A 72,089-nucleotide genomic window follows, 5' to 3' on the forward strand; every position below is an offset into this window, starting at 1 on the left:
ATACACACATATATTTGCACGTATTTACAGGTAATATGTGTGTAATACTGAGCTCTAATCAGAAATTGCATTTTTATAGCATTTCACAATATTTTTACTCCTTATTCCCTGCTAGGCATGCTGTAATTCAGGGATATTTGCCACCTTGCTATTCCTCTGCACCTCCTGGCTGTATTTGCACTGGCTGGCTCTCCCCTATGCTTATAATGTTCTTTCTCTCTTCCTGTCTTTATCTCCTAGATTCCCTGACTTTCTTCAGTTCTTTCTAAAAACCTACTTTCCTTTAGCAGTCTTCCTCAATTCCCTCTTGATGTTAATGTATTCTCTCTGCTATTATTTCTAATTTTTTCCTGCATATATCTTGTCTGTGCATAGATATTTGTATCCCTTAGACTCTGAGCTCCTTGAGAGTAGTGACTTGTTTTTATTTTTTGTCTTTATTTTTATCTCCATGCACCATAGCACAGTGCCTACCTAACTCCAAATCTTTTTTTTGTGGTTGATTTGTTCCATTCATGTCTGACTCTTCATGACCCCATATGGGGTTTTCTTGGCAAAGACACTGGAGTGGTTTGCCATTTCCTTCTTTAGTTTATTTTACAAATGAGGCAAACAAAGGCAAACCAGGTTAAATGTCTTTCCCATCTAAGTGGTGAAGCATACCGCTAATAAGTCCCTCAAGGTAGATTTGAACTCAGAAAGATAATTCTTCCTAATTTCAAACCTGGTACTCTATCCACCATGTCACCTACCTGCCTCCACATTTAATAGTTTCTTGATAAATCCTGATTGACTGAGTGTTGAATGACTGATTTTAAGACTTGTAAAGTACTTCATATGCATTATTTAATTTGATCTTCCTAATTTCCCTGTGAGGTTAAATGCTACAAATATTATCATTCCCACTTTACAGATGAAGAGAATGAAATTCAGAAAGGTTAGAGACATGTCCAGGGTCACACAGCTGATGACCTTCTAAGGTATAAGATTTGAATATAGGCATTTGTAAAGATAATTTTAGCATTGTGAATTAAAATCAAAATTTAATTGGTCATCAAGGAAAATCCCAAATAATAAAATACCCAAGTCAGTTGTAAATTTATGGTGATTTAATTGATATAGTGGAAAGAGATTAAGAAGGAAGAAGGAAAGGCAGTAGGATTTCTCCCTCCTGGCTAGTGCCAGAAAGAAGACCAGAGGCTCTAGAAAGTAAGGAGGAAGGAATCAGTGTGAACTCCAAAAGGGCTCAGCCAAGATGTCTGAGCCTGAATCAGCTCAAGGGCAAACTCACTGCCAAACCCAGACAAATAGCTGCCACCATGCCAAGATGTGGGAACGCTTAGCACACTGCCAGCCAGTCGCCTCTCCAGGGAAAGAGGGAGAAGAGAGAAAGTGACATGTCTTATATAGACGGTTTTACTCCACTTTCCTGTGTCTCATCTATACCAATGATAGCTTAGCTTGACTTAGGACATTCGCCCAGGGGTCTGTGCACTGTTCCTGATTTGTCATTTGCTAGCACATGCCCCAGTAATGTGGGTGTGCGACTGGGTGCTAGACCAAGCATGATGGAGAGAATCTAAAACTCACACATTTCTTATTCCAAGTCCTATGAAACTGTTCCTCTCTAACAAAAGTAGAGCCACAGGTCTAGACTGAGGTCTAGAAAAGTTAAGTGATTTTCTTACTGCCTTACCTATAGTAAGCACTTAATAAATCCTTTTTGGTTGATAGAAAGCTATCAGTCTGGTTGTCTTCCTGTCTGACACTTCCTTTTCAATGTTCTTCCTGAATCTTCATACAGAACTAATGCTGAGTATTTCCCAGAGCTCTACCCTACTCTCTCTTTTTTTCCTACCCTCTATACCAGTGGTTCTCAACCTTTCTAATGCCGTGACCCCACAATACAGTTCCTCATGTTGGGCTGACCCCAAACCAAAAAATTATTTTGGTGGCTACTTCAAAACTGTAATTTTGCTACAGTTATAATTTACCTGATATGCATTATGTATTCTCATTGCTACAAATCAAACATAATTTAAACATAGTGATTAATCACAAAAATAATATTTAATTATATGTTGAGAAATATTAATCCAGCAGGAGGCAGCCTGAGCGCTGGGGCGGGAGGTAAGTCCTGCCTAGGGAGGGGGTCGGCAGACGCTGACTTCTTTTTCCTGTCTTCTCCCTCCAGCTCCAGCTGAGGCTTCACTTTGCTGGGGTTACTCGGCTCTGTTATCCGCTCTAGGAGTTATCCACTCCAGGAGTTATCCGCTCCAGGATTTATCTGCTCCAGGACTCATTCTTTTTTTTTTTTTTAAACCCTTACCTTCAGTCTTGGAGTCAATATCGTGTATTGGCTCCAAGGCAGAAGAGTGGTAAGGGCTAGGCAATGGGGGTCAAGTGACTTGCCCAGGGTCACACAGCTGGGAAGTGTCTGAGGCTAGATTTGAACCTAGGACCTCCCATCTCTAGGCTTGGCTCTCAATCCACTGAGCCATCCAGCTGCCCCCTCCAGGACTCATTCTTAACCCCTCTGGAGCCAACCCCCTGGTGCTCTCTCTGGGGCTCTGTTTGAGTCCAGTCTCCAGGCAACAGGGTAAATCCATAGCCCCTCATAGGGAGAGGGCTGCTGATAGGTAACTAATATTAGTACAATGTGTGGGCAGCAGGGTCCCCATTCTTTCTGAGATCTTGCTGTAAGTAGTGCGATTTCTCAGTGGCTAAAGCCATTGGAAATGTGTATTTTCTGATGGCTTTAGGCAACCCCTGTGTTTTGGTCATTCGACCCCAGCCTGGGTTGCGACCCACAGGTTAAGAACCACTGCTCTATACTATCTAATGAGATCATTGGTTCCAAGGGTTCAATTAGCATCTCTGCAGCTAATTCCCAAAAGACAGATAAGACTTTATGTATCTACATACACACAGATATTCCTACTCTTTCTCTAGAGCTCCAGGCCCACATAACCAGCTGTCTTTTGCACATTTTGAACTGGGAGTTCCACTGACTTTTCAAGTTCAAATGTCCAAAAACAAAATTCTCAGTCTTTTATCCAAAACCTCTCCTCTTCTTAATTTCTCGCTTGTAATCGAGGGTATTATAAGGCACTCAGATTTATAACTTTAGGATTATCTTTCTCTCCTCACTCCCCCTCATTCCACATATCCAAACTACTGACAAATATTGTTTCTACTTTCACATCTCCCATATATTTCTCCTTTCCATTCATATAGACATCATCCTACTTCAGCCCTTCCTCACCGCTCACATGGATTATTATAATCACTTTTCTTTCTTTCTTTCTTTCTTTCTTTCTTTCTTTCTTTCTTTCTTTCTTTCTTTCTTTCTTTCTTTCTTTCTTTCTTTCTTTCTTTCTTTCTTTCTTTCTTTCTTTCTTTCTTTCTTTCTTTCTTTCTTTCTTTCTTTCTTCCTTCCTTCCTTCCTTCCTTCCTTCCTTCCTTCCTTCCTTCCTTCCTTCCTTCCTTCCTTCCTTCCTTCTCCTCCTCCTCCTCCTCCTCCTCCTCCTCCTTCTCCTCCTTCTCCTCCTCCTCCTCCTTCTTCTTCTGCCTGATGGCATGTTTTTGTACTAGATGCCCTTCATTATTGGAATGCTTTGCTATACCACCTCTGTATCTTAGCCTTCCAGGCTTTCATCATACCTTAGATCAAATCCCATTTCCTACAATACCTTTCTAAGGCCCAAATACAATTACCCCTGCACCCAGTTTCTAGTGCCTTCCTTCTGAGATGACTTTTATCTATTCTTTATGTATCTTGAAGGAACATTTTTATTTATATTTTGTTTCCCTGATTAGATGTGAGTTCCTTGAGTTCAAGGACTATTTATGACTCTCTTTATATATTCAGTATTTAGCAAAGGCCCACATTCTTCATAAAGGGTTGTTTATGGAATATTGTCCAAGATCACATAGGTAGTAGAGCAAAACTAGAATTTAAATCTCGATCTTCAAACTCCAAATCTACTGTTCCTCAGTGAGTTGCTATTCATTATAACAATTATAGCCTGACTGAAAGGGACATAAGAGATCTTGGAAAGCCCCAAAGAAAAGGGCAAATGGCACTGACTTGAGTTAGAAGTTTGTTGTTCAGTTATTTCAGTCATGTGGTCCCATTTGAAGTTTTCTTGACAAAGATCCTGGAGTGGTCTGCCAGTTCCATGTTTTGCTCATCTTATAGACAAGGAAAAAGACATACAAAGTTAAGTGACATGCCCAGACTCATACAGATAATAAGAGTCTAAGGTTGAATGAGCTGCAGCCATTGTCAGAATGCTGACTTGACCCAGCATTCTTTTGGCTGAGACTGAGACTAGTTGTCCCTGCTTGAGTTGGAAGACTTGAATTCAAATGCTTCTGACAATGGTTGCAGCTCATTAAATCACCCTACCCTCATCTGTAAAATGAAGTCCCTTCAGGCTCTCTAGATCACCTTGGTCTGAACTTCTCATTTTATAGGAATCTGGGTGAGAGCCAGTGAAGTTGAAAATCTTGTTCCATATTATACAGAGAGGAATCTGCTCATGTGAAGCATAAACTCAGGGCCTTTGATTCTGGAACTATTTTTTTACATTGCCCCTCAGAGCTTTCTCTGCTAAGAGAACTGCTTTTTAGCCCTTTGAGATCTTTCCTCTCTCAAGTTTATATCCTTCTATAGTGTTCTTTTAAAGAGAGCAGTAGGGGATTGTAAACCCCTACATGACGCCCTCCATTCTGTCTGCCTCTGTTCCTTCTCTATAAACATCTAATTCCATGTCCCCAATAAGCCATTGTCTAAGCCATTATGCCATAACAGAATAATACCAAGTCAATCCCTGAAATGGTCTAAAACTCACTCATTCTTTCCCTAAGGCTACATATCAACAGTTTGTTTGGGTTTGGGTTTTCAATTGGTTTCCCATGCTCTGAACATCCCTTCTTAGGGAGAGGTGAGTTTCTCTGGCTCTGGCAGTATCATGGCCAACAGTAATTAGTTCCAGTTAAAACTGCCTCTGTGCACCCTGGCAGGGAGCTCACCTATTATCAATAATGCTACCAGTGAAAGCTTGCTCTAGGGAGGCATTGCCTATGACAGGCTTTATCTTCAGGGCAAACTGCCATTGAATGCAGTCCCCACACCCCCATACCCTCTCTGCCTAGTTCAGCCAGCACAATATTTGATCGATGGGCTTATGAGTCAGTGTCAGAATAATAAAGATACTAATCATTCCCAATCACCTCGCACTATCCATCTAGAGATCTCAAAGGTCCTCGCTTAAGTTAATTAATTCTGACAATACCTCTGTGTCTAAGAAAAGGGTTATTATCCCCATTTTACAGATGAGGAGACTGAGTGATAAAAGAAATGAAAGCTTCTCCCAAGGTCTCCCAACTCTCTTTGGGGGACAAATCTGAAATACTTCTAAGTACCAGCCTCCACTTTCTGTCTGCTTTGCCAGTTAAATCCAATGGTTCATCATTGCTGCTTTCCCAAATGGTCATGTTTTATTAATGTGTGCTGTTAAACAGCTGCCACATTTCACCCAAGAGGTGGCCGCCTTTCAATCAAGGGTGAAGGGATTCCGGTTTATACAGCATTTGTGGTAGCAAATACAGGCAAAAGTTACTGGGCCTGACATCCGTTATGAATCTCTGTTCCTAATGGCTTCTTTTTGAATGGTTGGGGGTGAAGAGGGAACCAAGCTTCTGTGCAGAAACTTTCCAAGTTAGCTTGCATCTAATGGTGATTTGGGGTAGGGAGGGAAGGTAATATCTGAAAGAGAATAGACATTCCACCAAGAAGGCTAAATTTTTCATGAAGAAAACAATATGCAGGATCATAAAAAATTAAAGGCATTTAACAATCACAAAACAGAGAAAATGACTGAGATTGGTTTTGCTTGTTTATTTGAATACTTAGATTTATAGAAAGTACTAGAGGATCTGGGTTCAAGTCTCAGTTTTGCTGCATAGTCGCTGAGTAACCTTGAGCAATTTCAGGTTGGCTTTCTGATGTACAAAATGAAAACTAAATGACATTTAGAATGCTTTTAAGATGGACTAAATGATCTTTAAGCTCTATGGTCCTGAAGGTAGTCTAGTGAATAGAGTGCTAGACTTAGAGTTAGAATGGGCTGAGTTCAAATCCTCCTTTAAATACAGTACTTCCTAGTAGAGTAACCTGAGGTCAGTTAATTAGCCTCTCAGTCTGTTTTATCTGTAAAATAGACAAAATAATAGCAGCCACATCACAGGATAGACACGAAGAACCAATGTGGTAACACATAGAAAATACTCAGCAAATATTAAAGCTATATTTAAATATTAATTCTAAGAAAAGCAATTCAATGTTGTAGATCAATAATTGGCTTTAGAGTCAGAAAGACATGAATTAAAGTCCTGCCTATGACACTTTCTGGTATGTGATGATGAGTCCAGGAGCTTAATACTCACGGGCTGCACTCTGCAGATTTTATTTTATTTTATTTTATTTTATTTTATTTTATTATTTTTTAAAACCCTTACCTTCAGTCTTGGAGTTAATACTGTGTATTGGCTCCAAGGCAGAAGAGTGGTAAGGGCTAGGCAATGGGGGTCAAGTGACTTGCCCAGGGTCATATAGCTGGGAAGTGTCTGAGGTCACATTTGAACCCAGGACCTCCAGTCTCTAGGCCTGGCTCTCAATCCACTGAGCTACCCAGCTGCCCCCTACAGACTATATTTTAAAGGAGTGGTAGATCTTCAATTGTAGAAGGCATTTCATTAAGAGAAATCCCTACACAATTAGATTATAGATCTTAATCTACAAACATTATCTCTCCTCTCTCTCAAAAAAAATCCTATATAACTCCATAAGGTTCACAAAGAGTTTTATTCTCTTAAAACAACCCCAAGAAGAAACAATATATTGTTTCAATTTGACCAGTAAGGAAACTGAAACTCAGTTACGTTATGTATAGTGACTTGTTTATGGCCATTTAGTTAGCAAGTGTCAAAGCTAAAATTCAAACCCAAACATCTTGATACAAGGTCCAGGTCTCTTTCCCTTTTATGAGACTGCCTTTTAAATAAAGAAAGTAAGTTTCTCATTTACTAATTCTTCCGTGAGAATGAGAAATTTGACTAGCTGAAGATATATATTCCAATCCAGAAAGAAATAATTAAAACATCCTTCTGTCAAGATTTGGTGAAGTCTCTATTACTCTTAGTTTTATAGACAACAGGCAAAATGGAAAGGTGAGATGCCCTTTGTCAACAAAACTGGTCCTAATGTAATGGGGTAAGGGTCTGGAGCATGAATACATAACTTAACATGGTGTTACTCATGTAGAAATTACTGGGGACTTTCTTCAGGTACCGGGGCTGGGGGGGGGGACTACCATGTAGCTAAAAGCAGTGTTTTTCATTGGATTTATAGTTGGAACTATCCATGTTCTTTCAAACTTCCTGTGTGAACACCTGCAGAACTTTTCCTGAATTTCCATTTGAGGATGAAGGAGTCCTTCATAACATAAGGAGGGAGAGGACTTGAGGACCTCTTCCCTTCCCTCCTTAGGTCAAATGGCTAAGAAAAATGTTCCTTTTTCCTTCATATTTTTTTTCCATTTCCTTTTCCCAACATAGTGGGAGTAGATTCTGGGGAAATTAAACCATGGTCTTACAGTTAACCCCTACACTAAGTCTTTAAGATCAAAGGTCTGAGAATGCCGGCTTAGCTAGGCTTCAGGTTTTAACCTGGTGACATTAATATTATGTAGGAACTGAGCTAAGATGGGGTGAGGATTGTGCCCCCCAAGTGCAGGAGGTGGGGGAATTTATGTATTTGTTCTTGCTATAACTTTGAAATAGATACCCCTCTGTAAAAAACTAATCTGGCGTTAAGTGGTTAGATGGAACTGGGGTGCTAGTCACAGAACCCATAAAGTTGGATAAAACAAAATTGGTAGAAGCTAGAGCTGAAGGCAGAGAGACTCCCCAACATCCTCTGAGTACTGGAGAACCCTAAGAGTTAGGGAACAGGTAGAGGGTCAAATGTAACAAACTTGGCCTTCAGAGTGTTGTGTCAAAGAAATCATGTTTCCCTAGTATAAAGTGAAAGAAGGAAAAGTTTGTTTTGTTTTCTTCATGATGTGGCTTTCTCTCTTCTTTCATCAGTCCTCTCCCAGATATCTGGGACCTGTTGGTACAGTAGGAAAAAAAAAAAAACAACAGGATCTTCAGCTAGAAGTTTGAATCCTGGAATTTATACTTCTTACTTGAATGAAACTGGGCAAGTTGCCTAACCTATCCTGGCCTTAGTTTTCTCATCTGTAAAATGAGGGAGATGGGGGAAAATTAGATGATGTTTATGGTCCATTCCAACTTTAAATCCATAAAACCCTACAATCCTACCTTTAAAACATGAACTAGGAGATATGTTCTCCATGGTCCATCTTCTATCTATAAGGGGTCCACCCCCTTTTTTAACCTTGATCTTTTATCTACTAAATATTTATTAAAAGGCAGAAGAGTGGTAAGGGGTAGGCTATTGGGGTTAAATGACTTGCCCAGAGTCACACAGCTAATAAGAGTTTGAGGCCATATTTAAACCCAAGTCCTCTCAATTGCAGGTCTGGCATTCTATCCATTGTTCTATCTAGCTGCCTCTACCTATTAGTTTCCTCCATTCTCATCAGAATGTACCTATCCTGTGTCTAACTCCTTAAGGGAATAGTTAAGCAATAGAAGGAAATCTAGTCAATGAATTCATCATAATGCATCCTTGGAACTCCCTTGCTCATCTATGTAGCCCATTCAAATTTGTGTTACATTTATTTGCATCCTCATCTGATTTGCTCTACTAGATAAGTGTCTTGTCCCCAATTTTCTTCATCTTTATTTCTACCTCAGAATTTTGCACTGTGTTCTAAATAGAGATTAAGAGGTTGGGGGGAAGGGAAGAGAGATTTTAATTGGTTGTTTCCTTCCTAATTAATGATTTCATCAGAATACAGAAGTTCATTGGGCATGTTTGTAAGGGTGTGTGTGTGTGTGTGTGTGTGTGTGTGTGTATGTGTGTGTGTGTGTGTGTGCAGACCCCCTTCTGATCTGGGCAGACTACTCCGTTACTCTGCCTGTAATTCAGATTCTAAGAGAGTTTCCTTGCTTATTGAGAGTGAAGGGGCTGGCCCATGATCATCCTAGTCTACATCAAAGGAAGACTTGAACTCAAGTCTTTCTGACTCCAAGATTAGTCATCCACGATGACATGCTTGGTCAATACCATACTACACAGGACAGACACTTAATGATTGCCAAATATCTGCCAGGAAACACCATCACACATGAAGAAAAGCCCTTCATTCTTTAGCCAATGGAGAGGTTGATAGTGGGAATTTTAAGCCTTTGGGCTATGTTGGTTGGGAGAGCCCACCTAGGACAAAAATTGCCTTTCAGGGATGATAAAACTAAGCCTCACAGATGTTGAACAAATTGCCCCAGGTCAAAAAGATAACCAGTTGCCAAGCCAGGAGTTGATCTCAGGTCCTCTAATCCCAAGTCCAGTATTCTCTCCCCTAAACCAAGCTGCCTACCATCTACTGCATCTTTCTCTCCTCTATGTTAGCCAAGGGTCTATTTGTCCCATTAGGCTTACACTGGAAAGATCTCATATGATAAGCCCCAATCTGTAGACTCTTTTTTGAGGGCTAAGCAAGGTTTCTTTTGCATATGCTAATAAACCTGGCAAGGATGCCTAATTCTCAATTCATAGGATGGACAGAGTTAATAACACAAAATATAGAAATGTCTTAAACTGCTTCATCCTAATGGAGACTTCTATTAGAAAGGGTTGATGTTCTTAATAGGAAAGTCTTACTGACTTCTCCAGGAGCAAAAAAGGACAATCCAAATACAAAAGCCCGGTGCCAAAAAAATAATAGTAAGATCTGAAGCTTCTGGCACTCTTCTCAGACCTGCAATGAAACTGTAAAATATGCCAAGTCATGATTATGAAGAACATTAAAGCTGCTCCTAGAGCCAGAATCAGAAAATCAGCATAGGTGTTAGATTCTAATTACTACTATTAATAATAGCAATAGTATCTTCATCTCCATATCGATACAAAGGTTATTGTTGACCTTTGCTTTCAAAGACAACTCTAATGCCATTATTTCCCCACTACAGAAGCATTTATACTGATGGGCCTGGGATTTAATTGATTCAGGAAACTCCCAGTCAAGGGAAAGTTTTTTTTACCAATGAATATTCAAAGTTGCTCATCTAACTTATACTCACCAAGAGTCAAGCAACTTGCTGAGGGTCATAATGCAGGAGCAGCTAGGTGGCACAGTAGATACAGAGCCAGATTTGGAGTCAGGGAGACTCCACTTACTGAGTTCAAATTTGGCTTCAGACATTTATTAGCTAGAAGATCTTGATCAAGCCTCTTAACTCTCTTTGCCTCAGTTCCCTCATATGTAAAATGAACTGAAGAAGAAAATGGCAAGCCATTACAGTATCTTTGTCAAGAAAACTCCAAATGGGGTCATGGAGATATGGACACAACTGAAATGCTGAAATGACCGAACAACAAAACTGGAGCTAAGAATTAAAGTGATTAGCTTATACCATTTACCATATAGCCAGTGTATGTCAAAACTTGAACTCAGGTTTTCCAGGGTCTTAGGCTAACTCTTTATCCACTATATAACACTGCCTTTCAAAAGCAGGAATGTCCTATATAAAACTATCCACATTCTCTCAGAAACATTTTTAAGAAAAGTAGAAAATAGGTTGCAAGATTTAGTGGAAAGGATCCTGAGATGGCCTAGAGACCATACTTCTTGTCTTGCTCTTTTTAATTAGTTGTGGGACTTAGGATAAGTCACTTCACCTCTCTCAGACTTAGGTTCCTCATCTGTGAAATAGGAGCCTCGAGCCATTTGTTCTCTAGAGTCCTCTCTATTTCTAATATCCTGTCATTTGGATCTTCAATGCTGCATCCAGGACTTGGATCTTTTGTGATTTTCTTAGGGAACAACCATTAAAGCTTGTAATGGGTTTTCCTCATCTGCACCCTTGCACTGGAAAAGAGATTTTAAGAACAGAGATTTTAAAAGGAAGCTGCAAGTAGAGGAACATATTACCAGAGTGGGGAAGAGGATACCAAAAAGAGAAGACAGCAGAAGCAATGAAGCTATAAGAGAGTTCAAAGGAGGAGCAAAGAAAAGAAAAGAGAAGAAGAAACTGTGACAAAGAAGCCAAATAGATGAGAGGTCACATTGACCCTAGGCTGAGAGACCAGAGGAAGACAATGGAATTTCTTTTCATTTGATCTGCTAGAATCAGAATTTTGAGAGAATATAGAAAAACCAATTAAATATTCTCAGCTGGTGAAGCTGAGAGGGAGTGGAGATAGAGAAAGGTGATGGCCAGATCTTATTGCTCCCCAAATGTATGGCCAAGAAATGCAAGACCAAATAATTTCATCTAGACCAAAGGGACACATTCAAAAGTAAGACAAGAGAGAGAGCCTTCATTATGCAGCTAAGTCTAGCTTTACTGGGACTTTTAGTGAATGTAATCAGGTTATGTAAACTTTTATCTGCTGACCAAGAAGTACAGGAACTCATCATAGGAATGACAGCAAAGCAGCCATAATCTCTTACATGTAATGGGCTCATAGAAGATACACACATGTGATACTAGTTAGAACTAGTCTAGATTTGATAGTTTTCCAAGCACAAGCTCCACAAGGAAACAAACCTTAATCCTCTACTAGGTCTAAATCCTCAAAAAGATCTCAACTGATCTTGATAGAGCCATCCCTAAACCAAAGTAAAGTATTAAAACCAGGATAGAATCATTGAGAATCCACTGTTATTCTGCCCTTTTTTCAAGGTCCAGCATGGATTTAACCACTTTCCCGAACTTTTCCCTAAGTCCCAAGCCTCTGACTCCAGAATTAAAGTGATGCCTCCATCTTTGACTTCTCATGGCACTTGCTTTAGATTTTTTTTTTGCACTAAAGTCTAGTTTGCATTATAAATGTTTCCATTTAGGACTTCATTTCAAAATTTTCAACTTATCTGGGAAAGGTCATGTTACTGTTGTCTCATTTTTTTGGATCTTCACACAATATATTATTTTGTACATAGTAGGCACTTAGATATTTGTGGGATAGAATCAAATTGACTCAAATCTTGTCTGGAAAAGAATCAACAGTCTACTATCCCATTTAGGCCACAAAGCCCACATCCCAGCCTGAGACATTCCTAAATTTATCATGATAGAATGAATGAGTGCATTTCCTGAACAAGTACTATTGCCATTATCAACATATCTGGATCAGTGGTAGCTCTCCTTTTGTTCTATAATTCCACCAACAAGCATCCACTTTAAACCAGGGTCCAAAAATAAGACAGAAGTCAAGTCGGTTGGGCATTGAAAGAAAAAGCTGCTGCAGTAAAAATCAACCCTGGGCCTCCTCTTCTCTCCCCAAACAAGCCTAAAATTACAGTTATAGATTTTCCCATTTTTTCCAAAGATAGAAACTACCAGTTTCCAGATATTCCTTAAATGTGAAGAGCTTCAATATATCACTCCTTATAGAAAATGAGCTGGCAGTCCCTGTGCACCTGGGTAGAAATGGCTTATGAGAAGCAGCCAGAATTCTGATTCACCTACCAGGATGATCACTAAAGGATTCTATGTAGATAACTAGATTAAACAGTTATTAAGCACTTAGGGTATGCCAGGCTGTTTTATTAAACTCTTACATACCCATAGTTTATATGCTATTAAACTATGTTTATATATAGTGTCATACTGTTAAATACTGTTAGAAACATAGTTTAATTATATATATGTTATATTCATATAATTATATAGAAATGTATGTTTACATACAAAAATGTATTTGTGTGCATAGTAGTAGTAGTGGTAGTCTCTCGATGACCGAGAGTGACGATTGTCTTTGTGCATTATCATCTATTGATGTACCCTCATGTGGCTTTGCAGTCCAAAGGCTGAGGCGCAGAGTTTGTGGCACATGGGGCCTGGGACGCCAGTTGTTACAGGAGGTGCGGTTGTGGCCTGGTGTCGGCGTTCACGCGCAGCGGCAAGACGTCGACGTCGCTCATCTTCAAAGGGGGTGGCGGCCTGGTGAATGTGGGTTCGCCAGCTACTTCTGTCAGAGGCGGCGAGTTCTAGTTGCTTTGGTGTCATGCCAGCCCACTTCAAGTTGGACTTTAGCTGATCCTTGAATCTTTTCTTTGGTCGGCCTTGTTTCCCGAGTCCAGCTGACAGTTCACCATAGAATACCTGTCTTGGTATTCGCTGTGGGTCCATGCGGATGACGTGTCCAGACCATCGTAGCTGGGTTTGGAGGACCATGACTTCAATGCTGGTGGAGTTGGCTCTGTCGAGGACTTCCTGATTGGTGATTCGGTCCTGCCATTGGATCCTCATGATTGACCGGAGGGAGCGTTGGTGGAACTGCTCCAATTCCTTCATGTGCTCCCGGTACAGTGTCCATGTCTCACAACCGTACAGGAGCGAGCTGAGGACCGCTGCGTTGTACACTTTGAGCTTCGTCACAGTGCTTACACCTCTGTGTTGGAGGACTTTACAGCGCAGCCGCCCGAGTGCCTGACTGGCCTTTTGGATCCTGGCATGAATCTCGTGGTCTAGGGACCCGTCGTTGGCGATGGTGCTGCCCAGGTACTTGAAAGTGTTGACGTTAGAAAGCTGTATACCATCGATTGTAATGCACGGCTGGTTAGTTGGCCTCCCTGGTGCGGGTTGGAACAGCACCTCTGTTTGCTGAGGCTGATAGTCAGGCCAAACAGTTTTGTTGTGGTAGAGAACCTGTCTACAATGGTTTGGAGATGATTTTCTTGGTAGGCCATGAGAGCACAGTCATCTGCAAAGAGAGCTTCCAGGATGAGTCTCTCTGTTGTCTTTGTTTTTGCAGTCAGGCGGCGAAGGTCAAATAGTGAGCCATCCATTGGTATTTGATGTAGATGCCCAGGTCTAGATCCATCACAGCATGTCGTAATACTTGGGTGAAGGATAGGTTGAATAGTACCGGAGCAAGGACACAGCCTTGTTTCACGCCATTGGAGATGTTGAAGAGATCGGAAGTCTCTCCACCAGATAGGACTTCCCCTGTCATGTCGACATGAAAGAGCTGGATCAGTTTGACAAATTTTGCTGGGCAACTGAGCTTGCTAAGGATCACCCATAATGCATCCCTGTTCACTGTGTCGAACGCCTTTGTCAGGTCTATGAAGACAATGTAGAAACTCACGTTCTGCTCAAGGCATTTTTCCTGCATTTGCCTCAATCTGGTCAGAAGCCACATTGTGATTCAGGCAGGTTCTGCTCTGAAACAGATGACAAGAGTCTGTTGAGTATAATACGAGTGAGGATCTTTCCAGCAGTGGAGAGTAGTGAGATGCCTCTGTAGTTGTCACAGGCTGCTCATGAGCTTTTGTTCTTGTATAGGGCTACGATGGAGGCATCTCTGGTTCTGGGGGCATGTCTTCCTCTTCCCATAGGCTAGTCAGCACTATGTGGAATGCCTGGAGCGCCTTTCCATTTAAGGCCTTGTACACCTCGGTTGGGATCCCGTCTTTACCGGGTGCCTTGCCTGCACTCATTTGTTTAATGGCTTTTTGGACTTCCTCTATTGAAGGAGGGAAGTCAAGTTGTTCAATGGTGCAGTTTTGGGGGATCTGGTCAAGGGCGCTTTGGTCGACTGAAGAGGGTCAGTTGAGAAGCTGACTGAAGTATTCTTTCCACCTGTTGCTGATGCCTTTTTTATCTTTTATGAGAGTGTCACCGTCAGGGGATAGCAAGGGAGTGGTGGTGGGTTTTAATGGCCCATAGACAGTCTTGAGGGCACTGAAAAATTGTTTGTAGTTTTTTGTATCAGTAAAGTGCTGGATTTCTTCTGCCTTTTTTTCCCACCATCGGTCTTGCATCATCCTGATCTCACACTGTGCCATGGCTTGGAGAGACTTGAATCTGTCCTATTTAGGAGCAGAGTTTGGGTTATTTTGCCACTCCATAAAGGCTTTGTTCTTTTTGCTCAATAGGTCTTCAATAGCAATGCTGTTCTCTTCGAACCAGTCCTGGTGGTTGCGTTGTTTGGGGCCTAGGACTGGCCTTTGATGTTTCCTTCACTGTGTCTCTGAACTGGTTCCATTTCTCGGTTGAGCTTCCAGTGAGTGGTCCCTTGGCAGACAGCTTGCCGTCCAGGCAGGACTTGAATGTTTGCAAATAAGATGGATCTCTAAGACGACTCACGTAAAATGTGCGAACTGTCTGGGCGTGTTTTGGATGGCGAGGCGCAATGCACATTTGAAGAATCACTCTAACCAATCAGTGGTCTGTCTAGCATTCAGCTCCTCTCATGACTCTGGTGATCTGTACATCCTGGATCACTTGCCAGCGTACAATGATGTAGTCAATGAGATGCCACTGTTTTGATCGTGGGTGCATCCATGTTGTTTTATATTTGTTTGCTATTCTGAACACAGTGTTTGTGATGGTGAGTTCAAATTCTGAGCATTTGCTGAGTAGTAGTAGGCCGCTGTTGTTCATTTTGCCCATGCCGTGTTTGCTGGGCACTCCTTTCCATCTTTCATGGTCCTGGCCAACGCGGGCGTTGAAGTCTCCCAGTAGTATCAGCTTGTCATTGGTGGGCACTGAGTGCAGGACAGGACGGCTCTCAGGTCAGAGTAGAACTGCTCGATGGTCTCCTCTGTGCTGGTCAGTGTTGGGGCATATGCGCTGATGATTGTGGCATACCGGTCTTTGCTGAGAGGCAAACGGAACTTCATGAGCCTCTCGCTGATGCCCACAGGCAAGTCTGGCAGCTGTTTGAGCAAACTGGTCTTGATAGCCAGGCCAACACCATGGATTCTGTCTTCATTTGAGGCTCTACCTTTCCAGAAGAAGGTGTATCCAGTGGTGGGTTCACTGAGTGATCCCTCTTCTGGTAAGCGTTTTTCGCTTAAGGTTGCGATGTTGATGTTATATCGCGCCAGTTCTTTACCGATTAGAGCTGTTCTTCTCTCAGGTCTTGGGGTATTCTCTCTATCAAGTAATGTCCTGATGTTCCATGCTCCTAGAATGAGTTTCTTTGTATTTTTTCTTTGATTTCGACCACTTAAAGGGATGACCCACCAGCTGCAGTGTGCTGACCGGGTGTTTGTAGGGCAGGCAATGTTTGGGACACCTTTTCTAGTCCCCTCCCTTGATTAGGGAGAGCAGTGCTGTCCTAGAGAGGGCTGCTCAGTTGCCCAGGATGCTGCTGAATGTCCCTGCTGCCCTACAGGGCCAAGCGACCACTGGTCCATGGGCCGCCTACGTGCAGGATCGTGACTACAACTGCCAGTGGTCACCTCCACCTGTTGCGTCGTCACTCCCCCATCGCCGCAGGTCTTGAAGAGGGTGGATGGGGTTAGGATAGATGAGTGTGCACAAAAATACTTGTACGTGAAGGAGATTTAAGTGGAAAAGTCAATGCACAGAGATAGTCTCACTCTCTCGGCATTGGAAGCCTGGGTTCAGTGGTACGAAAAGTCGTTACACCATACACCTGGGGTGTATGGGGTGCTCAGGGAGGGGTAGTACCTCTGGTATGGAGGGCTTGTTGTGCCCTCCTAGGGCAGCTATCCAGCCTCTGACCCCCCATCTGACACCCAGCTCTCACTTGTGGCTCCCAGTAGCTGTTAGCATGCAGCAGCGGCCACACCCCAGGCAACAGCTTTGACAGGCCGGTTAAACCTTGTGAGGGTAGCCATCAGGTCATCATGGACCCCTGGTGAACCAGGGCTTTGCTCACCCAGCATGTGAAGACTGCTTCGGCTGAACAGACGGAAGAAACCAATAAGAAGATTCAACGGCTGAGAGGGCAATGCAACAAAGCACTGTGGAGTGCTTAGGGCGTGTTGGAGCACAAAAGACAACACGGCCATCCAATGCAGCTGAGTTGTGTGCATAGCAGAGGCTTAAATAGCTTTTACCACTCACAACAGCCTCACAAGGAATGGGGAAACTAAAAGGGAAACAGGGTCAGAAAACTTAAAATAATTTGTAAATGATCACATAGATAGTAAGTGCCAGAGGTAGAATTAGAATCCAATTCTCTTCTGATATCAAATCTAGCCTTCTTTCTACTCTTCATGAATTAAATAGATAAAAAAGAGATGGATAGAGTAAAAGAAAGAAAAATATAACTAGAAGATGAATATGAATAAAAGGAAAATGAAAGAAATTTGTTAGCATTTTGATATTAATTTATTTTAGAATTATAAATTATATATATACACATACACACATATATATATTATCTGTTTATTCAAACACAAGTAAACACTCTTTGTTTTGTTTTTGGTCTAGTTCTTCACGATTTCATTCATGAAGGTAGCTCATGATATAGAAATTCCCTTTACCAATGGAACTCCCCAGCTGTTTGACAAATTCTATTCTTAGAGAGTAGCCTGGAGCACCCCAAGGTTAACTGATTTACTCAAGGTCCTACCACCAGTATGAATCAGAAATAAGTTTTGAGTCCAGGTCTTCCTGACTCTGACTTTTTCATGCTGCTTCTATGTCAACACATATAGGCATAGAGTATATATTTTTATGTGCACACAAATGGAGGTGCATAAATATGCATATTTAAATCTATGTAGGCAACTACATGAAACAATGGTTATAGTGCTGGGCCTGGAGTAAGGAAGGTCTCGGGTCAAATCCAACATTGGACATTTAATAGCTGTGTGAAGTTGGGCAAGTCATTTAACCTCTGTTTATCTCAGTTTCCTCAACTGTAAAATGGGCATAATAATAGCACCTATATCACAAAGTTGGTGTGAAAATTAAATGAAGGAATATTTGTAAAGGCCTTAACACAGTGCCTGGCACAAAGGTTGACACTATATAAATATTAGCTATCATCATCATCATCATCTAGAGGCAGAGCTAACATGCATTTTAATACTTTAAGAAGTCAGACATAAATCAAAAAGTATTCATGGGTAGAACTAGCAAGAAGAAAACAGAGAAAGAAAGAAAGAAAGAAAATAGAACTTATTTGTCAATATTTCTGTAGCAATCTATTTTCAATATAATTGACAATGAAATCACTATATTTGGAATGTAGCACCTCAATGTCTGATGTGCTGTAGAGAAGCACAGAGACTTAAAATTAAAAGGGTCCTTAGAGTTTCACTGGGAAAATATCTGGTAATAAAAGTAAGCCTAGCTAAGGCTCAAGACAAAAGGAAGAGGGATTCCTCCTAGATGGTGGTCCTCCAAATGTTCTTATTTGTAAATGACATTGTACTGACCATCCTCTTCCTGAAGATTAGAGAAGAGGCTCCTAAATGAAATAAACAATTATTCAAAGAGTTCAAATAAACTATCTACACAAGTGGACCCAATAGCTGGATGAAGAATATGGATTGTATAGCCTGGGTTTTGCCATTGGATGGATAACACAGAACACCGGTTTATAAGTACATGTTTATGTGGACCAGATCCTGCAGAAGAAGGACATAAACTGAGCCTATAATTGAATAGAAGCAGGACAATAGACTAGATTACTTTTAGGAAACTACTGAGAGCCTTTAATGAGTTCAATCCATCCCCAAACAAAGACTTCTCTTTTAAATACTTGTATTCTTCCAATAATTTTAAATGGATGCCAGTCATGGAATAATGTGCTCCCCAACTAATTAAAGTTGTCAGTCAGATGTTACAAAATCAGGACAAACAAGTCTAGCCTCAAAGAAGAGAAATAAGAAGATGTTTCTCCTTATTCTTTTTTTTCCCTCCTTATTCTTTTTAAGAACTATTGGGGTGAGAGCAATTAGGTGATACAGTGGATAGAGTACCAGGCTTATAGTCTGGAAGACATCTTCCTGAGTTCAAATCTGGCTTTACACATTTATTTGCTATGTAACCCTGCTCAAGCCACTTAACCCTGTTTACCTAAGTTTTCTCATCTGTAAAAGAATCTGGAGAAGGAAATGGCAAACCACTTCAGTATCTTTGTCAAGAAAACCTCAAATGAGATCATGAAGAGTCAGAAAGTACTGAACAACACCGGGGATGGGTATCATATGAGTATGGAAGATGTTTTACCAGATTTCTTTTCAATATATTAATCAGTTTTACGGGCTTTTTTCCTTTTCCTTTTTTTCCCTTTTTTCAATTCTATTTCCAAAAGAATGGCTCCCTGGGAAAGGAAAAGTGAAGTATACAAATGGGGAATGTCAGGTGATGTAAAAATGAAAAATATCAATAAAATTTATTTTAAACACTTTTTTGTTGACATGGTGGCACACACTTATAATCCCAGATACTTATACTGGGAGAGTGCAGGCTAGATGATCTCTTACATTTTAGAGTTCTCAGCTGCAGTGGGCTAAGTGAACCAGCTGTCCACATTAAGATTGGCATCAATATTATGAACTCCCCAACAATGTGGGGTCAACAGATGGCCTAAGGAGAGCAATAGAGTGGTATAGGGCAATCATGAGTCAATAGTACATTACCAACTAGGTGATGGTGTTGTCTTTCATTTTCAAAGAGGATTATTGACATCATGGAGTGATGACTTGTGCGTGAATTGGACTGAATTAAAGCAGATTTGTACAAAATCATCTGCCTCACTCTATCTTTCAGTTATCAAAGTCAAGGGGAAAGACTAGTGATGGTTCAGGATACAGTGGATGACCTTGGCTTCTTCAAAGGCTTCTAAGCTCTCCATAGTACCTACTTCAACCACCTTCATGGGCATTGGAACAAATTGTTTTCATCCACTCACTCCATTGGGGGAAGCCTTCACCTGCTTGTATTAGACAACCCCTCACTCACTGATGGGTTTGAGACCTGTCCCTTAACCTGGTTTAGTCCATATGCTGAGAAAATTTATCAGAGTTTGATCTGTCAACATATTACAGTTTATAGCAGCCACAGATGAGAGCCGGGTGGCAGGTGGACACCAAGAGAGGAAAGCATCCTTGAAAAGGGCTTGGCAAGCCTTCATATCAGGGGTACAAGTCTTCCATAAACATCCTGCACACCTTACTAGCTGGGTATTATTCAAGAGATGGCCCATAAGGGATATCATCAGAGATAAAAAGAAACAAAAACTGGCTACTTATGTCAAGATGGAGTAGTCACATGTTCTAGTGGTCTCCCCATTATGCCAAGAGAACCAGAGAAAGGCTCATGGTTTGATGATGGACACCATGTGAAAGATTTTTAGGAAGATACAGACCAAACTCATAAAGAGTGAGAGGGAAGAGTTGGATTAGGACTAATATCACTAAAGGAAAGAGCCACATTGATGTGATCATGGATCCAGCAACATAACAAAGTATACACTCTCCCATTGATGAATTTGCTTTACCTTATATGATGATTTGCCTCCATATTTACCTTGTAACCAATATTTTTTCATATCTTTTGCTATATTTGCCCAAGTGGATGAGTACCATTGAGAAAAGGGATCACTTTCTTCTTTTTATTAATTTATTAATTGGAATCTTAAATGAAAAAGAGCAAGCTCTACTCTCAGGCATCCTCGATATCCTGTGGTCTGAGAATACAGGGGAGGACCCTCTCCATCATTTATCTATCCCATATTTGGCCAGAGTACCTGAAACTCTCACTACAAGCATGAGTGACCACTGTTAAATACTAACATTTTAATTAGTTGGCAGGTGCAATATCTGGTGCTTTTTCAAACCTTTGTTTTATTCAGATAGACATTCTATAGGTGAATCTAAATTAGTGTATTATTACAAATTCATCTTTTCTCTGAGCTGAACCCCAATTCCAGAACAGATACCCAGCAGTCATTCCCCTATAAAGGTCTCTAATGAGGGAAAAGGAAGGAAGAGACACTGATACACCATAATCTACAACCTCTACCTGACCCTCATCCCACTCACTTCTAGATGTTTTCTTCCCAGCAGTGAGATTACCAATGAAACACATATTACCAAATAGAAGGAAAAGCCCTAAGTCACCCCCCCAAATGTAGGCCAGCTTTTCTCTGGGGGTTTCCCCTCTCACCTTCCAAACATGACTCAAATCAATAGGGCTTTGTGAATAGTTTACATACACCAGTGCCCACACTCTCCCTTCTACTTCCTTAAGTATCTTAACTAAACAAATTCTTCTTCTGTACGTTGAAATTATAAATGCTCTCCAAACAGTCTTACTTTCTCTCTTTCCATCATTTTGCTCAGTTACCTTACCAGGACAATGCAGTAGCACTTTTGTTGCTATGATTAAGTCTTTTTTTAGACATGTCTGATTCTCTGTGATCCTATTCAAAGTTTTCTTAGCAGAGATCTTGGAATGGCTTGCCATTTTCTTCTCTGGCTCATTTTACAGAGGAAGAACTGAGGTAAAGAGAGTTAAGTGATTTGCTGGGGGGTCACACAACTAGAAAATGTCTAAGGCTAGATTTGAACTCATGAAGTTCAGTCTTCCTGACTTCAATTCTGGTACTCTGTCCACTGTACCACCGAGCTTCCCACTCAGCACTTAAATTAGCACTTTAGCAGCCATTAATAGATGGGTACCACTATTTTAATCAGCTACCTGGAAAAAAAACACAGGCATTTCAAAGGACAGGCTATGTCACAGCTCAAAAAATTCACATTTACAAGTAGGTAGAATCTCAGAAGTGAGTGGTATCTTAGTCACCAACTAGTGAGTCAAGCTTCATCATTAACCACTTCTTTGGATCTTTATTTGTGAGATAATGAAGCAGGCTGGCTTTTGTTCCTCTCACAACCCCCATTTTAAGGAGGCCCAAGCTAATCATATTCTTTCTTCTCCAGGCTTTACTCATGACTCTTTTCAATTTTCTCTATCATGTCCCACTCCCTTCTACTCCCTCATCCCCACCACTAGAATATCTGTTCCTCCCCATCTCCTCTTTCATCTTCCCTCTTTGTGTAGTTTTCCCCTATTAGAATTCAAGTTCATTGAGGGCAGAGATTGTCTTCATTTCTGCTTGTATTTACTTGTATTCCCAGTGCTTAGTATGGTGCTTGGCACATCATAAATACTTACCAAGCTTGTCGGCTTGTTGACTCCAAGCACCCTGGTGACACTCCTCAGGGAAACCTTGTGGTTACAGTAATGCAAGCAAAATAAAGGCAACCTAGACTGAAACCCAAAGAACAGACCAGAGAATATGATCTCTCTTATTTGGGAGATATAGAGCAGATTATCAAGCAATTATGAGTCAGGAAGGTATGAGAGTTGTGCAAAGACTTTCCTGTCCACAGAAGTCTATGATTGGAGAGCTTGCTCTGGCGATAATCTAGCAAGCTGAGCAGTAAAAAGGAGGATTGGAAAGTACATCTTATTAAAAAAAAAGAAAGGAAAAGTCGACAGTAAGGAGACCTCTTGCCAGTTATTTATAGCCTGCTGCCATATGGGTGGCAGCTCTACTTTCAATCAGCACTGCAGATCAGCTGGGCTCTGAGGCCAGCCATGGCCCTGGCAAAGGAGACACACATCCTGGGGCACCATTTCTAACATGTCAGTGTCTCTGATGCTGACAGGGCACCAAACAGATAGGCTTTGATTGGCAAGAGGGATTAAAAAGGTCTATAGTATGGGACTCTGCCTAGAGAGGGAAAATCCAGATGGAGTTCAGCAAAGGGGACCCCTAAGCCATCAGGGACAGCATGTGGGCACCTGATACCAAGGAAAAAGTAGAGGAGATTAGCTACCAAATATAAATTTTTCATGAGGCTATCCCTACTCCATGGTACCTAGAAGAGTATTCTATATGCAAAAAAATGTTGACTGACAAGAAAAGGCTATTTTCTGTAAACATGAGGTAACTCACAAGGCAGGCAAGTTTGTAGTAGTATGAATGATGAACAGAGAAGGGTGCTTCCCAAACCATGCTTCAGACACTGTCCTAAGGCATTCATGCAAAAACAAAACAAAAAGATAATAAACACAAAAACTAGCTACCAGGGTTTAAATCAACTTAGAAGATGAAGGTAGCATATAAAGAATATTGAGAAACAAGAGCAAATGACTTTGTTTTCAATGAAATAAAGAATGTATGTGTCTGTATGTAGGTGTGTGTGTTTGTGTGTGTATGTGTGTGTGTGTGTGTGTGTGTGTGTGTGTGTGTGAGATAGGAACTGGATAGCTAAGTGGTACAGTGGCACAGTGGATAGAGTATCAGGTCTGAAGTCAGAAGACTCTTATTCCTGAGTTCAAATCTGATCTCAGATACTTACTAGCTACATAACCCTGGACAAGTCACTTAACCCTGTTTACTCCAGCCTTTTCATCTGTTAAGTGAGCTCGAGAAATGGGAAACCATTCCAGTATCTTTGCCAAGAAAACTTCAAAGAGGTTCACAAAGTGTCAGATGATGGCTAAAAACAACTGAACAGTAAGTGATAGAAACTACAGGGGGATAATGAAATATAAAAATGATTTCTGCTTTTAGGGAACTTGCAATGTATTTGGGGGGAAATAAGACACATAATCAATTAATAATCATTTAATAAATTATTTGCCAATTACTGAGGAACTCAAAGAAAAATAAAAGTGGCCTGTATTCTCTAAAGGTTTTGTGCTTTAATGGAGAACAGAGAACATAAGTAAATAGAAGCTTACAAGATATGTATAGAGTAGACGGAAGATTATCCAAGGGCAAGAATGTGTTGATAAATGTTTTATAACTGGTCTTTCTAAAAAAATAATAATCTATGATAAACTTCTATGTTTAATCTGCATTATTAACATTTTCTCCCTCACTCTTAAGTTAAGACAACCAACAGAATTATAAATCAAGCCCTGCTTTGTAGTGATTACTAATTTCTGAGTTGTAAATACTCACACTGAAAATTTAACAATTTTCCTAGTCTCACTGGTTGCTTTGAGCTGGCTTCAATACTTCACCAAGAGGGAAAGGTTAAGATAAGATGCAAAGGCTGATAAGATGTTAGCTTATATATATATATATATATATATATATATATATATATATATATATATGTTTACACATTATATCCCATTCCCTAATTAGATTGTAAGTTCCTTGTAGGCTAAGACTGGCTTTTGTCTCTTTTTGTAGCCCCAGGAGTTACCACAGTGCCTGGAATACATTAATCACAATAAATGTTAATTGAATTGAAATTGCAGGTAAATAATTCAAAGGTGGTACTTTAAAGGCCTTTAATTTTTTCAGAATGGGAAGACCTCAAATTTTTCTCTCACTTAGTAGATAGTTATAATATATCTAGAGATAAAAAGAATATAAAAAAAAAAGAAAGCGAACTCTGACTATTAAAAGAATGAAGCCCTTCTAGGACCTGCCACAAATTTTACTTTCCTAGTATAACCTTCAAGAACTTTGGATTATCTCTATTCCATAGTGAGGCATCAGAGTAGGACTTTGTATAGAAAGACCCTCAGAACATAGTATAGATTGCCGATGGAAGGTCTATCTAGCCATAGACCAATGACCATTGACAAGTTACACAGGATAGGTTGTGACTTGCCCTTTTATGGGTGTGAATTTTCCATTGAACTCTGTTGGATGTGTGTCCTTAGTTCTTCAGTCAATGGTATTCCAAGTCTCTGTGCCATACAGTTGCACTGAAAAATATTTGTATAGAGGCAGTGCTCACATTGAAGAGACCATAGATTTGTCAAAATATCCAAGTTTTAGTTAGCATTTATCATCTCCCATCATCAAGAATCAAAAAGGCAAGGGTTAATAGCCAGGCTAGGTCAGGTAGGCAGAAAGAACTATTCATCAAATTGTTGGAAAAGGGGGAATTAGGGGGCTGGACATTGAAACTAGGTGTTGATATAAGCAAAACAAGTACCCAAATATGAGAAATGTAGAGGAGTGTCATCACACCAGTGGGTTCAACAGAACTAAAAGTCTGAGCATTTAGGCTGGGTCAAACCCAGGAGTAAATCAATAGGAATGGTAACTACAATTATAAAACCCTGAGATGACCCTAAATTGGAAAAGCCATGGAACAGGATCAAAATGAGATTTCCATTCCATTGAGTGCTCACCCTAGTATAAATTCCCTTTAACAGTGGCCCAACATTTCCAAGAAAATGTATAGGTCACACTCCCTTCTGTCCCATACAGGGCAAGGATAGCTCAGTGAGCAGTTGATTACCATATAATGTCTGTCTCAGAAATAACATATGGACAAACTCAAATTTTGCCCAAGAGAAACATGTTGTCAGGTCAATAACATTATCTAACAGCCCAAGAATCACATGGCTCTGGAGACCAATGATCCCTAAAGTCTTTTCTTGGTTTGCTTTTTCTTTGAAGACACTGACCAAGGCATATATTCTATACTGAGAACCCTTAATTAAGTAGTCACCGTGTATATTGATAGTACCATTAAGAATGAGGTATCATTAGAGGGCATTTAAGACTGAAAGAAGAAATAAATCTTCTGAGTCAGACACCTTGAGTCACCTGGTCCTATTTATAAGGCTTCTTGAACATTAAATGGCTCTATTTGAAAACAGCATTTAGGTAACTTAAGTGCAACCTGAGTCAGATAAACATATATTTGGCAGCAAGTTGATTCACAAAATGATTGAATTTGTGTCCATTTAAGTAAGATGATCAACTCTGCATGTTGTTTCTTCGTAGTCTCAATAGATCTTTTGCCACTCAAGACTTTTTTATTTGTTTATTTTTCCTTTCTAATATATGGATGGCATTGAAAGAACCTACAGAGAATGTCAGACTAAACTGGAAATTTCTATCTTGAGAGTTAAGGAGAGGTAAACCAAAACCAGGAAGGCATGTCTGAAGTAGCAGCAGAGTTCTGAAGCTGGTGCCTATGAACTTTTCAGTATTCTGTTAACTGTATTTCAATTTCATAGGTTTCTCTTGAAAGCTTATATACTTTATTTCTAGGAATAGAATTCTTAGAAGGAGTCCATAGGCTTCACCAGTCAAATGGTCCTCTGACCCCAAAATATTAATGAATATATGGACTAGAGGACTATCACTAAGGCCCTTTTCAGTCTGAAATCCTGCTTTATCATTCAGGCACCAGTCACTCTCCTTTGTAATAGCAAAGAAAAACCAATGACAGAACTGAAGTACCTGCTATGTTCAGACTGACATTGTCAGAGTTGATTCAGGATCCAAGAGTCTCTTGGATTCCAGTGTCAATGACTAAAGGGAAGACACAAAGTAGGAAAGTAGGATAGGTGGTTGAGGTCAGTCAGGATCAAAGAAACCAGGTAAGAGGGCAAAGGTAGAGAGTTAGAAGTCATACTTCAAGGATCATAGGAATTTAAGACTGGGAAGGACCTAAGCCACCATTTTCTTTTTTTTTTAATTAATTTTCTTTTATTTGTTTGTTACATAAAAGTTCCCAAGTATCTCCCCCCACCTTCCTCCCCTCCCCACACTAGAAAAGGTGTTTAACAGATACATATATGTATCTATAAAACTGTCCTGCTTATTTCTGTTTATCAATTGCTTCTCTGAAGGGGGATATACAGAAGTCATTCCTCAAACAATATTTATATTATTCTATATAATGTTCTCTTGGTTCTACTTATTCACTCTTCGTGATTTCTTTTTTAATTAATTTAATTAATTTAATTAATCTACTCTGGGACAGCTATGTGACTCAATGGATAGAGAGCCAGGCCTAGAAACAGGAGGTTTGGGGTTCAAATCTGGTCCGAGTAGGTCATAATTTTCTTATCCTTATGTTTTAAACTTATTATGTGTTGTGGACCTCTTTAATAGTCTGATGAAGCCTATGGTCCCTTTCTTGGAATCCTAATGCTAAATACATAAAACAATATATAGGATTACTATGAACACTCACATTGAAATAATAATCCATTTTTTTCTAAGTTCATGGACAACAGGTTAAGAACCCTACTCTAGTAGGGTCCTTTCATTTAACAGATGAGGAAACTGTGGAAAAAATAAGCAACTTACCCAAAGTTACATCAGTAGTAGGTGGCAGAGAAAGGACTTGAATCCAGCCCAATCTGACTTCAAATTCTCTTCTCTGTCCACTATACAACCCTGCCTCCAGTGATCAAGGATTCTAAGGGGGGAGGGGTGTTACAATTAGGACAGAAGAGTAAAGTAACAGAGTTTTGATAAGTTCTGTGTATAGTCACAGCAGCCCAGAAAGATTTACAATATTAGCTGCTCCAACAGAGACTTGAAAAATCTTACTGTTCTCTATGGTGGTTCATCTCAGGCCTACCTCTACATCTAATCCTGTTTAGCCACCTTCTCTGGACATCTCTGACCAGGCACTCTTGCTTGTCTGTGTTATCCTTCAAAGCCACAATTTAATGTGAAATTGCCATCATTTGCTACCCATGGTACACTACCCCACTCCACAAATACTCTGAACTACTACCTTGGGTCTCCCTTTCCTCTTTTGTGCTGTACTCCTCTGAGGAGTGGCCTGGGGCTCGTGGAGTACAGATACTCTGACGGTTTGGAGAAAACATTAAGCTTTGTCAGAAACTTTCCCTAAATTGTACATTCTTCCAGACCTTCAAAAAACAAGCAATCCACTCTCTCAATCTCAGGCTATTATCTCACAAGACCTTGAAGGAAATCAGTGATACTGGGACTTTTCTGTTTGAAGAATGGAAAAGTCAAACTGGTCTGAACATCTTCCATTTTCGTTAGGGCATCATTAAGTCCACTTGGGGAAAATGATGAACACACCCAGAGATAGTGTTAGAGACTTGAGATATTGATCTCTGAGGGGGAAATGCAGAAAGGCTAGGATCTTGGAAAGTGACCATCCAAAATTTAACTAGACATGTAAACATTGCCCCAAACATAAGAAAGGCACCATAGCTAATACTGAACCCTAAGAGGAATGAAATAGGGCTGAGGCTGACCCTCAAAAGAAATGCATGATGTTCTGGGCTAAGAAGAAAAATACAAATAAACCCCATTCAATATAGTGGGTATAGCCAAATCCTACAAGACATGTTTAAGTAGAAAGCAGTAATAGAGAAAAAAAAAAGGATGATGAGGGGGTGATATTAGTAGCATCATAATACATTTTTACTAATTTGTAATTGGGAAATTTTTACTTCTGAATGCATGAGAAGACGAAATTATGGGATCTTTTAAAACTTATTTATTTTCAAGTATGTACACACTGGAAAATTTAACTCAAAGATGCTTACTGAGTTCAATATACCACTGTGTTCGGTGCTATAAAAGTAATAAAAACCACAGTTCCTTTCCTCAAAAAGATTCCATCTTATTGGGAGACAAAACATATACAGATACAGGATCTACATAAAGTACCAAAAAAGCTAGGTCCATGTGCCAAATGAGTTGTGGAGACACCATAAGAGCATCACGTTGGAGGGTATAATGAAGGACTCATGAAGAAAAGGGATCTTGAGCAGCATTTCAAAGGAGGGAAATTCAAGGTGCAATAATTTTGTCTGATTATTATTTACTTTTATAAAATCTTTTTAATGCTTCCCTAAAGCTTATTGAGCACTTTTGATTCTCTGGTCCACATTATGGAAATAGGAAGTAGAAGCAGCAAATAAATATCTCATACCCGTATTCTATTGGTGTCAGTATCTTTCATCTCCTTATCCATTTCATAGAGTCTCAGCACTTTTAGACAAGATGGGCATTGCTATAAAAACAAAATACAGTGTATAGGTGTGTGTATATAAATATATATATATATATATGTCTACACATACATATATAAATATGTACATACACAGATAACTTCTTAGTAACTATTTTATTTTCACATTTTTTCACATTTCACATTTCAATTTCACATTTTTAACTGTGATCATGGTTTGCCATATCTACTTCTCTTCTTTTTTTTTTAACCCTTACCTCCTATCTTGTAATCAATACTGTGTATTGGCTCTAAGGCAGAAGAGTGGTAAGGGCTAGACAATGGGGGTCAAGTGACTTGCCCAGGGTCACACAGCTAGGAAGTGTCTGAGGTCAGATTTGAACCTAGGACCTCCCGTCTCTAGGCCTGGCTCTCAATCCACTGAGCTACCCAGCTGCCCCCATACCTCTCTTCTTGAGTAAAAATATTTGTGACTTACAGTAGGCAACTTCTAAATACAAAACTTGGCATTCTTTCATTTCTTAGTGAAAATAAAAAGCTTTAAGCCTTTGGACTAAATTTTTCTTTCATGACAGCTTACAATTCCCAATATATTTTTCACTGTCTTCCCCTGCCCCCAACTTTTCATTGTAACCAATGAGTGGGTATCAAGGCATCTGCTACCTTGGTTTGGAGGATGTTTTTAATTTCTTCAGTTTCCTTTTCTTTGTCCTCTGATAGATGGTAGCACATAAGCTGCAACTACCTTCTTAGTCATCTTTTTGCTTATACATATTGAAAGCTTTGCAAGGTGAAATAACAAACTTTCTTTCTTTTTGTGGGGAGGCAGGGAGGGACCCATGATTTATCTGGTTTGGGGAAACTTCCAGTAAGGAAACATAGTAATGCAGGTCAACAACTTCTCTGAAACTTAGTATATAGAAATACTTAGACCATTCAGTTTAAGTGAAGTAGGGCAGATCACAAAGCCAATATATATCAGTGGGAGAACACAAATCTAGATCTTCTAGGGTTCACAGTTAGTCCTTTATCTACTACTCTCAGCTGCCTCTGAAATGATCATGTTTCCAGGGAAAATTTCTTCTTGTCTTTGGTTGTGGAAGGCAACATTATTATTATTTTCATCTCTCTTGAAGGAAAAAAATCTGTAGGTCATTACTTTATGTTTCATGTTTTTAGTTATGCTGTTATAATGAGAATGACAATTTCAAAATAGTTCAGTTACTCAGTGTGCTACTTGGGGTGGCAAATATCATGTCTAGAGTAGCTAAGATAAAATTAATTCTTACAAATGGTCTAAAACTATGAAATTCTTAGCATCTTCTCTATTTTTTTAAGCAGTTTTTAATTAATCTTTTCCTCCTTCTACTCCCATTGAGCAGCTTCTAAAAAAATCATACTGCAAAGAAATCCCTACATTGGATATGAAATTTTAAATCTTTCTTCATCTAACAAAGTTCATTCGCTCTTTGTCAGGAGGTGGGTCTCTACTCCATTTTCTGCCAGTCCACCAATTTTCATTGCTGAACCCTAGGACTAAGCAACTAGCACCTGGACAGTACTTTGAAGGCAGCTGAAGCGTACCAAACACTGCTTGAATTGAATATATTTTATTTTTCATTTTCCACTCTGTCATGAGTTGACATGGCCATAGTATTCCTTGACTTTTGGCCAACCTTTTGATGATGACCTTCTTTATATTTAACTCGTTTGGTCCTTGACTTTCTCTGAGATTTCAATTTCATATATATATATATATATATATATATATATATATTAGCTTGGCAGAACTTTCCAGAGCTTATGCTCAGTCAGCCTAGGCCTTATCAACTCAGGGTCCCTTCTGCACCTTGATGAAGCATCATTTTGTGGATGATCTAAAGTCATTTAATTTCTCCAAGTTTCAGTTAATTTCCTCATGTGTAAAATAAGGATGTTAGAGTAAATGACTTCTAAGATTCCTTCGAGCTTTAAATCTATGATCCCTAGATCCTTTTGTAAATTCCAAATTTACAAGATGTGAATTACTAAGAGTTTTTCCTAATACCTCTATTTTTATTTGTGAATATTTCATAGGAAAGTAAACCCTATTGCCACAAAAATAATTACCATCATAAATCAAAACACCTACTTGAAAGTATAGTCTTTGTACTTTTTCACTGGACCATGCCAATTGAACCTAAATAAAGTGCCTGCTGTCCCAGAGACATTTTTAGGAAGATAGCGTTAGATTAAAGTCTAGTACAAGAGTTCTTAACCTCTTTGGTAGTCTGGTGAAACCTATGGACCCCTTATAAGAATGTTTTAAAATGCAGCAAGGTGATACAGTGGCTAGAGTCCTGGATTTGAAGTCAGGAAGGTCTAAATTCAAATCTGGTCTCAGATACTGTGATAGAGACATGAAGAGAGAGGTTTTGCAGGTCAAGCCAAGATGTAAGAAACAAGGCTGGGGACCTATCTGTCAATCAAGCAGAAGGTTCCAAACAGAATGTTCCCAGGAGTGGCAGTTGGGGTTTCTGGCCACAGAGGAGAAGAAGCAGAAACTTGGCTTTTGACTTTGTCTCTGTCTCTCCGGCTTTGGGCAGTTGAAGCTGACCAGGGGAGAAACTTTGGACTTTGTTTCTCTCTGGCTCTGGGAGTTGAGGCTGGCTGAGGACCCTTGTGGGGCTGGCTTGGTTTTGCGGACTCTCTGACCAAGGGAGAAACCTATGCTCTCTCTGAAATTTGACTGATCAATAGTTGGAGGAAAGCCAAGCTGAAGGAGAGACTTTTTTTAGTGGCTGACTGTTGGGGGGAAGCAGCTGAACTTATCCTATCAATTTCTGTCACAAACTGAAGGACCCTTGAGGGGGGCTTCTGGGGTTAAGCTGAGAGACCTTGCTGACTTGTGAAGAAAAAAGATTTTAACCATTGTCCTCCATCTCTCTCTCTAACTGTCTTAGAGTCACAGTTGTGACTGGACTACTTTCTCAAACCCTCAAATTCTCCCTCATTTTAGATTAGGGACATCCTCATCCCTCTTACCTCAGTTTCCTATACTGTTATCCCAATAAACCCCTTGACTTGAAAAGGAAAAGAAAGAGTATCTTTATAGTTCACTCAGGGGGGAGGGAAGAAGCCAAAGGCTTCAAGAAGAACTGGGAGGAGAGGGAGGCAGGAAGGAGAGGGCTGGAGAAGGGAGGGAGTGAAGGGGGAAGGAGGTTAGAACAATATACTGATCCACCAGCCATCAGTAGAGATCAGTAGGCAAATCCTAGAGCATTCCCCAGAGCAGTTCCCCTATGTGGCAGTATCCCTGTGCTAGCATCCCTCAGTATCTCTCATTCCTAGCTCCATTACAAATAAGCAGTTTTAGGTTCTTCTAGCAGTTCTCTCTAGTCACAGCCAACCAGAGTACAGCAGTCATTTCAGAAGAAATAATTTTATTTTTCCCCATTTAATAAATGAAGAAATAAAGTCAGCTAATTTCTGCCTCAGTTTCTTCATTTATTAAATAGGGGAAAATAATAACCCCTATTTCCCAAGACTATTGTAAGAATCAAATAAGGTAATATTTATAGATTTTGAAAACCTTAAAGCAATATATAAATGCTGCTAACATTATAATGCATAAAATAAAATGCATAGGATGCCAAAGAAAACTAACCATATTGGGATAAAAAAAATTTTTTTAAGAGATCATGGGGACAACTGGGTTCCTCAGTGGATTGAGAGTCAGACCTAGAGACAGGAGGTCCTAGGTTCAAATCTGGCCTTTCTTGCTGTGTGACCCTGGGCAAGTCACTTAACTTCCATTTCCTAGCACTTACCACTCCTCTGCCTTGGAACCAATACATGGTATTGATTCTAAAATAGAAAATACGGGTTTTAAAAATAAAAGTAATAGGAGATCATGGGATTCAAGATTAAGAATCTTTTATCCAGTTAAACCTTTCAAATAGTTGCCTACAATCATTAGACCCATCAAAATTCTAGCTGACCCACAGAATTCACATTAGCTCAACCTATATTTACCAATCCATCTGTTCCACCACAGCCACTCTTTCTCACCTATTTTTACAGATTTCCAAATCACTAAATTAAGGGAATTTAAGCTACTGCCTATATCAAATGGATCTGCCCATGTCCAATACACCTGTCTATTTCAAATACATCTGCTTGAAGCAAATAAATACAGGGAGCATTCACAAAGGTAGATGTCCATGAAAACCTAATGAAAGAAGACTCATACAGGAGAGGCAGAGTTATAGACAATTTCTTCTTAGTAAGACCATATCAGATTTTCATTATGTCCACTGTCTGATTTTCATTAATCCTATTGCTTAATTTTTTTTCATTTTTTTCTTTAAAGATTCTCATCATGCCAGCCAACACTAAGTTGTTTTGTTTTGTTTCATTTCATTGGAGGGGGGAAGTGTGGGAGGGGGGAAATTTTCTTGTTCATATTAGCTTGAAATCTCTACTTATCTCTTGCCTTAGTTCATTAGGAGCCACGCATGTTGGCCCAGGGTAAATTTCAGCATTTAGCCCTGATTTCAGTTCAAGCACAGACCTGAGTTATCTTTGTGGATTGAAAAAAAAGCAAGCAGAGAATGTTATCACTCCTGGACTTCTTTGTTTGCTCAGCACAGACTCTGGATGTACCAGAAAGAAGAAAAAAAACACATAAAAGAAAAAAAACAACTAGGCTTTCCTTTAAATTCACATGGCTTTGAAGATAAAGAATAAAATAAAGATGTCCTTTGGCTTCACTAGACAACCATCATTTCCAAGACATTTTGAAATGCTTGCCCTAATCCTAAAACACGCCTGAGTACATTCACCCCTTTTTCAAAGTTCAAGAGGTCCCATACATGGAGAAGGAAATGGAGGAATCCAGGACTCTCATTGGAATGTGTTTGCAAGACCCATTGCATGAGATGTTAGAGCATATATTCTCCACCATTTCTTCCTCCCAAATAATTCAAATGATTTACGGTTCTATGGAGGAAGGAGGTTTCAATGCCCCCTCTCACCCCACACCAGGAGCACCAACAAGAGCCTGTGTGGAATCCAGAGTGGCTGAAAGGACCTGATTTATACTGTGGGCTGAAACTATAAGAAACAACATTTTAGAATATATTACCAGTGATTAAGTCCTCTAAGCAAGCCCTCAGAGGCCCTTCTAGGAGTAAGGGATATGTCAATCTGTAGCTATATGGCTCTTATTTTTCTTTTCAGTAGCAGAAACACCTGAGAACAATTTGGCTTCATAATCCACTTCACCCTTCCATCTTAAAGGTTAAAACATCCCCTGTAATGGTAGAGGGAGAGGTAATTATGTGAGTAAATACTGTCAATTAAGGAGTATTACGAGGAAGTTCACCATTAAAAATCAACAGCAGCCTTGGATGTAGTTCAAGAAGGATTCACCTCATGCCCAATTCTATGCTAGAACAAGTCATATTATTGTGAGCTTCTAGAAAGCTCTTAAACTCCTAGAATCTTCTTCTCTTCTTGTCTGTCCTTAGTCCAGTGTTGATTTCTGAGCCCCTAACAAGTACAAAACTTTATAATTGGGACAGAGATGTGGATGTAGAGAAAGGGGGAGTGAAGAAAACAAGAGATAGGATCTCTGCTTCTTAAGAAGTTCCATTGTAAAAGGAAAGAGAGCAAGTATAAATGCAAAACTCATAAGAATATTCAGAGAGAAGGAACATATATGTAAGGGCACTACCATGCCATAGTGGTACAGATGTAATGCAAAGGTTACAGCCTGGTCCTTCTCCTCCAGTGTTAATAAGTCTCTTTGGGGCTTATAGAGGCTTAACAGTGATTTGCAAGACCTCCATGCTAGCTGCTATAGGCTTAACTGGAAATTAAAGAAAATAGCTATGATTCTACTAAAAAGAAGAGTTGTGGTACTTCCTTTATGTGTGGGAAGGGGAATGGGGAAGTAAATCAAGTTTTTGTTGTTTTTTTTTAAGGATAACAATCTGAAGAACACTTTTATGTGCTATCCCTACATAATCCTTGGGTGTTTCCTCAGGTATGGGCCATGGAGTCCAAAAGAGAAGTCATTTTCGTTCAATATGGCCTCCATTAGAGAAGCTTTGGCTAAGATTGCTGGAAGATGAGCCAAGTAGCCAATCTACCCATTCTGGAGTACAAAGGTGCTTGGTACCAGAAGTTAACCTTGCTATCTTTATAGCTCCTCCTCCCATCAATGGGAGGTAGTGCTCTTCAAAATTTTGAGAAAGGGTCAGGAGGAGTCAAGCTCATTTTTTCACCCTTCTTCTGGCTTTGATCCTGACTTCTTTTCTAGTTCTTCAAGCAGGTACCTTCTCTCTTTCTAAAGCTTCCTCAGATGGGAGAGAGAAGCTTTAAGGTAGGAAGTGTGAATTTTAAAAGTCTCCATCTTGGTCTAGCACCCAAAAATTGTGCACACCCACACTACACGGGCATGTGCTAGTCAATGACAAATCAGAAATAACTAACTGCCCACCTGGGCTGTCCTAAGCCAAGCTAGAGCCAACCATTGGATTTGTGAGACACAGGAAGTGAGGTAGGGAACAGCCTCTGGATTTCACTCACTTCCTGTGGAGAGAGCTAGAGGGGAGTTGGTGTTAGGAGCTTGGACAGGAAGGACGCCCGCAGACAGCTTTCCTTCAGATCGGTCACGTGAGTTAAGGACTGATTCTTTGCACCTGGGCCTTTGGGCCTAAAACTCCCTCTGCCTTGGTCAGAGGTTGAGTAGCCCCTTTTCCTTTTCTCTTCTCTCCTTCTCTCCCTCTCCCTTCTCTACTCCCAGTGTGATTAAACCTCCATAAACTCCATTCTGACTTGAGTGTTTCATTTTAGGAATTTCATAAGTAAATTCCTTGGCGGCCATTGTTCAATATTACATAAATCCTGTAGCCACAATTTTAGCCATTACAATATTATAACCTCTCCCAGAAGCCTAAAATTTCTACCATTACAGAAGATAGAGAAAGGATAGAAGTTTAAGATACCACGAGGGGGATGATAGAATCGAATTAGAGATATGAGGTGGCAGGAATGAGTCTTTATTAATTATCAATGAGCCACAGCCAAGCTCTGATCAAAGGACCCTTCCAAAGGCTTTTACCAGTCCAGAGATCCAGATTCAATACCACACAGGTCGGAGAGATGATAGAGAAAGATTAGAGATGGAGACTGCAAGGACAGGCATCAGTGCGAGCTGGAAGGGAGGAAGAGCAGAAGAGAGAAAGGCAGAGCTGGCTAAGGCATATTTAATCTCTTTGATATGCAAATATACACAGTACACAGGGATGATCATCATTGGTTAATGACAAGGTATAGGTGTGGTTTCTCTCAACCAGGTGAGCACAAAGAAACCTGTGTTCCCGCCTAACCTGGGGAAGCTGGGGTCAAGGGTCAGAGGCTTTCCCAGCCACGTGCAATACTGAGCATGCTCAAGACTGATCATGCTCTCTTCTAAGGCAATCTGTACATACCAACTGTTTCCCTTGCCCATAGCTAGGGGTGGACTGCTACACTTTTCCACTCCCCGTTGTGCTGTCTTCCCCCCTCCTCCCCCATTTAGAAAATAAGGCCCTTAAGGGCAGGGGGTGCTGTCTTTCTTTTTTGCTTGCATTTGTAGTCCTTGTGTTTAGTACATAGTAAATGTGTAATAAATGCTTGTTGATTCATCAAAATGGATTGTTTCAAGAAGAGTAACATTGTGCAATTCATTATACTTTTCTATGGACTGTGGCTACAATGGTGGCATGAAGGCTTAGGGCACTCCAGAGAAGAATCCAAAAGTTTATAGATTCAAAAGTTCATAAATTTAAATCTAGAAAGGATGTGAGAGACCATCTAATACAATGTTCTGAATTTTTAGAGGAAGAATTCAAGGTCCAAATGAGTTAAGTGATTTGCCCAAGGTCACACAAATAGCAATGAGCTTCAAATCCAATTTAGCATGCTGAATCCAGTGCCCTTTCTACAGTACCACACTGAAGTCTACAAGGTTGGCATTAAGAAATAGAAACAGGACTTGGGATATTAGCCAAAGGCCAAAAATCCATCCTTAAAACAACTTTTTCTGGGTTCTTTCCACTTGGATTCATGGACTCCCATATAGCAAAGATACTGAAGACAGAGGACATAAAGAGTCCTGGTACACTGGAGAATGGATCCCAAGTGACAATGATGTTTCAAGCATTTTATGACAGATATTTTTGGCACATGCTTCTATAGTCCTCAGAATGAGGACAAGCATATAATAAAAGCCTACTATGTGCCAGTCCTTGAGCTAAGGGTTGGAAAAGCAAAGAAAGGTAAAAGATAATTCCTGCTCCTAAGTTGCTCATAGTATAATGGGAGGGACAAAATATAAATAACTATATACAAATGTTATCCCTATTGGGTCATGTAATACTGAGCAACTGGTTGGCACAATGGATAGAATACCAGGCCAGGAGTAAGGAAGACTCTTCTTCCTGAATTCAAATCTGACCTCAGACACTTATTAGCAGTGTGACCCTGGGCAAGTCACAACCTTTTTTTGCCTTGGTTTCCTCATCTATAAAATGAGCTGGAGAAGAAAATGGCAACTCCAGTATCTCTGCCAGAGTGAAATGGTTGAATTGAACATGTTAAACTTGGATTTTTCTAGTGAAACCATGGCTGTCAGTGAGAAAGTGGATATAAATTGGAACTACTTGATCAAGTCTGAGTACCAGATTGGAATTCAACCAATATTAGGGAAAAGAAGCTGGTATTGCCTGAGACCTGTCCATCCACAGCTGTGAAAGCATTTCAAAATAATTTTTAAAACTTGGATCAAGGTAAGATTCTGAAATAGATTTTTTGACCCCAAATGAAAATACATATATGGGAGACACTCCTCCTTGGGGGTACTCAAAGGGAAAACTTAGCAAAGATGTACTGCTTAGTGAGAGAGAGCATACACACCAGCATGCCCTTGGAAACAATGTGTATAGGTTCTTATCTCTGAGAGAAGATAAAGAGAACATGTGTAATATCCTAATTAAGCTAGACCATATCACTACATATACACAATCCTACCCAACCAGGAAGCTGAGAGATTCTGTGGTAACCAAGGTATTGTGAAAGAAATATTTCTCTGTAGTATTCCTTAACAGGACCCATAACGATGAAGATCAAGGCTTCAAGAGCATGCAAGCCACGGAGATGCTTATTTTGGCAGGAACCAAGAATTCCAGAACCACAGCTTAAAGCCGTTAAATCAAAGTCAAAACGACCTAGGTCTAACGTTATTAGTGTCACTCTCTGTGGATGGTAGCAAATCATGAAGTCTGAAAAGAAAGTTAAGTGATGCCAAGAGGTGACATTTCTAGTACATATATAGAATGCTACCAAGATTGAAAGAATGGAAAAATATTTGCTGAATGCTTATTATGTGCCAAATCCTATAGCTAGAAACATAAACAAAAAAACATCGTTCCTGATATCATGCCGCTTACATTCTAGTCAGCACATAAAGCTTCTGGATTTATTTTATATCTGCTATCGTTTGGGTCATTTGTTTGTTCAATGGCCTACGTATTAACTGTATGCTATGTAGGTTCAGGCACAAAGTAATAGCTCAAAAGAAATTAGGAGATATTTTATGTCTCATTTTTTGTTTGCATTTTAAGTGAAGTTTACTTTTTACTTTTTGAATGTTAATTTTAGTTTAGTTCATGAATAAAAGAAATGGCACAATAACTATGGCACCGTGGTACTATGGACAGAGGCAGAGAAACATTTCTTTCACAATACCTTGGCTACCATAGAACCTCTCAGGTTCCTGGTTGGGTAGGACTGTGTATACCTAATGATATGGTCTGTCTCAGTTAGGATATTATAAGTGTTCTCCTTATCTGCTCCCAGAGATGTCTCATTTTTTGTTTGTATTTAAGTGAAATTTACTTTTTACTTGTTAGATGTTAATTTCAATTATGTTTTAGTTTCCTTCTTGAATAAAGTAATGTCCTTTATGACTCAATATTTAATAACTATGGTACAGTGGCTAGAGAGCCATGCCTGAAGTCAGAAAGACTTCTCTTCCTCAGTTCAAATATGGCCTCAAACATTTATTAGCTGTGTGACTATGGAAAAGTAACTTAACCCTATTTACCTCAGTTTTCTCACCTGTATCTGAAGAAGGAAATTACAAACTATTCCAGTAGCTTTGCCAAGAAAACTTCTAATGGAGTCATGAAGAAACGTGACTGAAATAATTAAATAGAAAAATGAATAAGAAGGATCATTATGATAGTAATATAAAGAATAGACTGACATGGGTATTGAGTGGAGCCAGGAACCCAAAGGAGGTTAACTACAGTGCCAATGCTAGTGAGATAAGGAAAATGTGGACAATTATTGATGAAAAGGATTAAAATTACTACCAGAATGATCCTTAGAGTGAAGAGACTTCTCTCTGATGGGCATGGGATAAATTGGAAAGGGAATATATCGGCTGCCTTACTTCAAGCAGAATCTGGGTGAACTAGAAGGTTCTTGTGTTCGCTTTGGTAGCAAATGTGCTCTGTTACCCAGGGCCCCAGGCTGTGACCTTATCCTTGAGGCTGTTCTGCTGAGAGCTCCTACCTGCAGCTCCTTTCATTCATGTGTGATAACAGGAGAAAGGGAAAGAAAATTTTTGGGTAATAGGGCCTGCCTTACTTGGACACTAAGCACAGAAAACAGTTTTCATAGCCTTCACCTTTTAATGGAGCTGCTACCCTCTTGCTCCCTGCAAGTGATGGGTTGGCCACTTTGTCTAACCTCTCTTCCCCACCGACCTTTTATTGAGAGAAATGTTTGCCTGTCAGATAACTTAACTAGAGTTAAGTCAGCATAAATTTTTAGGGAGACAAGGCTGATGTGAATGCTCATGGAATTCCTCTGGACTCTATTCAAAGGCAATCAGTTCCCTTGATTTCCAGTTTTAAACTGCACAGAAATTTTGGAGGAGTAGTTTTTGTTTTTCACTAAGAAACCTCCTGAATCCACAGTCCCCAAATTCATTTCAATACTGCCCCCTCAGAGGCACAAAGTAGGCTTGCTGGTGCAAAATGGTAGATGTACATGGGACCCTGAAAGTAGAACCATAAGCAAGAATTGTGTATCTGTGTGTGACTTATAGTTGTAGGACAAATAAATATGAGTATTTCATTTACAAAGAACAGGAATAAGGCATCCCCAAATGGCCTAGGGTGCTTTGACCCTAATTACCTATTTCTACTCCCCCTCATGTTATAGTAGATTGCCAGAGATGCCACAGCTGTGAAAGAGCCAGGTCTAGAGCTTAAGTCTCTTGACTCTCAATTCCAAAGGACTTTTTCCATTTTTCCATTGTATTTTATTAAATACTTTAATTTCTTAATCAGTGATTAATAATTGGTAAGCTTTGAAATTCATTTTAAGAATGTAATTGTTTGTAACTAGAGAATGAAAAGTATATTCCTTCAAAATGGTCTTGGAGTTGAAAACCCACTACTATCTTCACTTTCTGTGCCCTTTCCCCCTGTTAATTACTTTATCTACCAAAGCAGCTAGGTAGCAAAGTGCGGGGAGGGTTAGGTCTTGAGTCAGGAAGATCTAAGTTCAAATCCTCCCGGAGATATTTATTAACTGTATGACTTCTGATTGTCTCAATTTTAAAAGGGACTTCCCCAAAGTTGTGGAGTGAAATTGTAAGGATCAAATGAGACAATATTTGTAGAACACTTAGCACAGTACCTGGCATATATTACTTACTTCATAAGTGCTTGTTCCCTTCCTCTCTCTCCTTCTCTCTCTCCTCATTTGTCTACTACTTTTCTTGATACCATAGAGAAAATTGATAAAACTCAATTAATACTTGAATTGAATTGAATCCCCAAACTAATGACATTCCCCTTGTTCCAACAAGGATGTCAGCATAGGTTCCTTCCAACTCTAGGTCTCTACTCCTTTGGATCTGCGGCTTGTTAGGAAAAACTTCCCCATACTTGGAACCATCCTACCAAGGAATGGGTTTCCTTGGGAAATGGAGAGTTCATTGGAAATCTTTAAGTAGAGACTAGATGACCATTTGCCCAGTATAATATAGTAAGGATGCATTTCAGGACTTGATGGCCTGTGGTGTCCCTTACAACACTAACATTCTGTAACTTGTCAGGGTCATATAGGATCAGAAACAAAATCTAAATTTGCCCATTTCAACTCCTGGTCCAGTATTTCAGCCAGGCTGCTTGCTAATGAACATTAACACTGTGAAAGAAAAAAAGTTTAAATTGATACAGTGCCTTAAGGTTTTTAGTGGCTCAGCTCAGTCTTCAGAGTCGGGAAGCCCTGTGTTCTAGTTCCACCTTTGACATATATCAATCCTGAATAAGTCATTTAATCTCTCAATGCTCTACACAAACTCTGTAAGACTATAATTTGCAGAGAAAGTGTGCTCCTGCATTGATGGAGAGAGTTTCCTATGAAATAATTGATCCAGTCCTTATGCCTTTAAGATTGGTAAAGCACTTCAAAGACATGATCTAATCTGAGCCTTCCAAAAGGCTTCTATAGTAAGTGCTATTATTAGCTTCATCTTACAAACAAGGAAATTGAGACTTGAAGATTTTAAGTGACTTCTTAAAAGTGACACAGACCTGACTACTAAGTATTTAAAGATAGAATTATAAATCAAGTCTTTTTGACATCAAGTGTAATATTAGATCTGTTCCCGTGGTCTCCTGGGAGGCTACAAAGGGAGTGTCAGACCAGAGGATATAATGTCTCCCCTTTCTTTTCTTAAACTAATAGTACTATTCCGGGGTAAATTACCACAATCCCATTCTTTGGAGAAAATCTACAGCATTTCTTCTTGGTGGTCTCCACTAAGATAGATGCTGAGTGCATTATACCAAGAGTACCAATACTATGCAATGAAAAACAAAATCAAGGGGCTAATCTAAGAACAACCAGTGACAAACATAATCAAGGGGCTAATCTAAGAACAACCAGTGACCACTTCTGAGATATTTCTCTCTCCTTTTGCTATATGACAGGCAGTTGAGTTCTGGAGATGAGTTGTTACCTACTGGTCCAGGCTCTTAATTTTAGGATGTATGAAAAGGTCAAGGGAGGACTTTGTGGTCCATCTAAACCCAGAGTTACCTGATTTTTTCCAGGAGGGATAAAGTTTAGCTCTTTGACCTGGGCTCTGATGTGAGGGGATTGATAGGGCTTAGGAAAGATGCAAATCTTTTCTTGTTTTTCTTTTTTCTTTTTTAAAAGGTGGCCAGGGTCCATGGCAAATTTGGTTTTCAAAAAAAATAAATATTTAATTTTCAAGCAAATAAATATAGTAAAATAGGATAACAAAAGGAAATAAAGGTCCATATATGACATAATCCTCATTACATAGAGATTAATAATGATGGAACTTAAAAAATCACTTATGATCAGTGGTTTATAAAATATTCTCTTTAAAGGGTATGAGGTCCCTGATATAAAATAACTATCATCATCATTTAGATAGACTAAAAGCTAAAATCAAAATCTTCCCCTCTTCAAATATTATGCTGCCATGTAAGGAAACCCTATTATCAGGCAATTTGCTTGCAAAAGAAGCATTCTTGGCTGTGTTTGAAATTTTAAATCTTATAAGCATATATTTGGAATGGAAAAGGACCACTGAGATCATTCAGTCCATCTACCACATTTTATAAATTAGGAAAATAAGGCTTAGAGACATTAAGTGAGTTACCATTAGTCACACAGCTAGAGGTATCTAAGGCAGGATTTGAACCCAAGTCTTTCTGACTTCAAGGTCCCAAACTTGTACTACTATTCCAGGATCTCTAAGGCTTGGATTCAAATTGTGTCTTTATCATTTTTATCCACATAACTGTTGTCAAGTTATTTAATCTCTCTGAGTCTCAGTTCTCCCATCTACAAAGTGAGGGACAGGGACTAAGGGTCCCTTCCAGCTGTTAATATATGACTTTTCTAAATCTATAGTCCCATTACTTAATGGTAAAAATAAAGCAAGTATTTAATTAGTATTTATTAGTCACAGTGCTAAGAACCAGTGACATTAAAGAGAAAGGCAAAATAGCCCCTTTCCCTCAAAGAGACAGTTGGTTATAAAATATGCTTGTTGTGGGTCAGAATCTTATCTCCAGTATTTACTAGGTGTGTAACCATGAGCAAGGAATTAAGTTGTTCATCTCCATTTCCTAATAAATGAAACAGAAATAGTACTTTAAGTACCTAGATCACAAGATTGTTGCAAGTATTAAGTGAGATGACTTAAGAGGAGGAAAACTCTTTGGAAATAACAAACTGTAAGTGCCTCAGTTTTCCATGGTAGAAGTGAACACATAAAGCAGTGGTCATCAAAACAATACGGTACTGGCTAAGAGACAGAAAGGAGGATCAGTGGAATAGACTCGGGGTAAGTGACCTCAGCAAGACAATCTATGATAAACCCCCAAATCCAAGCTTTTGGGACAAAAATCCACTATTTGTCAAAAACTGCTGGAAAAATTGGAAAACAGTTTGGTTAGAGATTAGGTCTAGATCAACATCTCACACCCTTCACCAAGATAAACTCAGAATGATTGAATGACTTGAACATAAAGAAGGAAACTATAAGTAAATCGAATAGTATATTTGTCAGTTCTTTGGGAAAGGAAATATTTTAAATCCAAGCAAGAGTTAGAAAAAATTACAAAATGCAAAATAAATCATTTTGATTACATTAAATTAAAAAGGTTTTGTACAAACAAAACCAATGCAATCAAAATTAGAAGGGAAGTGACAAATTGGGGGAAAATCTTTGTAACAAAAACCTCTGACAAAGGACTAATCACTCAAATTTATAAGGGTCTAAATCAATTGTACAAAAAATCAAGCCATTCCTCAATTGATAAATGGGCAATGGACATGAATAGGCAATTTTCAGATAAAGAAATCAAAACTATTAATAAGCACATGAGAACATAGTCTAAATCTCTTATAATGAGAGAAATGCAAATCAAAACAACTCTGAGGTGTCACCTCACACCTAGCAGATTGGGTAACATGACAGCTATGGAAACTAATGAATGCTGGAGGGGATGTGGCAAAGTTGGGACATTAATGCATTGTTGGTGGAGTTGTGAATTGATCCAATCATTCTGGAGGGCAATTTGGAACTATGCCCAAAGGGCACTAAAAGACTGTCTGTCCTTTGATCCACTCATAGCACTGCTGGGTTTATACCCCAAAGAGATAATAAGGAAAAAGACATGTACAAAAATGTTCAGAGCTGCGCTCTTTGTGGTGGCAAAAAAAAAAAAAGGAAAATAAGGTGATGCCCTTCGATTAGGGAATGGCTGAACAAAGTGTGGTATATGTTGGTGATGGAATACTATTGTGCTCAAAGGAATAATAAACTGGAGGAATTCCATGTGAACTGGAACGACCTCCAGGAAGTGATGCAGAGTGAAAGGAGCAGAACCAGGAGAACATTGTACACAGAGACTGATACACTATGGTAAAATTGAATGTAATGAACTTCTCTATTAGTAGCAATCCAATGATCCAGAACTATGTGGAGGGACATATGAAATAACACTATCCACATCCAAGGGAAGAAGTGTGGGAAAAGAAACACCAAAGAAAAACATCTGCTTGATCACATGGGTCGATGGGGATATGACTGGGGAAGTAGATTCTAAAAGATCACCCTAGTGCAAATATTAATAATATGGAAATAGGTCTTGATCAATGACACATTTTAAATCCAGTGGAATTGCATATCAGATAAGGGAGAGGTGTGGAGGGAGGGGAGGGAAAGAACATGAGTCTTGTAACCACGGAAAAATATTCTAAATCATCTAATTAAATAAAATTTTCAAAAAAATAAGATTCAAAAATAAAAAAATAAAAAAAAGAAGTGAACACAGTTGATGAACACAAATCAGTATGATGTTAACTTCCACAAAAGCTTGCTTAAAATATGAGTGTATATATATAAAACACCATTACTCCAAAAATCTAAGAAGACATCAAACTGCCTGATCATTGGCCTCATTTCTTATCTAAGACATCTGTGAAGAATGGTCCATGTTTAAACAGAGGACATCTTTGACAAACATGAGTAAGAAACAGGCTGGAAGATTTCACCAATAATTTTGTATAGCACATCTTTGCATTCATAAATTGACTGAGAAGTATCATGAATAAAAATGCTATTATGTCTATTGGTTGGTTTTATAAAGTCATTTGACTTAATGAAACAAAATTAAAGGCTGACCTTAAACAAGATATGATCTATGAATGCTAACAAGATTCTATGATGTATATGCATTACATCTGAGTTGTAACCTTAAGCTAGTTCTAAAACAGAGGGAGGTTTCCTTATCCAAGTTGATCCATTATCAGTGCAAGAAGGATTTAATGAACAAAGTCCACAAAGAAGATGGAACCATTATTCAACAAGTTCTTTAGATGTTCCTATTCACAGATCATATAATGGTTATACTGAGGGCCTGGGAATACTACAGGACATCCTCAACAGCTTTCACTGTTTCTCAAAAGATATTAATCTAGACATCCACAGCTAAAAAACAAAGTGGATGAAGCTTACAACTTCTTGTATGGCATTCAGTGTGAACAGATGCTCTGAGCATATGCCTTATTATATATGTATTTTGGGCATTCACTGCTGATGAATAATGAAATGGGCTCAGAATTGAACAGGAGAGAAAACTAAACAAGATTTTGCTTGGGAAAACAAACAGTGAGTTCACTGATCCCAAATCTCTCACTCCTACATCCACCCTTAATTTTAATAGCAAGTTTTTGCTAGTAATAAAATAAGGTATGTATTAGAAAATATCATGATCCCAGAAGCAGCAAAATTTCAGGTGGCCCAAGGGTAATGGAATGGTGCACTGCAGTTATAAGTAGGCTTGCCATATAACCAACAATAATTTGTTTTCAAAGTGGTATAAATCAACTGTGAATGACTTAGATATTCTCAGCAATACAAATATCCAAGACAATTCTGAAGGACATATGATGAAAAATGTCATCAACCTCCAGAGAAAGAAATGATGGAGTCTGAATACAGATTGAAGCATAGTATTTTTTACTTTGTTGTGTTTTTGTCTGTCTTTTCTTTTACAACATGAGTAATATGGAAATATGGTTTGTGTGATTTTACATGTATAACCTTTATCAAATTGTCTGCTTTCTCAATAAAGGAGAAAGAGAGGAAGGGAGAGAATTTGGAACTCAAAATTAGAATATGAATAAATGTTAAAAATTGTTCTTGCATATAATTGGAATTTTTTTTTAATTTAAGTAGTGTAAAGAATATCCTTATTTATGATGAGTAAAAGAGGTAAGCTGACCATGTGGTAAATGTGAAAGACAGTAGATGGAGTAGCTTGAGTGCTGAATTGGTATACATAAAAACACTGGGAAAAGGCTTTTCAGCACACTGAGTAGACTATTACTTGAAAGATAAACAGGAATATCAATGGAACACAGATAATAGATTAGTCACAATTTTCTTAAAAGTGCTCATGTTCATGAGATTACTGATCTAATAAATTATGAATTAAAGTTGGAAAATACCTCAGAAATTATCTAATCCAACCTACTTAATATAGAGATGAGCAGATTGAGGCCCAGTGATTTTAAATGAACTCTTAATCATCACAAGGTCACAGAACCAGAACTACAACCCAGGTTTTCTACTTTCCAGCACTTTTTTCCCCACTTCATTGTCTTCCCTGTGAAAGAATGTAATAGTTGACCTTTCACAGAGTATGGCCCCCAAAGTCTAGGAATATCTCAATAAAATTCCAGAATTCCATTAAGCTCTTTCATTTAGCCACTCATTAAAGCAATTATCCTCTAGATATAATCAATTCCTTTACTTCACATAAATTGAAAAATTGGTCTTGTGGAGAGAAACTAACTCAATATAATTAATAATGTTTGAAGTAGGATTCAAATCCAAATTTCCTGACACTGAGTTCAGAGTTTTGGGTTTTTTTTTAACTGCCCAACGAGGATTATTGTTGTACAATTTTAGGGTCTGATCAAAAGAGAAATGATGGGGTGAATAATATAATTGAATTCAGTTCATGAGACATCTCTTAGATACACTTTCCACGCTGCCTTCAAAGATACAAAGCTCAAAATGAAAGGTTGATTTCTCGAGCTTCCATTCTCTAGGAAGAGATTGGGAAACAACACTGTAACAGACTTCTTAGGCTGCCATAAGGAATGACACATTTGTGGAATAGGAAGAAAGAAACAATTTTAGAATAGCAGAATTTGATGGCTTGAATGGAGGTCATCAGGGGAAGGCAGAACAAGATGGCAAGTCATTCTTGCTTTTTTGTTCCATTGCCTGGGCTTCTCTCTTACTAGCTTGCCCATGAACTCCTTGGGAGATGTTGATTGGGGTGTGTGTGTGGGAGAATTTTTCTGGATCCTTTAAGGGCCTGCACCATACCTGCTAGGCTGAAAAACTTTACTATGGGTTGATTTCTTTTGTTTGGTGTTTTTTGTCCTTCCAATGCTCCTGATGGAGCAAGTCCCCTTCCAAAGGTACGGATCTCAAGTCCCAGACTTGTATCTTGGGGGATTCAGGCTCACATCTGCATAATGGAGGATGGAACCAGCTACTGTACTTCGTTCTTTTGATATTCAGACATTTGTCAAATCAGATCTGGGATATGGCGTTCAGTTTCCATTTAGCACTTCAGTTTGGGAAAGATGTCCAGTTAGTCCTTTATGATAGAGATGACACTTGAAATCGTCTTAGTGAAAGACAAACAAAAGATCTCAGGGAGAAGAAGAATTGGAGATATGATTTCTGTTTTAAAGATGTGGAGGCAGAAACTGATACCAAGCTTTTCTCCCCTAAGTAGTGGCAGCATTCTCCCACCCCCTAGCACTTCCCAGAGTTCTTTTTTACTAGAATGTGCTGTTCTGGGAAATCCAGTGTTTGTATAATTTTCTACAAGGAGTTTCTTTAGCTCTAAGCATTTTCTCCACCCTACTTGCCCATTTTCTTGTCACTATTGTCTACTCATTTTGGACTGGATTTTATATAAAGTCAGCTAAATAAATCTTTTATACCTTCTCCAACTCTTCTTTCTGGACCCTGTTTGCTGAGTTTTCTCTAACCATTCCTTAAGGCCTTTAATGTCTTCTTATTCCTTTTCCATACTACCGATAAAAGAAATCTTTTAAGAAATCTGATATCAATTAATTACAAATTTAGTGTGAATTTAAGTAAATGTATACCCATAGTGTGGTATTTAGATTTTAAACCTTGACTCTAACCATTGGACAAAAGGATCTTGTTCTGGTTAAGGGAATTTTAGGTCTCAGGGGGTAAAGTAGGAGATGCATTTTGTAGACTAAGAAGCATTCCATCATGAAATACTTTTGAGTATTAGACTTGGAGTTGAGAAGATCTTGGTTCAAAGCCTGCCTCAGATACTTCTTTACTCTGTGAGCCTGGTCAAATTATTTAAGATCCCTGGGATTTAGTTTCCTTATTTGTAATATAAGGGTGTTAGACTGAGTGACCTCTATGTTTAATTATTATACCAAAATAATAATTATTTCTGATGAAATTATCATGAAAGAGAGTAAAGAAATGAGAGAGAGAGAAAGAGAGAGAGGGAGAGAGAGAGAATGTGAATGCCTGAGAGCACATACCCAAAGGAGAACAAAAGAATAATTAAGGTTGCACTCTGCTAGAGAAGATCAAGAAAACATATGAAGGGTTAGCTTTATCAAGAAGAAAGATCATTTTATTGAAAGAGACAGGGAGAAAGGAGATGTGTGTGTGGCGGGGGAGGGGGTCAGTTTTCAGAAGATTTGGTGATGAAGAGAAGGAAGGAAAAGAGAAATCACATTGAATAGCCTCAGTTTTCTCAGTAAAATAAAAAGTCAGGTCCTCAACTGGGAGAGGTAGGGAGGGAAGAAGGAAAGCTTAAGAAAAGAAGAGGAGGTATGAAATAGTGTCTGTATTAAATTAGATAATTAATTAGAGAGTAATAAAAAGATTATCTTGGAGCAATGAGAGCCAATAACATGAATTTAAAATATATACATTCAGCATAGTTGTGTGTTGTATTCAGCAATTCATAAGCAGAAAGCAGGGGCAGGAGGTAGTTAGAGTGACTAAACAGAGTAGAGATATGTCAAAAAATGGGCAGCTGTAGGACAAAGGGATGAGGGATTTAAAGAAGTGGATGATGATGTGTCGAATTATCCAACTCTGCGATCAAGACCAGAGAGGGAATGAAATGAAATTAAAGAGAGATAATGGCCTGATTAAGTACCTGGGAGAGATTAAGATTAGAGGTTTTAGTAAGGGCGAGTAATGGCTGTAAGGAGGAATAAGACAAAAAGTGAGATTAAATGATAGAAATTGATATTCAGATTGAGATGTCATGTAAAAATAATTATTGACAATTGTTTTCTGACACAAAAGGATTCAGATTTTCTCCTTCTCCCCAAACCTCAGGTGGTAAATAATCTGATCTATGTTATACCAGATCTTTCATGCAATATATACCTCTGTATTGCTCATAGAAGACACATATTTACATGTACAATAAAAAATTATGAAGTAAATAAAATGGAAGAATTTTGAAGGATTTTTATTCATGAAGGAATAAAATGGCATGCTTTGATCTGCAATCAGACTCCAACAATTCTTTCTATGGTTGGGGATAGCATTTTCCATCATAAGTTCTTTGTGGTTATCTTGGATACTTGCTTTGCTGATTAGACTTTCACAGTTGATCATTGTGTAGTATTTCTGTTACTGTATACATTGTTCTCCTGGTTCTACTCACTTTACTTTATATCAGTTCATATAATTTTTTCCAGGTTTTTCTGAACCCATATCATCCTGTTCATTGTTTCTTGTGGCACAATACTATTTCATTACAAGCATAAACTACAACTCATTTATACTTTCTCCAAGGGATGGACAATCCCTCGGTTTCCAATTATTTGCCACTACAAAAAGAACTGCTAAAAATATTTTGGTACAGGTAGGTACATTTCCATTATCTCTGATCCCTTGGGGATATAGACAAAGTAGTGGTAGTGATGGATTAAAAGAGTATGCATAGTTTTATGGTTCTTTGAACATAGTTCCATACTGCTCTCCAGAATGGTTGTATCAATTCACATTTCCATCAATAGTGTATCAGAGTTCCAATTTTCTCACATTCCCTCCAACATTTACTATTTTCCTTTTTGGTCATGTTAGCACATCTGATAGGTAAGAGGTAATATGTCAGAGTTGTTTTAATTTGCATTTCTCTAATCAATAGTGATTTGAAGTATTTTTTATATTACTATAGATAGTGTTCATTTCTTCCTCTGAGAATTGTCTGTTCCTATCCTTTGACTATTCAGTTCTCTATATATTTGATAAATTAATCCTTTGTCAGAGACACTTGCTCTAAATTTCCCCAGCAAAGTTGCAGGATACAAAATAAACCCACATAAGTCATCAGCATTTCTATATATTTCCAACACAGCTCAGTAGCAAGAACTAGAAAGAGAAATCCCATTCAAAATCACCTTCAACAAAATAAAATACTTAGGAATCTATCTCCTGAGACAAACACAGGAACTATATGAACACAACTACAAAACACTCTCCACACAACTAAAACTAGACTTGAACAATTGGAAAAACATTAATTGCTCATGGGTAGGACGAGCCAATATAATAAAAATGACCATCCTACACAAACTCATTTATCTATTTAGTGCCATACCCATCGAACTTCCAAAAATTTAGAAAAAAACATAACAAAGTTCATTTGGAAGAACAAAGGATCAAGGATATCAAGGGAAACAATGAAAAAAATACAAAGGAAGGGGGCCTTGCAGTCCCAGATCTCAAACTATATTATAAAGCAGTGGTCATCAAAACAATTTGATACTGGCTAAGAGACAGAAAGGAGGATCAGTGGAATAGACTCGGGGTAAGTGACCTCAGCAGGACAGTATACGACAAACCCAGAGAACCCAGCTTTTGGGACAAAAAATACACTATTTCATAAAAACTGCTGGGAAAATTGGAGGACAGTATGGGAAAGATAAGGTTTAGATCAACACCTCACACCCTACACCAAGATAAATTCAAAATGGGTGAATGACTTGAACATAAAGAAGGAAACTATAACAAAATTAGGTCAACACAGAATAGTATACATGTCAGACCTTTGGGAAGGGAAAGATTTTAAAACCAAGCAAGACTTAGAAAGAGTCACAAAATGCAAAATAAATAATTTGGAATACATCAAATTAAAAAGTTTTTGTACAAACAAAACCAATGCAACTAAAATCAGAAGAAAAGCAGCAAATTGGGAAGCAATCTTCATAAAAACCTCTGACAAAGGTTTAATCGCTCAAATTTACAAAGAGCTAAACCAATTGTACAAAAAACCAAGCCATTCTCCAACTGATAAATGGGCAAGGGACATGAACAGGCAGTTCTCAGCCAAAGAAATCAAAACTATTAATAAGCACATGAAAAAGTGCTCTACATCTCTTATAATCAGAGAGATGCAAATCAAAGCAACTCTGAGGTATCACCTCACACCAAGCAGATTGGCTAACATGACAGCTATGGAAAGTAATGAATGCTGGAGGGGATGGGGAAAAGTAGGGACACTAATTCATTGCTGGTGGAGTTGTGAATGATCCAACCATTCTGGAGGGCAATTTGGAACTATGCCCAAAGGGCAATAAAAGACTATCTGCCCTTTGATCCAGCCATAGCACTGCTGGGTTTGTACCCCAAAGAGATATAAGGAAAAATACCTGTACAAGAATATTCATAGCTGCACTCTTTGTGGTGGCAAAAAATTGGAAAATGAGGGGATGCCCTTCAATTGGGGAATGGCTGAACAAATTGTGGTATATGTTGGTGATGGAATACTATTGTGCTAAAAGGAATAATAAAGTGGAGGAATTCCATGGAGACTGGAACAACCTCCAGAAAGTGATGCAGAGTGAAAGGAGCAGAACCAGGAAATCATTATACACAGAGACTGATACACTGTGGTACAATCGAAGGTAATGGACTTCTCCATTAGGATCAATGCAATGTCCCTGAACAATCTGCAGAGATCTAAAAAACACTATCCACAAGCAGAGGATAAACTGTGGGAGTAAAAACATCGATGAAAAGCAACTGCTTGACTACAGGGGTTGAAGGAATGACTGAGGAGAGACTCTACATTAACACTCTAATGCAAATACCAACAACATAGAAATGGGTTCGAATCAAGAACACATGTGATACCCAGTGGAATCATGCATTGGCTATGGAAGAGGTGGTGGGGGAAGGGGGAGGTAAAGAAAATGATCTTTGTTTCCAATGAATAATGTTTGGAAATGACAAAATAAAATAATATTAAAAAAAAGAAATTTTGATACTATACCATTTGGTGCATACAGGTTGATTACTGATATTTCCTCATTGTCTATACTCCCTTTTATCAGGATGTATTTACCTTCCCTATCCCTTTTAATCAGATCTGTTTTTACTTTGACTTTGTCAGATATCATGATTGAAACCCCTGCCTTCTTTCTGAGGCCCAATGGGTTTTGCTCCAAGCTTTAATTCTAACCTTGTGAGTGTCTGCCTGCCTCAAGTGTGTTTCTTGCAGACAACGTATGGTCTGATTTTGATTTCTAATCCACTCTCGTATTTGTTTTCATTTTATGGGTGAGTTCTTCCCATTCATATTCAAAGGTATGATTGCCACTTGTATATTCCCCAGCATTTTGATATCCTCTCCTAGTTCTGTCCTTTCTTCTTTTGCTATATCCTTTTAAACCAGTAGTTTGCTTTTAATCATTCCCTCTAATCCCTGCCCCTAATAAACTTCCCTTTCTGCCCCCTCCCTTTTTGTTCCCTTCTTATTTTTTTAGGGTCTGTTAAATTCCCTCCCCCCTCTCTTCCCTTCCTTTCTGTACTCCCTGCCCCTCTACCTCCCTTCATTTTCCCTTCTCACTTACCCTGTAGGATAAGATAGAATTCGAGATCCCAATGGATCTAGATGCTCTTCCCTCTCAGAAATGATGTCACTGAGAGTAAAGTTTGCGTATTACCTATTAGCACTCTCTTCCTCTCCCTCTTATGAGAGTATTCTTCCTCTCCCCTTCCATTTGTATCTTTGTGTGATAAAGATTATACTATTTATTTTATTTCTTCAAGTATCTCTTGATGCCATCTTTGATTCCCCCCTCCTTTTTTCTTTTTTTGCATATCATCTTTTTTTTTTAAACCCTTACCTTCCATCTTGGAGTCAATACTGTGTATTGGCTCCAAGGCAGAAAAGTGGTAAGGGCTAGGCAATGGGGGTCAAGTGACTTGCCCAGGGTCACACAGCTGGGGAGTGTCTGAGGCTATATTTGAACCTAGGATCTACTGTCTCTAGGCCTAGCTCTCAATCTATTTGCCAAGGATAAAAAGGCAACAATTTATACAGATTCTAGATATGCTTTTGGCATTTGTCACTCAGTCAGAATGTTATGGTTCCAGAGAGGGTTCTTAACCTCAGCTAGAAAATCTATAGCTAATGCAGAAATTATTAATGAAGTTCTTTCTGCTCTCCAGCTTCCTGAAGCCCTAGCTGTAGTTCATTTTTCTGCCCATACAGGTGGCACCGACCCTGTCTCTAGAGGAAATGATTGAGCAGATGCTGCTGCAAAGCTAGCAGCCATAGAAGGGCCTGAATTAATTTTAACATTAACAACTACTAATGATTTAAATTTACCACTTTCCTATAATGAAAAGGAAGTGGAAGAATGGAAACAAAAATTCAAAGCAAAACAGATTAATGGAGTGTGGGTGTCATCTGAAGGAAAACCCCTGCTCCCTAGAAGTTTCTATAACCAAATTTGCCAATCTATTCATAAAAATGGTCATTCTGGCACCCAGGGCATCGTGGACTCTGTTAAGAGAGTATAGATAGCCCCTGGTATAACTACCATAGCCTCTACAGTGTGTTCAGCCTGCTCTACCTGCCAGGCATATAACCAACATGCATTTTGTGGAAAAGCCTTTGGGGGACGTCCTCTGGCTTACACACCTTTTGAACATCTACAGATAGATTTCATAATGATATCAAAGGCTGGACATTATAAATTTTGTCTAGTAATTGTAGATCAACTAACCAGATGGCCGGAAGCATTTCCTGCAACCCGAGCCACGGCGGATTTTGTTGCAAAGATACTTTTAAAGGAAATTATTCCTCGTTTTGGCCTGCCAGCATGTATTGATTCTGATAGGGGGAGTCATTTTACTGATTCTGTTCTAAATCAGATATATTCTTGCTTGGGAATAACTCCCAAATTTCATGTTCCATATCATCCCCAGAGCTCAGGCCATGTAGAGAGGATGAACAAAGAACTTAAAACTATGATTGGCAAATTATGCACTGAGATCCATTTAAAATGGCCTGAAATTCTCCCTCTGGCCCTATTTTATCTTAGAAGCAGGCCTAGAGGAGACTTACATATTTCACCATGTGAGATGCTTTTTGGACATCCTCCTATACAGGCTAAGCCTTTCTCCCCGGCATATACCTCACTATTAGGGGGAGATATTACTATTGCTTCCTATATACAGGAGTTACAGCACAAACTACATGAACTTCATGAATCCGGAGCTGCAGTACAAGCTGGACCATTAGACTTTTCTCTGCATGACCTGAATCCAGGAGATAAAGTTTATATTAAGAATTTCAAGCTTACTGGAGCAACTCAGCCTTCATGGGAAGGACCATTCCAAATATTGTTAACTACTCCAACATCCATAAAGATTGGAGAAAAGGACTCTTGGATTCACTGCTCACATGTGAAGAAAGTATCTTCTGCTGAGACTGATTGACTGAAACCTATCGCATGCATTGGAGATGATAATCCTTAGACAAGTGGATGCTGTTTTTTTTTTTGAGAACACATTGAATTACTGGTTTTTCCTTATTTTTATTATTGCTTTTCTTTATTTTGATTAGAATATTTGATTTTTTATCATTTTTGTACTGAAGGTACACATAATTAATATTAATATTAATATTTTTTCCTGCAGGATTAGAAGTTAATATATATTCTTGCTATAATATCAATATATACCTAAAAGCTTTAAACTATTGGAACCTGCCATTTATTGATAAAATATTATAGGACTGTGATTAATGTTTATGTATGATTCCAGAAAAAGGGATAAAAAACAAGGAGCACAGACTTAACCTGAATAGTACCAAAAAGAGCACACATGAAATACTAATGTGAGACTTGAGGTTGCGATGCTTGACATATTTTAAGTCGTAGGACTTCCTTGTATCTACACTCTTTACAAAGTACTCATACAAGTACAAAATTTGACTATCATGCTGGCTCCCTATATCCCTGAGAATGACAAAAAAAAAATCAGACAAGGGAATGACACTTCCCTATCAAAATAGAATTCTAATTCTTTTCTTCTTATATTATGGCAACTTCCTGTAGTCTTGGCTACAAATGACTAAGTGAAATATTACTGCATTCTGTCCTACATACTTGTGGGATAGAAATTACTTTAAACTGGACCTATACAAGGCCTATTTTGAATTTTCTTATGTTTTTGATTATTTTTCTATTCTTTTGATAATTGACTAATACACCCCCATAACTCAACATTGTATTCTTAGTTGAACTGAATGTTTTTTAACACCTACTTCAGGGGGGGTTGTATTTTAATTTAAAATCTAAGAATTTTTGAATTTTGAATTTTTTGTTTGAAATTATATTTTTATAAAAATCCAAGAATTTTGATTTTTTGTTTAAGATTGTACTTTTATAAAAATTCAAGATTTTGATTTTGTTCAAGAAAATATCTTCAAGAAAGAAGCTTGAAACTCCTAAATCCAGAGAATGAATTGTTGCAGAAAGATACTGGAAAACCTACACTTCATCAAGAAGATCAAGAATGAACTTTGGATATGATTGATTGAACTGAACTTTGATTGAACATTTATTGTAAATGTACACATTTATGCCAAAAGGGACTGCCCCTAATTTGGCTTTCTGTCAATGTGCCCAGCAAAACATTGGTTTTGCTTTCTTTTCTTTTCTATTTCCTCCATCACTATTCTAATTTCTCTTAGAAAATTGAAGATTGTGTATATCTATAGTTAGAAGTGCATTTAGAACTACAAAATGATTATGTTAAATGATCAATGGGGAGACTAGTCTCCCAACAATCATCAGGGGGGATTGTAAACCTTAAAATTTCCCAGACTCTGCTTTATAAGATTGGATTAAGACCATTCCCCATTTGGGCAGTGACCTCTACTTAAAGCAGGAATGTGAGAATTCTACTTTACCTACTTGGGTCTGCCCTAGGGGAAGATAAATTTGTAAACTCTTTTCTGAACAATGGAAAGTACTTAAACCCATACTTTTCTTAAGCTAAGTACCTATAAAGATCAAGCAACTTGTGAATTTACAAGGAACAAAGAACTGGAAAACTTACTCAGAGCTTTCCTGGTGTGAATTACTTAAAAATCCACACCTTCTTAGGTGTGGACTAAGAATGGGCGGTCCTTTAGAAACATCTACAGTGATTGGTAGATGTAAGGACTTAGGGGAGGTGACAGAGGAGATTTTGCCCTTAAAAATAAGAGCTCAGGGAAGAGCGAGAGAGTCATTCTGAAACATTCAGATTGGAGAGACTCATCCTGAGGAGACTGATTCTGAAACATTCAGATGGAGGAGGGAGCTGGTGGAAGCAGCTGAGATGCTGCTGGCCTGGTGTCATTAGAAATCCTTACTTAGACAGATCTTATGGTGAGTTATAAAAAACTAACTGATTCCTCTCTTAAGGCTCAGGTCTAGGCCATATTGGCTTGAGGCCCTTTATACTTATTCCTTTCTTATTCTCTCTCTCCTTCTTTGATTACTCATTGTATTGTTAATTAAAAATCTCTATAAAACCCAATTGACTTGGGTATTTGAATAATTGGGAATATTTCCCTGGTGACCACCTTATATTTGGTTTTAAAACCCAAGACACTGTAGTGAAACATATCTCTGAGGTCAAAATTACTCACTCTCTCTTATATCTATCACAATTTATATCTTCCACCATTTTAACTCACTACAGTTTAAGACTTCAACCATTTTAAATCTCACACTACCCAGCTGCCCCCTTTGCATATCATCTTATAGCACTTATTACCCTAATCTCTTCCTGTGAATGATTCCTCTAATTACTATAATAGTGAATATAATTTTTGATAGTTACAAATAACATTTCCCCATATACTAATATAAATAACTTGATCTTATTGAAGCCCTTAAAGAAGAAAGTTTAAATAAAAATCATTTTCCCTCTTTTCCCTCTTGTTCTTTTTTACCTTTTAATCTTTCTCTTGATCTTTGTATTTGGATATCAAACTTTCCACTTAGTTCTGGTATTTTCTTTACAAATACTTGGAAATCTTCTATTTTGCCCTGGAAGTATATAGTCAATTTTAATGGATTGTTGACCCTTGGTTGAAGACTTAATTCTCTTGCCTTTCTGAATGTCATATTCCACACCTTTCAGTCCTTTGGTGTGGTAGATGCCAGATCTTGTGTAATCCTGATTGGTGCTCCTTGGTTTCTGAATTGTCTCTTTTTGGTTTCTTATAAAATTTTCTCCTTAGCTTGGAACCTCTTGAATTTGGCAATTATATTCCTGGGTGTTGTCTTTTCGAGGATTTAGTGTAGAAGATGTTCTATAAACTCTTTCAATGTCTATCTTGCCCCCTTGTTCAAGAACATCAGGGCAGTTTTCTTGGATAATTTCCTGTAGTATGATGTCAAGATTTCTGTTTATTTCTGGGTTTTCAGGTAGACCAATGATTCTCAAATTATCTCTTCATGCTCTGTTTTCCAGATCTGTCATCTTTTCATTGAGATGTTTTATGTTTTCTTCTATTTTGTCAGTCTTTTGATTTTGTTTTATTAATTCTTGCTGTTTTGCAAGATCATTGACTTCTAATTGCCCAATTCTGGTCTTGAAGGACTGGTTTTCCTATTTGTTTGGTCTATCCTGCTTTTTGTGGCTTCCAGCTATTTCTCCAATTGGGAGTTCTTATCTTTTAAACTGTTACTTTCTTTTTTTTTAACTATTTCCCACTTTTCTTACCAGAAGGATTCCATCTTTTGATAAGCTCCAATTTAAATTCTTCAAGAGCTTGTGGACAATTTCCATTTTGGGGGGAAGGTTTTGGTGCATTTATTTGTATTTCCTCTTCTATTTTCTCTGTAGCCTGAGTTTTTCCTCCATAAAAATTTTCAGGGGTCAACCCTTCTTGTTTTTCTTGGTATTGGGAAGTGGTTGTTCCTGGATTCTGTTTGCATTACTGTGGTGGTTTTTCCTTCCTTTTCCAGTTAGAAATCTGAGTGAGATGGGCAGGCTCTCTGTGTATGGCAGTGAGAAGCAAGGATTTTGGCTGAGGCAAGTTCTCGAGTCTCTGCAGGTTCCACTGTTTGCTGCCCCTCTCTGTGCTATCTCCCTGCCAGTGCCCACAGTCTGTGCTCCTCAGCCTGCTGGGGCCTCAAGTCTGGCTGCTCTCAGGATTATATCCGTGGTGGTCTCAGTCAGCTGCCAAGGACCCAGAGGTGTCCCTTGCTCACTCACTGATTCTAGCAAGTGCTGGCTCTGACTCTTGCTCTGTAGGTGGAGTGGGGGAGGGTGGATCAGCTCATGTTTTGGTGGAAGTTTTTTCACCCCCTTATGGTGTACAAATGCCCAAATCTCATGTACCTTCAATGCTTCACCCTACTGTAGTGTCCCTTTGTTCAAATGAATTTGGGGGTTTTTTTTGTTTGTTTTTTGCTTTTTGAGGTAGTCTTTATTGGTAGATGGTGAGGAGAGGAAGTGGCCTGTGTCTAGACTGCCACCATGTTTACCCGGCCACTGCTTTATTTCTTATCAACTATCAAAATTTTTGGATGATTACCACTTTATAGTATAGTCTGAAACCTGGTACAGCTAGATATCCTTTCATATTTTTTCATGAATTATCTTTATATTCTTGGCCTTTTGTTATTCTGATTAATTTTGTTGTTATTTTTTTCTGGTTCTATGAAATATTTTTGGGTAGTTTGATTGTTATTTCACTGAATAGGTAAATTAATTTAGGTAGGATTGTCATTTTTATTATAATGGTTCTATTATAATGGTTCAACCTATCCATGAGCAATTATTGTTGTTCCAATTGTTCCAATTTTTGTTCCAATTTTCCAAATTTTTTTTTATAGAATGTTTTATAATTGTGTTCATGTAGTTGTTGGGTTTATTTTGGTAGGCATACCCCTAGGTATTTTATATAGTCTAGAGATGTTTTGAATGGAATTCCCTTTTCTTTTTCTTACTATTGGACTTTATTGGTGGTAAATAAAAATGCTGATTATTTATGTGGGTTTATTTTACATTATGCTCTTTTGCTAAAGTCATTATTTCTATTAGTTTTTTGGTTGATTTTCTCATATTTTCTAGATATACCATCATATCATCTGCACAAAGTGTTGTTATGATTAACATACTCTGGAGACTATCTTAATTCATAATTATTTATTAAATAATAAGAAAAAACAGGTGATAGGAAAAAAAAAGGCCTCCAGCCATGTGTGGACAGAAGTTCCCTTAGCCAGCCTCCTACTTGAGCTGCCTGCCAGCTCCACAACCAGACCTCAGGTGTGCCAGCACTCTCTTAGCCAGTCCAAGTCCAACTGCATATTTATGCCAGCACTCCCCTAGGCAACCCTGAGCCAGTTCACCCAGTCTGGCAGTCTCCTAGCCACCTCTCCCAGAATTAGCTGCACAGCCACAGCACAGGGCACCCCAGTGCTCTCCTATCCACCTCCTCTGTCTGCAGTTCTCAGACCAAAAAGGACCCCTACTCCAAAGTATGCTCCTTGTGATGTCCCCTTTTATCAGCCTCTCTGATTTAGTAGAATCAGACCTTAGTCCAGATCAGAAGCAGGGCTTCTCCACACCAGGAGTCACCATTCATTCCTTAGAATGGCTGCTCTAGTCCAGCTTCTCTGAGCATGGAATGGAGAACTCCACCCATTGCTTCAGATCAGATGTGGTTCAGAGCTTCACTTTGCTTTAAAATCCAAAGATTGTCTTAGGGGATAGGCTACTGTTAATTTTCCACAGAGATAACTTTGTTTCCTCATTGACTATTCCAGTTCCATACGTTTATTTTTCTTTTCTTTTTGTTATAACTAGAATTATTATTTTTTATTAGTGAAACACTTATAGGTAATGACGAGGTCATAGTTATAACCATCCCTGGGTCTGGCTAACATGGAGGATAGGAGATATTGATATTGATATCGATATTACTCAAAGCAGAAATATAGCCATGGACTTTGGAAAACACATGAATAGTGCCTTGCCTCCAATCACAAAGAAGATATTAAACATTTTAGTAGCTACGCATTATGATAGATTCTGAGGCCCTGCAAAAGAAAATATTTGATGTCACAAAGAAGCCTTTAAGAACAAGTTTCAGAGCTTGAAGGTACTTTGGGAATCATCTAATCTGACTTCACTATTACAGGGGACCAATGATCAAGAAAGCTGCTCACCTTATCATGGAGAGGTGATTGACTAATATACTGAATGAGACACATGTTTGAATATGACCAAAGGGGGAATTTGTTTTGCTTAACTATATTGATTTGCTACAATGGGTTTTCCCTCCAGTGAGGAGTGGAGAGGCAGGATCAGGGAAGTATAAAAAGGGACAAAAATGCATGATAATTTATATATTTTTATGTGTGTGTATTTCAATAGATATTTAATATCAATTTCATTTAACTGACAATTGCAATTTATGTCTCTATATGTTATCAGGAATGTTATACATATGTTAAAATTAATTTACCTCTCAGAGATGTTGATCAGCCAATTAACATTCATAAACACCCACTACATGATATCCTGTAAGCTGTGAGTATACAAATATCCAAAAAGAAATACAGTCCCTGCCCTCACTGAGCTTAAGATATAATGAGGAAGATAAGGGGAGGGCAGGGAAGGGGAAAGTTCCTGAAGGACAAAAGCAATGAAACCAGTTAGGAAAGCCAATGTTTGGAGTAGTTTTCTTCATAAATGGAAGTTTTAGAGTTTATGACTCCGTCCTCCAAATAGAGGGACAAATGTAGGTGATGAGATGGAGTTTCAAGGTTGATGCAATCTAATAGGATGATGAGATTTTCCTAATAATGAGTTTTCTGGGGCTTGTAGGAATGATCAGAGAAGTACCAAAGCATTATAACCAGGTGAGAAATAAGGAGATAAAAGCTTTCTTCTTCATTTGAAAAAGAAAAGAAAGAAACTGAGGCTTGTAGAGAGTGACTAACTTGCCTAGGCCATAAAGGTCAGAAGATGCAGAGCCAGGTAGACAAGATCCTCCAAGTTTGACAACTGAGTCCAAAAGCCAAGAATTTCTAAGAAATTTATTACTGATTCCAATAACTGAGCCATGAAATTGTCTACTTGCCTGATGGTCATTCCTTATGACAGGCAGAATCTCAAATTCCAGTACTCTTCTAATTGTGAGAGGAAATATGCAAGCAGTTAGATAAAGGTTCTTGGAGTTGGATCCTTGTAGTACTGTACTGAAACCAAAGCATAATGCCCTTCTTTTCATTTTGTCAGACTGAAAGTTCAGTAAGTTTTTAGGCCAGAGGAAAGCATGGCACATTGGGGTTGAAAATTGAACTCAGGAAGACAAGTCTTCTGGAGTCATCTACTCTATCCACTGAGCAATCTAATTGCCTTTGTTTGCCATTAGTCTGTTTAAATGCTGAAGAATGCTTCTGATTGGCTGTGCACTTTAAGCACTTAAAAGTCCTTGGTAAGGTTATTTTCTCTACCAATCAATTACTCTTCAATTTCCCTATTTTAGAAGGCTGCCTGAGTCCTGAGAGGATGGGAAATTCACCTAGTGTCTCACAGATAACATATATCAGAGAAGAGATATAGGAATCAGTTAATAATTGCTTGTTTAGTTCTGCAATTTGGGCAGTGTTCCTATAAAGCCTACTTAGAAATTTTTTTTCTAAAGTATTGAAGGGTGGCTCAATGAAAAGAGAGCCAGGCCTAGAGAGAGGAGGTCCTGGATTCAAATCTAGACTCAGAAACTTTCTAGCTATGTGACCCTGTGCAAGTCACTTCACCCCAACTGCCTTGCCCTTACTGCTCTTCTACATTAGAACCAATACAAGAAAAAATGAAAAAAGAAATTGTGGTGGCATAGTAATAGTAAGGAGGTATTAGAGCTGGGAAAATATGAGTTGGAGTCCTGTTTCTGACAATCCTGGGCAAGTAATTTGATGTTCCTGAGCTTTCTGGGCAATTCTCCAAGACTTTAAGAGTGGCTACACAGCCTACATTGATAGAGGGATTGTCTCCATCCAGAAGTTCCCTATATGCCAAGACCTGCACTCTAACCACTATGTGGTTCTGCCTCCTTTTAGAGAACAAATACATTTTCATATGGGTTGCCTGAGTAAAATAGCCTCCTACAGATTGGCCCCTTTTATAATATCAGCCCTTGTAATCAAGCATTCAATTTCAATCCTGGCTCTCTCCTTTGAATCCGTTTCCATCCGTTGTATATTAAATATACAGCCACTACCTTATAGTTATGTTCTCCATCTGTGGTCTCTAATATTTTCAACGGCCCCTGGAAGATTTCCTTTGGGTACCCTGAACAGACACAAAATAGGCAATCGACTCTCCTGAAGCAATTATAAAGCTGGGTTGTTCATTTTTGTGTGGTGAGAGCGCATTTACCTTACGATTACACTAGCATCACAGCATACCGATGTAACACAAACCAGAGGCTCAAGCTCGAGGTTAGGATTGTGCATCAGAACCTTGGTTATGATTAAAAATACATATACATATGTTTGTGCATATGTATGTACATATATATATATATATTTCTCAACTAAAGTCAGAATGCAGAAATGCAGAAATGAAACACTGGTTCAGATGGTCATCAATGTGGCAAGTTTACAACCCACAGTTTTACAGTATTCATCATTGAGAGGGTAATTGAATGTTCAATGTCCAAATAACCATAGACTTCATCTAGTGCAATCCCCTGATTTTACAGATGGGGATATTGAGACCCTAAAAGATTCAATGCTGTACCCAAGTACACAAATCAGTTTAGCAGCATAATTGGTCCTAGAACCCAAGTTGCTCACATCCAATACACAGCTTTTCCCATTAACCTCATTTCCTCTCTATTGCAGGAAGATGACAGGTGACTTGAGAAAATTATAGAGGCAAGAGCAAAAGAAAGGCTACCCTTCTATTATATTGATACTTTGATAGTTCTCTTATTTGGGGGATAATAACAGGAAATACCTCCTGGAGTTTTGTGAGAATAAAATGACAAAATATTAATAAATTGCTTTATAAACCTTACAGAGATGAATAAATGCCATAATCATTATTATTATTGTTCTCTGAGGTGGGTACTTCCTCCTCTGATTCATATCATGATTCATGTTTATAAAGCAATTTATTTATTGTCTATAATTTTCTCAATTTTATGTTTCAAATTGATCATTGAATAGAAATAGATTCAAAAGACCTAGATTCAGAGCTCCACTATTTTCTGAGTGACCTTGGATAAGTCACTTCATTACTCTTGGCTTCAGTTTCTCATTGGTAAAATGAGAGTTCTGTTCTAGTTGGTATGGAGAGAAGACAGAGAATGATAAAAGAGGCCTTTGGCTTGACATTAATAATGTAATGATCCTATAATCAGAAGTCAGAAATTAGGCTATCATTATTTCCATCCATTTGATCTTGAAAATCTGTTTGTAAAGCAATATGAAATCATTTAAAAGTTTCAGTCTTTATACAAGTTTTATCTGCATCTAAGAAAACAACTTCCTTTTCTTTATGCTGAGACTATCTTGGATTCAACCAGAGGGAATTTTTCTGGCTATGGGAACTGGTAGGAGTGAACCTGATGATAATTACATCAACAGGAAAAATATTATTTTTAAATGTGGTATGAAAGTGCACTAGAATACATACTGACTGTGCATAAAGAAAGCCAATTAGAATGCTTCCTCTTAGGTCAATTATGGTGGGATGTTAAACTCTTATCATTCTTGCCAAGAAAAGGAGGCTTCTTGATTTCCCCATTAATGAAAGAGATGTCTTGGAACAGAAGAGAATGTTCAGATGGAATATATTCCTCCAGCTCATGGGATGATCTCCAGGAATGTGTGTATGGGCTTTTGTTGAAGTTATTAGTAGCATATCACACTGGATCTTGCTTTTTGCAAATAGAAAGGCATCATTTAAATATGTATTACATATCCAGTTTTATAATTTTAAATTATAGGGCTATGTCTTACTCTAGTAGTCCCTTTAAAAAAATTAGTTGTTGGGGGGGGGGGTATGTGGATTGAGAGCCAGGTCTAGTGATGAGAAGTCCTGGGTTCAAATCTGACCTCAGACACTTCCAAGTTGTGTGACCCTGGGCAAGTCACTTAACCCCATTCACCTGGCTCCTACTGCTTTTCTGCCTTGGTGGCATTACACAATATTGATTCTAAGATGGGAGGAGAGGGTTTTTCTTTAAAAAAATGAATGTTTTATTGGTATATTCTGTATTTACATCAGTTATTTCCATCAACCTACCCAGAGTTCTTCCCTTTAAAACAAAGAAAAAACACATTGGTTACAATAACCACATCTGATACCTTATGCAATGTTTTGTATCAATAACCTCTCCTGCACCAAGGAAAAGGGGAAAGTACATTTCATCATCTCCATTCTGGAGCCCAAACCAGCAATTACAATTGCATAATATTTAGCATGTTTTAATGTTCCTATCATTTCCATTGAGGTTGTCACTATGTAGATAGTTTCTTGATTCTTCAGCTGCCAGCACAATGCTTGCAAATAGGAGACATTTAATAATTGTTGGTTGATTTATTGGTATTGCGTACTTTAATCTGCATCATTTTATAAAAATTTTATTTATAAATCTTTTTTAAGAAAAGGGAACATCACCCTATCCCCTCCCCAATTCTGACATACAGCATTGAAAAAGATTTCTTTACAGTGTAAAGTGGGTGCCTAAAAACTCAGCAAAATAATATTACCAAAACAGTCACATGGAGGAAGCCTGAAAAGAGTAGAAAAATTAGCTCAACATAGTGAAAAATAAAATGAACTACTACATGGGAGTCAAGAATCCATCACATTCCTCCTGAATAATAAATGAAGATTTATAGAGGGTATATATAGTTAGACAGAGAATCCAAAGGGGTAATATCAATTCCAATGGGCATCTTTATCAAACTAATTCCTGATAACTATATAGAATTTATACCAAGATGCTGTTATCTGAGAGCAAGAAAACAAGTTGTTCCATCAGCACTGCCATTTTCAAAAGTGACCACATCAAAGTGAATGCTTTTTCTTCATCATTTTAAGTCTTTCTTCAGGAACCAAAGTGAAAGAGGGGAGAGTCCATCCCTTGATTTGAGGCATGTATTTGTATTTGTGTGAATGGTTTTTGCTTTGTCTTTTCAGAAAAAAACCCATTTGGGGTCTATCCAATATCCAATAAACTCAGGTTCTTTCCTTATGTGAATATCTAGACAACAAACTGTCTGTCCATCTGTTATTATTTCAAATAGACTTATGTTTGCAATTCATCATCTTTCTTCTGACCAATGTGAATTCTACAAATGATTATTCCATGTCTATAGGCAGTGCCTGTGTTCTTGTTTAAAACTGTACTCAGAAAGCTCTTAATATGAATGCATCAGCATTCATTATTATGTTTGGAAACAAATTGAGCCAACCGGGAAGCAACAGGGCCTACTGGGCTAAAGAGATCAGGAACTCTATGTCCCAGTTCCTGCCTGAGAACAAAGACTTAATGTGATACCACAGGGATAGATCTTAACCTCTGTGGGCCTCAGTTCCTGCATCTGTAAAATGGGACCTGCCTCCCAGGAATCATTGTGAGAAATAACTAATTAATGAGAGAAATAACTAATTAATGAGAATGTAATTGGAAAGGAAGAAGTACCATCTGCATGTTAAGTACTATTAAACCCAAAATAAGGTACAGAGGTCAACACTGAACATCTCTTTCTTTAGAGAGATGCAGCCAACAAGGATTTTGAGTGTTATTGTTAATGTCTGTTTTGGGCTTATTTGTTGAGCCCAAAATATTCAGAGAGAGAAAAAAATCAATGATTTACAAAAATAGATTTCTCTGAAAGAATAATGACGTATTCTACTCTTTTATTTTATGCAAATTCTATCATAGTCGATGGGAAGCTAACTTTAATTGTATCAGAAGATATAAAAATAGCATACATATACATACATATGAGTACATACATACATATATGTCAAGGTTGGAGGGCAACTAGCTGGTATAGCAGATAGAGCACAAGACATGGAATCAGGAAGACACATTTTCATAAGTTCAAATTCAACCCTGGAGACTTCCTTGCACTTTATCCACTGTGCCACCTAACTGATTTATTAGTTTTTAGCTCTATAATTCTTCAGTAATTGGTAATTCTCTGCTAATTTGACAGGCATGGCACTGAATAAGTAAATTAATTATAATTAAATTAATTTTATTAGCTCAACCCCCCAAAATAATTTTTCCAATTTTTTTCCTGTCTTTATCTCTTTAAAAAGTGTTTATAGTTGGATTCATGTACTTACTAAATGTATCCTGATAAATTCCAAATTATTAACAACTTCTATAGTTCCTTTGAATAGAATTTCTTTTGAATGCTAATGTTTTATTTGGATTCATTTGATATACTGCAATTTTCCTAAAGTTTGTAATTATTTCAGTAAGATTCTTATATAATGCTAATTAATGGTAGTGATGAAAGGAGAATTGTAAGAAATTATAACAGAAAGAAAATTATTTTTTACACATTTGTCTATTTGCATATGGTTTGTGAAACAATTCTCACAACAAGTCCATTAAATAAGGAATGAAAATCATATTGTCTTCATTTTATATATTGGGAAGCTGAAGGTCAAAGATGTATGATGACTTTCTCACAATGGTCACAAAAATCTTTTTCAGATTCAGTTCTTTCTTCTTTCTTTGTCCTCAGTTTCCTCTGTAATCTCCATCCTCATCCCAGCTTCTGGTAGAGTGCTTAGTGCTGGACCAAGAGTTGGCATTCAATAAATCTCATTGAGTAGTTTGTTTCTGTCATGTGAATAATAGGCCAAAGTCTTTGTTACTTCCCCATATGCTCCAACTCCACTGTTGTTATGGCCCTTACTGGTATTGTTTGGATCCAAGTATTTGATCTTAAGTTCTTAGAACCAAAAGAGCTAAAGTAACAAAAGCTTTCTAGTTCTAAAAAATAAAATATGCAAATAAATCCAAACCAAACTTCAGGCAAGTTCCAGAGTAGATATTTTACTCTTATCGTTGCTTCCTTTCACCGCCTATGTCATTTCCACTGGAAACTCACCAAGCACCAAATGCTTCAGCACAAAAAAATATCCAATATGATTCCATTGATGCACCCTGTGTTATCCATACAGAGAAGGAGTGACTATGATGCAACATTTTGGGCTTTGTTCCTTTCGCGTTTTGCACAATTTGAGTTTTATGCTGTATGCTGGAGTGGTTTCCAGGATGGAGTTTGTATCTAGACTCTGTTTGAAGCAATAAATGGACTGTCATAGGACGTTCTCCTTGTTCTTTTCCTGTTTACTCATGCCTGACACAATAAGGACAACTATCCACCTTCATTTGCTGTATCATTGCAACCAGGTCATACTCAGTGCCTCCGCTCACAGCCACTCCTTACTGGTTCCCACATTTGAAAAAAAAGAAATTGACAGAAGTGGAGTGTGGAGACAGAAAGAGAGAGAGAGAGAGAGAGAGAGAGAGAGAGAGAGAGAGAGAGAGAGAGAGAGAGAGAGAGAGAGAGAGAGAGAGAGAGAGAGAGAGAGGAGAGGAGAGAGAGAGAGAGAGAGAGAGAGAGAGAGAGAGAGAGAGAGAGAGAGAGAGAGAGAGAGAGAGAGAGAGAGAGAGAGAAGGGACTTTGAACTTTGAATGCCCATGCCCCAGCTGGCAATTCCCATGGCATGTGATGGCCCATGACCAAGAAGACTGAATTCTCTTCATTGGATGCCTCACAGATAAGAAGCACTTCTTTACAAATTGAAGCCAACAAAAGTCCTAAGCCTATCTATCTACCTATCTCAGATCAGAAACATTTAAGACCAGAAGGCTTTTACTAAGTGGATGGATTATTTTTATAGCCAACAACAACAACACAGATCACAAAGTTCTATCGCCTTAGTGGAAATCTTTTAAAAATACAGAAACATTCAAAAACACACAAACACATACACACATACTTAAAATTCTGAATTTAATAAATTACAACTAGAGTGAGGATTTCCATATACAAAGAATAGAAAAAATGGTTGTACAAGACCTTTTAAGTATATAGTAAAATCAACATGTAATTCTTTAATTTAATCTTTTTTTGTTCAGTTTCATAGAAACATTTTCTGACATTTATATTTTTTAAATGTTGAATTCCATGTACTCTTCCATCTTCTCTTCCCTTCCACCTTCCCTGAGAAGGCAAGCAATTTGATCCAGATTATACATGTGCAGTCATGAAAAACATTTCCATATTAGCCATTCAACACATAACTTTCAAAACTATACTATTTATTTGTACTTGTCTCCAGCCCTCCTTCTATTCTTTTCTATATATTTCTCTTATTTTTAGTAAAAATATTCTTATAAGATTTTAAAATTTAAATTTCCTTATGTATTTGTTATATTAAATACAATTTAACTCCCTCGCTTCATTAAAGACATCATCATATGACAAAAAGATATATGTATATATGAAATTATGTCTTATTTATATTTATCAGTTCTTTCTCTTGAGGTAGACACACATAAATCATCCTTGAAATAGTACTTCAATTGTTGTACATGATGTTCTCCTGGTTCAATTTATTTAACTCCCTAATTTCATGTTTTTCCAAAATTAACCTGTTCATCATTTCTTACAACACAGTAGCATTACCTCACATGTGGGGACACATCCCCTGCGAATTTTTCATTTTGTCCTTTTATCCTTTTAGCCAATGTGATGTGAGATATCTCAGAGTTGTTTTGAATTGCATTTTCTCTAATCAATAATGATTTAGAACTTTTTTTTCAAAAAGTTGTATATAGCTTTGATTGCTTTATCCATAAACTCTCTGTTCATATCTTTTGACCATTTATCAATTAGGGAAGGACTCACATTCTCATATAATTGACAAAGTTGTCTTTATATTTTAGATATGAGATTTCTATCTGAGAAACTATAATTTTGCCTCAATTATTGCTTTCCTTCAATTTTTGACAATATTAGTTTTATTTGAACAAAACATTTTTAATTTAATGTATTAAAATTATCCATTTGCATTTCACAAATGTTTTTATCTCTTATTTATTCATAAATATTTCTCCTATCCATTAATCGGATAGGTAATATGTTCCCTATTCTTCTAATTTGCTTATGATATCTCTCTTAAGGCCCAGGTCAGGCATCCATTTTGATCTTATCTTAGTTAATGGTTTAAGATATTGGTCTATATCTAGTTTCTGCCAGACTACTTTCTAGTTTTTCCCAATAACTTACCAAATAGTGAAGTTTTATCTCCAAAATTTGAAACTTTACTTTTATCAAGTACAAGATTATTGTAATCAAAGAAGTGTTTATTTGATATTCTTGACAATTTACTTTTCCAAATGAATTTTATTATTTTTTTGAGTATTTTAAAAATATTTTAATGACTCTTTTATTAGTTTCTTTCACCTTTCTTCTTAAATTCCATTTGTTTGTAATTCCCTTGAAATGATGGATAGGCTTTTGTATCTTTTTGAATCTTTTCCACTTAGCGAAGTGACTGGGCACATAATTAGTACTTATTGATTGATTGAATAACTACCCATAAATGAAAAAAATTAACAAATGAACAAATATGCATATTCACATAAAACAAATTCCAATGATGGCTATAGTAAAAGATATCTATCTTATTCTGTACTTCAATTCTATCAACTTTCTGTCAAGAGGTGGGTAAAATGTTTTTTCATCAGTTTTCTGGAATCATGAGTGGTCTGTCATTCTACTAATCAGATTTCTTAAATCTCTAAAAGTTGTTTTTCTCTAAAGTGTTTTCATCATTGTATACTTACATAGAAATATTAAATGCTTGGACATTAATCCATTGATAGAACCCAACTTGAAGAAAATTCTACCTGGAATGGACCTCCCAGGGGTCCAATTTTGTTAGTTCTGCTAGTGTAGCCTTCAAGAACCAAGGGCTACTTTTCCCTCTCAAACTATGATGAAATATCAGAAATATGTTCTAGTGCAATACAATCCAAAGTTACATTAATAGAAAGTATACAAAACACTGTCCTCTTCTTGCCACAAGTGGAGAATTATGTTAAATTAGTTCTGGGCACCACTTAAAATAAGCATTGATCAGTTGTAGTTTTCCCAAAAGAAGACAAGCAAGAGAACTCAAAATCATGCCCAATAAGGTCAAATGGAAGGAACTGAGAAGCTTTACCTTAGAGAGAAGAAAACTTAAAGGGGAAAGAGAGAGAAAAGTTGTATTCAAGTATTTGAAAATATATCATGTAAAATGAAGATTAGTATTTTTTGTTCAATCCCAGAGGAGCTACAGTGAGACAGATTTTGAGTTGATATTAGGAAATACTTCATATGAATAAGAACTATTCAAAAATAGATGGGGTCACCTTTGGAGATAAGGCATCTCTATCACTGGTGGGGTTCAAAAGAAGGGTAGATGAGGGATCCTTTAGGCAACATTTCTGCTTTGTTCCAGATGTTCCCTGAGTTCCCTTCTATCCTTGTGATTCTATAATTCTATGCGACTTTGAATGATCATCCTGTACTATCTCAGCTCAGGCATATACAAAATTTAGGAGGTGAGCTATAAAGTGCCTACAATAGTGATTAATCCATAGGCCTCACCTATAAGTAGAAATAAATTTTAATTAATTTCTTCATTCCTTCCTATTGACTTCAATGTGTCAAGGATGGGAATACATGTCAATCCTCTACCCCATCCCTACCTACTCAAAAACTTCAGTGGGTACCTACTGATATTTATGGTAACATACAAACTCTATAATCTGTCATTTAAGTCTCTCCATGATCTGGGTTAAACCTATTTTTCCTACTTTATTTCATATTATTCTCTTTCATCATTCCATTGTCCACCTTAGCTAGACCAAACTTCTGTTATCCAAACATCCTGCACTAATCATATGGAAAGCCTTTCACTGATCTTTATTCTATTCCTCATCTTGTCCTCTCTAGATTTCAGACATATTTCTCTTCTATATCCCAACATCATTCTCACTCTGGATGATCTCTCTGTTTCTCTCATCAGGAACTTCCTCCCAGAACATCTTTTTTAAAAAGAATATGTCCATGACAGTCATATTCATTCTTTTTTCCCTCACCAGGCTTTGCTCATGATTCCCCAGAATTTTTTCCTCACTTTTAATTCCCATTTATATGTTTTCAACCCTCCATTCAAATATAAGCTCCTCAAGGATAGAGACTATTTTTCTTCTTACTTATATTTTTATTATCAGTACTTAGTGCAGTGGCTGGCATATTAGAAACATATAATAAATGCTTATTGATTTAATGTTGTATTATTGTGGTCATCCAAATATTATTCTCCTTTTTGCTTTGCTCTATGAAAATTTCAAACCAGTTTCAGTTTTAAGATATATAAACACTAAAAGAGTTAAACTTAGATAAATCCCTTATTTTTTGGGAAAAAAGCCCAAGGAAGATGGAAATACTGGCCAATGGACTGAAATATATTCCCAACATTTGAAAACACTCAAGATTTCCATAGAATTGCATTGGGTAACTCTGTTCTGAGGAGTGAGGGGAAAAGGGAAAACAGTTATAAAGGAAGTTATTTTCAAAGACATTAAATTGTGTGGCTCTATTTCTGATCCTGGCATTTCAAATGTTCCTTGGCCAAGAGTTGTTTCTCAGTTGGAAACCAAGATGAGAAAATAACATTGTTAACAAATTTGAGGGGGAAAAAAAGAACCTTGAGCCAAATAACTCCCTAAAATTCTCTGGGATTACAAAGTGCTGTTGCCTGAATACTAATAAACTCTCCAGGGAGTCAAGAGCCAATTCTGATCAATTAGTGGAGTCAATTCTCAGTCTTTCTGTTTTATTAGCATTAACTTTTAAACATCACGCAGGGCCATTCACATTTGT

This window comes from Monodelphis domestica, chromosome 6 (genome assembly GCF_027887165.1).
Source record: "Monodelphis domestica isolate mMonDom1 chromosome 6, mMonDom1.pri, whole genome shotgun sequence".
Taxonomy (NCBI): Eukaryota; Metazoa; Chordata; class Mammalia; order Didelphimorphia; family Didelphidae; genus Monodelphis; species Monodelphis domestica.